Raw genomic sequence first — 72089 nt, 5'->3', positions numbered from 1 at the left:
CTTAAAGCTGTTTTACTGCATAATGGCAATGTTTTGCCATCAATTCCATGCAGTCCATATGAAGGAAACCTATGACAACATGAAACAACTTTTGAGGTGCATAAACTATGACCAACATCAGTGGCAGCTTTGTGGCGATTTGAAGGTTGTTGCTCTCTTGCTTGGTCTGCAGACTGGATACACAAAGTACTGCTGTTTTCTCTGCGAATGGGATAGTCGTGCAAGAGATTCCCACTACATCAAGAAAGATTGGCCACTCCGACAGTCATTGTAGCCTGGGAGGAAAAGTGTTCAGCATCCACCACTTGTTGAATCAAGGAAGATTTTGTTACCACCCTTACACATCAAGCTGGGTCTGATGAAGAACTTTGTCAAGGCCATTGACAAAACACAAGCAGCTTTCAAGTACCTCCGTGGAAAATTTCCAAGGTTAAGTGAAGCTAAGATAAAGGAAGGTGTCTTTGTTGGTCCTCAGATTTGTGAACTTCTTCGAGATGATGCATTTGACCATGCACTGCGTGGCAAGGAAAAGACGGCATGGAAAGACTTCCAGTTAGTGGCAATAAATTTTCTCGGAAACAACAAGGCAGACAACTACAGGTTGTTGGTGGAAAACCTCCTCAAGGCATACAAAAGCCTTGGTTGCAACATGTCACTAAAGATACATTTTTTGCACTCTCATCTAGATTTTTTTCCACCGAACTGCGGAGCAGTGAGTGACGAGCACAGCGAGCGATTTCACCAGGACATTGCAACAATGGAGAAATGCTATCAGGGCAAATGGAGCCCATCAATGCTTGCAGACTATTGCTGGACAGTGACAAGAGATGCTCCATTTAATGAATACAAGAGACAAGCCAAGAAGCGCCGAGTAGACACTGAATAGGACTAAACTATGTACATAAGAGTTTTTTGCCTTTTGTTTCATAATAAATTTTAGTTAGATAACCCTTTTGCTGATTTTTAAAGTGTTACATAAACAGGACAGGTGAAATATTATCATGTAAAGCAACCATAAACACATGAAAAGACCTAGGTTTACAATTTATGATTAAAACTCTACTATCTACACAATATACATAGACATAAAATGTAAAAACTTAAATAACTTAGAAACAGTAGACAATCAGTTGTTTTAATTGTCATATTTTAATTCAGCACATCAAAATACATAATAAATAGCACATTTTATCTCTGAAGCAGACGACTTCTCAAAAATTGTAGACCAATGTAATATGAGTGGACATTACTGTGTAGTAACCAATTACAAGTGAGATCTCCATATGTAAATTTCTTGTAATGTCACTACTCCAATTTTCTGTTTTCCTCCTGATGTATGGTAGCACGGTGGGATACACTATAATTAATGCCTACCCCAGTTTTTCTACATGAATCTATTATCCAAAGGGAGTCCCAATGTCAGGGTGAAGTTGAAGCTTACTTACCAGGTTTTAATGTACGTATTAATCCACTTACTTTAAATTTAACAACATTACTGGATTGGAAAGACACACGTTAGTCAAATTAGCAATGACTCGCAGAAGGCAAAACTAGCCTTAAATGCCACGATGGCAAATTAAAATACAGATTTCCCACACTTGGATAGAAGTTGCATTTGAAGCTTTGCTTGTGTTACAAGGTGCATTAATTTTAGCTATGTTAATTATGTAGTGCTGCTCATGCAGTTTGGTAAAACACTTTAAATTACATATAAAGGTCCTGTCACCGGGGCCACCGCTGCTCCCCAGCTCCAAGCATTTGCTGCCACGCCCAGTCTCAGTCAAGGAGATTTATTCTTTTATAACAAATGTTAAAGAAACAGAATGCAGTCTTTAGTCAATACCTGGCCCCCAGACTTCAGGGCCACTCTTCCCAGGAGTCTCTGGCACACCAGGTCCTGGCAGCTTCCTTGCCTCTGCCAGCTCTGCTCCGCTCTTGGAGCTGTAGTCATAGGGTTGTTTCTTTGAGCCCCTGGCCCCCGTGCTCCTGGGACCCACCACATGAATTAGCTCCACTCCAGTGTGGCCTTTGCTGCCCAGGGTTCAGCCTATCTCAGTTCTTCCTCTTCAGCTGCCTACTAGCTGTACTTTATAGGCCCAAGTGTAACCCAGCCACCTTTAACTGGCTGGATTAGGTTCATCTCACCTGCTTCAGTCCAGGGGAGCTGGGCTCAGTCTATCCACAAAGGCCAGCTACCCTGTGACAGGCCCTCACCACTGCTCCATATATTAGTCTGGCAAAGGTGTCTCTTTAGCTATAATAATGATCAAGGTGACAAGGTGGGAGCCTGTTGACTAATATATGTTGGTTATCATATATACATATTATATTAATATGTATTATCCACATCATATGTATATTAGCATGCATTAAGCACAAATATTATAGCACAACATATAGCCTACATTGGCCTATGACTTCTATATAACCCAGCTCAGGTATGCTAAGTAGCCAATAATCCCTTGCATTCACTGAAAGAAGCTTTGGCCTGAGCACAAAGGGAAGCTGTAAAGGTCAGGACAGATGTATGCTTTACCATAGAAACAGAAAGGGAGTTACTCTCATAGGCCTGTATAAGAATGTCCCAAAGGAAAAGAACAAGATATATAATTGTTCTACCCTAGTACAAACCTAGGAGGTGCCTTCATGCTCTTTGGCACCTAAAATGCATATGTTCAGATCAAGGAGATAACATGTACCCCGAGGTACCAGAAAAACAAGGTAGAAAGCTAGTTGGTTAAATCTAGTTTCAGATGACACACTCGGTACCTTTTACTGTAAACAGGTAGGGTATAAAATGATAGCTTTAGGCGTACACCTTCTGTGGAAGGTGAAGGTAACAATGCTGCATAATATGGCTTCCCAGAGATTGGTATCATATATAACCTTTTTTTCTGTATGATATTATTATTATTGCATTATAATAAGAAACTGCATGGATGATGGTTTGTTTTGAAATATACTCAAGAGGCCAAATAACCGAAGTGTAACCAAGTAATTGACTACACATTGCCTATAAATTGACAATTTATCAACAACCTGCATATTAGAAACCTGGCTTCTGTTTCTCAGCTCTGCAAGACTGATATTATGTAATACTTCAGATATTCTTCTATAAAATTTAAGCTTACAACTTGGCTAAATCTGACTCGGTCATCTTGGAGACAGCATAAGATACCTGTCTGACCCCAGGACTCTGCCTCTACCACATTTCAAGTTACTGCTCCAACCTACTGAGCTTGTCTAAAATCTGCCAGAAAAAAATTAATAGAAAAACTACCTATTTTCCCCCCAATCTTATTCTCAAAAATGGTTGTTCTGTTTTTGCTGAATCTTTAAAAAATGAAATGAACCTGAGGCAGTGACTGAGCAAGAAAAATTTCATCCCAGATGGTTAAAGTTTGGCAAAATTATAAGCAATTGAAAACAAGGCCTCTGTAATGGGAAATGCTAGGTAGCTTTATCAGTGCCTCCTATATCATAGGGTTACATTCCTCTTTGGTGTAACTTCACTGAAATTGAGGTTGAATTGGGTTCATAAGATCTAGAGACTATAGTGTTGGGCTCATAATGTCTACAGCTGTAACCATAACATTTCCTTAGCGAGCTAGTGAAAATTCAGGTTGTAATGTGGGTACTATTCTAAGAGAAGTTTCTTTTTTCCAAAGCCTCCTGGGGCTGCTGTTTTCTTTTGACTCTATTGCTTCAGTTGTCACAAGGTTCGAAAACTGGCCTGGTAATTCATTCTGAACAGTAACATGATTTGCTTAATGACAGCTGTGGGGGACATTGATCCAGCCTGTTCTACTGGAATTCTGCATACCACAGGGTGACATTCAGCCTATCCCATACCAAGATTCTCAGGAACCCGACTGGTGCTCCAGTAACAACTCAGATAAATCAAAAAAAAAATTCAGTCCCACTGACCATGCCCCCATTCCACCTTGATTATATGTCTCCCTGTTGTATGCATAATTCCAGTAGAATAGCTAGTTCAGTGTCACCTGCAGGTGCCATTATGCAAAACATATTACTAGTCAGAATGGATCATCATGCTCATTATTTGACTGGAAGCACGTATATTCCATGGTCTACAGGTAAACCAAAATCCTGCACAAACAACAATAATGTACTTTGTAGCTGAATACATATATTAAAAGGGTGGGGGATTTCTTCATTTAGCTTAAACAGTGTGTGTGTGGGGGGAGGGTGGGGGGGCGGGGAGTGGTGGTGGTGGTGGAGGAAAGGGGGCAGGGAGCTTTCTTTTCATCAATCTCTATGACCTCTTCAGCAATGACTGAAACTGAGGATGAAGTCAGTGAGACTACTCATGTGAGTAGCTGTTCACTTATTCTAGTCTATTCTGGTTCTTAGCCCTCCTCACTGTAGTATCAGAATGCTTTCTGGCAGTGCATTTAGTGATGTGATTAATGTCTGTCACATGTGGTTCATTCTTTTTCCCTCCACTTTCCAGAGGGAAATTGTGGGGAGGGGTTTAAAATGTCATCCTTTAACTAAATGATTTAGTACGTTATATGTACACTGTACTATATGTTTATACTGGAAAGGCTGAAGGAATGCACTCTGCATTTGGAGTAAAAGGTAGAAGGATGGTTCCTGTGAGAGTTTGTTTTACATTCTCCGACTGCCTCTAAGAACGCTCTGTTTCTTGCACAGATGAGTTTTAACCTTGCTGTAGAAAAATGGGAGAAAGGGATTCACAATCTGATCCTTTCATCTTTGTGGCATGTAGGGATGTTGTGAAATATCCTGTTTGGTATATTCATTTCTGAAGTATAGAGTAGTGGGTTTAGTTCTATGCATGTCACATCCCTTGCCCAGCTTAGCTGTTTCACTTTCCTCTTTCTTGTGGTAGCTTGTTGAAGACGATCTGTAAGATGACCTATTTCCCTTCATGCTAACTTCAAGAAGAGGGAATGCATAGCTTGGGAAGAGAATACCACTGGCAAGAGGTCACTAATGCTTCTTATGCCAATGAACTCATTGTACTTTAGCTTGCCTACCCAATGCATGCTGGAGAATAGCCCTTTTCTAGTCAGAAGGTCAGAACTTACGCTGCTGCTGCTACAACTGCTTCTCTGGATTCTGCTTCTGGATCATCAAGATAGCCTTGCGGATGGTTCTCAAAACAAGTGGAAATACTGAGAACCATGGAACTGAGGTTGTATGGCACCATTAGGGTGAAACTCATACCACTCCACAAGGGACAGTAAGATGATAAAGGCAGCAGTTTTCCTGGAGTATATGAAATGATATAAGCAGCCTGGAGCCTTCAGTGTGATAAAGGTGGGTATTTATATTCACAAGCCATAGGCACACCTGTAGGGGTGACAGGTCTTTCTCAGGCATCATCATTATCATCACCACCATTATTATTATCTTACACTTTAAATTGTTTGTATTGCAACTCCCTGGTGAGATAAGTCATGTCCCCATTTTACAAATGTGGAAAAGGAGGCAGAGAGAGGCTAACCATGTTATCCAAAGCCACATAGTGAGTCAGTGAAAGGGACAGAAAATGAAACTAGGAATCCTGACAGCCTGAACTCACCACTATTCCACACTGCTAAACAAACTATGGCTAATATATGTAGATGATGGCTATTAGCTTATGCTTATGCTATTAGCTTATGCTCACTGTTTCCTAATTGTTCCCTGACTATTATCCTTGTGAGTAGACTTATCTCTATAATGCAGTACCTCTAATGCTTTGTTAACTCCATCCTGGTTCCTTTCCCAAGATGGTTTGCACACCATATCCATTATGTACCTTACTATGTACCTTAGTATGCCATCTGCCTTTGCTATGTCCCAAGTTATTGATGAGCAGTTTATTCTTCCTTCTTTAAAGGCATTTTCATTTTTGTTTCTCACCTCCTTATCCACTTGCCTAGTCGCACATGTAGCATATTCCTATTACACATTTATCTGTTTTCTAGCAATGGAGAGTCCTTTTTATTCTCATGTTCAGATTTGTCTTCTGCCTTTCGTTGTCATGCTGTACAAAGGTATTTCGCTCCCTGCTTTCACTCCTGCTTCTTTTAACTAGCTAGTTATTTCTTTTTCTTAAGTGTCCTCTCAGTTGGAATTAATTTGCACACTCCTAGCATGTTTCATTATAGCCTGTGACAATATTGTCATTGTTCCATGCATGCACTTACAGTTCCTCTATTAATGCTCTTCATGCATTTTAATGCCTCCTAACAAAGTGTACCAGTTATCTTCCATGCTGTCTTTCCTGATCTTCATATAGCCCTCCTGCCTACTGTCTTCATCTCTCTGTGGGTTATCTGTTTTCTTTTGGCTTTGGCACGGTTAACAGACCAAGGCTGATTCCAATGGATGGATCAAGTGCTCTCCAGTTTGCTTAATTTTAACAGATAGCGTTATTTTCCTAGCTGCTTGAATCACTTGTCTTTGCTCTGCCTGATGCATGTGTATCAACCCCTCTCTTTCCTCTTATATTTTCTATGCATCCATCTTTTACAGCTGCTTCTTTCCCGATAATTAGAGCCCTACCAATTCAGAGCCATGAAGAATGCATCACGGACCATGAAATCAGGTCTCCCCCACGAAATCTGGTCTTTTTCTACCTTTACCCTATGCTACACAGATTTCACAAGGGAAACCAGTGTTTCTCAAACTGGGGGTCCCAACCCCAAAAGGGGTCTCAAGGTTATTGTGGGGAGGGGTTTCACAGTATTGCCACTCTTACTTCTGTGCAGCCTTCAGAGATGGGTCTCCAGAAAGTGGTAGCTGCTGGCTGGGCATCCAGCTCTAAAGGCAGCACCCCACCAGCAGCAGCATAGAAGTAATGGTGGCAATACAATACCATGCTACCCTTACTTCCAGCCTTCAGAGCTGGGGGGCCAGAGAGTGGTGGCTACTGGCCAATGACCCAGCTCTGAAGGCAACAGCTCAGAAGTAAGGATGGTAATACCATACTGTGACAGGTTGGATCACAGAACCTTCCCTGGGAACTGTCAACTGATGTGCCAAGGTTACTTCTGCCCCTGCTTTCCCTGTCAGCTTGGGACTCCAGCACCCTGTCTTGCTGAGCCAGACATGCCTGTCTGCTCCAACACAGACCCAGGGTCTGAATCACGTGCCCCAAAGCTGCAGACTTAACTGAAAGCAACTTAAGAAGTGTTCCTGTCTTTAAACACTCAGATGCCCAACTCCCAGTGGGGTCCAAACCCCAAATAAACGTATTTTATCCTGGATAAAACTTATGCAGGGTAGACTCATAAATTGTTCACCCTCTATAAAACTGATAGAGAGATATGCACAGCTGTTTGCCCCTCCCCAGGTATTAATACATACTCTGGGTTAATTAACAAGCAAAAAGTGATTTTATTAACTAGAGAAAATAGGATTTAAGTGGTTCCAAGTAGTAACAGACAGAACAAACTGAATTACCAAATAAATTAAAATAAAACATGCAAATCTAAGCCTAATACAGTAATAAAACTGAATACAGAAACTCACCCTCAGAGATGTTTCAATACGTTTCTTTCACAGACTGGACACCTTCCTAGTCTGGGCACAATCCTTTTCCCTGGTACAGCCCTTGTTCCAGCTCAGGTGGTAGCCAGGGGATTTCTCATGATAGCTGCTTCTTTTGTTCTGTTCCACCCACTTATATATATTTTGCATAAGGTGGGAATCCTTTGTCCCTCTCTGGGATCCCACCCCTCCTTCTCAATGGAAAAGCACCAGGTTAAAGACGGATTCCAATTCAGGTGACATGATCACATGTCACTGTAAGACTTCATTACCCACTTGCCAGCACACATGTATACAGGAAGACTTACAAGTAAACAGAGCCATCTACAGACAATTGTCCTGGTTAATGGGAGCCATCAAGATTCCAAACCACCATTAATGGCCCCCACTTTTCATAACTACAATAGGACCTCAGAGTTATATTTCATATTTCTAGTTTCAGATACAAGAGTGATACATTTATACAAATAGGATGACCACACTCAATAGATTATGAGCTTTTGTGACAAAGTTCCTCCTCTACCTTGGTGGGTCCTGCGCTTATTGGCAGATTTGCACACCTTAGTGATCTTCCTCTCTGGTGGAACTCGTAGTCTGGATCAACTCCTCCTGTGTCTGATCGGGAGTTGGGAGGTTTGGGGTGAACCCGGGCCCACCCTCTACTCCGGGTTCCAGCCCAGGGCCCTGTGGATTGCAGCTGTCTGTAGTGCCTCCTGTAACAGCTGCATGACAGCTACAACTCCCTGGGCTACTTCCCCATGGCCTCCTTCAAATACCTTCTTTATCCTCACCACAGGACCGTCCTCCTGGTGTCTGATAACGCTTGTACTCCTTAGTCCTCCAGCAGCACACCCACTCCCACTCCCACTCAGCTCCTTGTGCCTCTTGCTCCCAGCTCCTCACACACACACCACAAACTGAAGTGAGCTCCTTTTTAAACCCAGGTGCCCTGATTAGCCTGCCTTGATTGGCTGCATGTGTTCTAATCAGCCTGTCTGCCTTAATTGGTTCTAGCAGGTTCCTGATTACTCTAGTGCAGCCCCTGCTCTGGTCACTCAGGGAACAGAAAACGACTCATCCAGTGACCAGTATATTTGCCCTTGACCAGACTCCTATACCCCACTGGCCTGGGTCTGTCACACTTTGTAATGATACCTTACAAGAGACCTTTGGCATGAAGCATATTTTAGTTACATTATGTTCACACTCATCAGCATACTTTCATAAAATGATACAGAGTGCAACGTCACACATACCAAACCATCTTTACTTCTGCGCTGCTACTGGCGGTGGCGCTGCCTTCAGACCTGGGCTGTGGCCCGCATCCATTGCTCTCCAGCTGCCCAGCTCTGAAGGCAGTGCCACCACCAGCAGCAGTATAGAAGTAGGGGTGGAAATACCATGACCCTCCTACAATAACCTTGCAACCTCCGCCCCCGCCACAACCCTCATTTGGATCAGGACTCCTGCAATTACAACATCCTGCCCCATGGCAGTCCCCACTCTCTGGGTCTCCCCCCCCCCAGGGGAACCCCCAACCCTCTATGCCTGCCTTGCCTCAGTGGCTACTGCCAGTCATCATCTAGCCCCCTTTCTCTGGGGCAGACTGCAGTCTGTAATCCACTCATCACTGGCAAAGGGATTGGACCAGCTGCCTCTGCCTATCCCCAGGCTACACCTCTTCTGCCCCAGTACCTCCTTAGGCCTTATACAAGGCCTCAGCCTGGGGAGTCGCCAGGCTGGAGCTCCCCAGCTCCTCTTGGCCTTCCCCAGCACTGCTCCACCCAAGGTCCCCTGTGCTCCCAGGCAGCCAGGTCCTTCCCACTCCAAAGCTGGAGTGAGACTGACCCAGCTCCTCTCTTAGCCCTTATATCAGGGCCAGCTGTGTCCTGACTGAGTGTGGCCACAACTGTGGTTGCCTCCCCAAGCAGCCCACCCCAGCTGCCTTTAACTTTTCCCCCTAGGAGTGGGGTAACTGCCCCTCTACAGCCATTAACATTTCTGCTTTCTCTCATCCTGGGCCTGGCAACGTTATGGCGACAAAGGGACTGAGCGAAAGCATTTGCTTAACTTTATTTTTCCTCTGAATTTTTCTTTTTCAAAAGACTGGCTTCATGGTAATTGACACTGCAGTGTATTTCACAAGCATTTAAATCACTTGGTGGGGGGAAAAAGAAGTAACTAAGTCGAGACAAGGTGGGTGGGGTAATATGTTTTATTGGACCAACTTCTCTTGGTGAAAGAGATAACCTTTGAGCTTACACAAAGGAAAAGGTATTTGGCGTCAGTTGGCGTGTATGTGTGTGTGTTTTCTTTCCGTCCCGGCTCTGAGCACAAAGCTGGTTCAGCAGACCTCGAGTACTACCCAGAAAGACCACAGACTCAGTGGCGAAGGCACTTGTCTAGGTTTATTGCTGACGAAGCATTCTCTGGCTCTGTGGTTACAGGTACACTTATATGCATGCCTGTGACAATGGACTCAGCTCAGTCAGCAGAGGGACTTTCTGCTGTCCCCTAAGCTGGATGAAGGTGACCCTCCTATGATTTCTCTTTTATCCATTGATACAAACAAGTTACGTATAACACTCCTGACATGTTTAGTTACTATCCCTACACCTTCTACCTGATGGTTTGAACAAATATCTCCATCCATCATCCTGACCTCCTATCCTTGTCTTACTTGGGGTCGGTGTGTTACTGTACCATCTCCCAGGACTGTGTTTATGCCAGAACTCTATGTTGGGGTGTAACTGTACTGGTCTTCTGGCCATAGGTGCAATTCTGTGGATGCTCGGGGGCTGGAGTACCCACTGGGAAAAAATGGTGGGTGCTGCACACCCACCGGCAGCCCCCTATCAGCTCTTCCCCTCCCGCCAGCATCTCCCACCCACCGGTGGGCCCCACCGATCAGCACCTCCCCCTCCCTCCCCACCCCTCCTGCCTGCCATGATCAGCTGTTTCACGGTCTGCAGGAGGCTCTGGGGGAGGAGCAAGGATGTAGTACACTTGGGGGAGGGGTCGGAAAGGGGCGGGGTATGTGTGGCCTTGGGGGAAGGGGTGGAGTGGGGGTGGGGCCTGAGGTAGAGCTGGGAGTCGAGTACTCCCAGCACACTGGCAAGTTGGCACCTGTGCTTCTGGCATTTGTTTACATCAGTGGTTGGCAACCTCTGGCACATGGCTCTCCAGGGTAAGCAACCCAGAGGGCCGAGCCAGTTTGTTTACCTGCTGCATTGGCAGGTGCAGCCGATCGCGGCTCCTACTGGCCATGGTTCACCATCCCAGGCCTATGGGGGTAGCGGGAAGCTGCAACCAGCACATCCCTCACCCGTACCGCTTCCCGCAGCCCCCATTGGCCTGGGACGGCGAACCGCAGCCAGTGGGAGCCGCGATCGGCCGAACCTGCTGACACGGAAGGTAAACAAACTGGCCCGGCCCGCGTGGGTGCTTACCCTGGCAAGCTGTGTGCCAGAGGTTGCCGACCCCTGGTTTATATGAATACCTAGTAGCTAGTACTTCTCAGAAGTGCTGTGTTTTAGCGATTCCAGCCATGCCTTTGCTAAGTTCATGTACCAGACAGTTAACTTGTAAGCAAGCTTTTGCTTTATGACAGGGCCTGACTTTTGCTCATAGCATGGCTTTTGCTGACTTTGGTTCAGGCCTCAGGCCTTGCACCAGGCCCAGCCCTCTAGGCTCTCTCTCTGTGGACTAGAGTACTCAGAGAGTAAATAAATAACTAAGTAAGCAGATAACCTAGCAGAACAATGTGCCTTCTGTAATACATGTTATGAAATAGTGTAGTAACTCTGGTGTGAATTCTTGACTAATGTCTTACTGAGGATATCCTGCCTCCTGGAAATTTCTTATTTTGCAATACATGGATCCTTGTTATACGCAGATTCTGTAATAAAAGAAGCTGACCTGATTAGCTTCTAAAGAAACCATTTTACAATCATATTGGATAGGGAAATGTCTTTGCCAAAACCCTTATATGGTTTTTAGTCAATATGACTTAGGAATAATGTTTTCTCGCTGTTTTTCTGGCTTTGGGTCAAAAATACATATTTTTGGGGGACGTATTTCACAAGCTTTAGACAAGCGTTGTTAAATCCACAATATACAGTGTACTGGACAAAACACATTGGATGGTTGAATTTATGTTTCTGGGGCTTATCTCTTCTGCAGGCAAAACAGCAGAGCCTCTTTTACATTAGGCTTGCAAAATGTTAAGTACAATGCAATGTACTCTCACACTGAACTATTCTGTCAGGTTAGCACAATTAAATATTACATCCTGGTTTGGGGTATTTATTTTAAAAAAAGTCAAGTCATAAACCTGAGCTGCAGCTGGACTGTGAACACTTCACAAACAATTTGGAAATCTCAGATCAAATAGATTACATACGTCATTTGACATTGTCTAGCAGGTAGAGCTGAGGCTTAGAAATTATGGGACCTACATTCTCAGGGCTTAAATTCTCACACACTATTTCTTGGAGCCTCAGGGGTTGGGACTTCTGCCTTGCAGGGTGCACCAAGGTTCAGGGGCTTCTGCCTCGTGGGACTTGCTGGGGTTCAGGGCTTCTGCCCCGGGGGTTTGAAAATATTTACAGGAGCTTTTCTCTGGAGGGCTCTAGCTGAATTTAAGATCTGTCTGCTCTTCATTCTGCCATTAGCCTGCTATATATCCTTGGGCTAGAGCTTGGGAAGTTTTCTGACTAAACTTGGACCCCATGTTCCAGGGTGGGCAACCCAACAGCAGCCAGTCCGGCAGCCAGTGGAGCCTTGGCTGGAGCCCAGTCTCTAGGAGCTCTTAGGATTGCCACTCCTGGCTGGAGCTGGGACTCTCAAGGCTGGCTAGGGTCCTTGCCCTGCTGCAGCAGGGACCAAGTCAGCACTGGAGCTGGGGCCCTGAGGCTTCTAGGCTCCCAGCCCTATCAGGCTCCCTGCTGCAGAGTAGGAAGTCTAGAAACCATGAGAATCCTGGTTACATCAACCATTACAGGGCTTCCTGAAAGCCCTGGGAGCCCCAGATCTAGCTGGGGCTAGGTTCTCAGCTCTGCTGCAGGAAGCCTGGAAGACATGAAAACCCTGAAAGCCATGAGAACCCCAGGCATGTGGGAAAAGCCCGCATAGCGAATTGGAGACCCCACGAGGAGTTTCCCAGGGCAACCGACAGACAGAATCTTTGCAATATCCATGGATGTCATAGGATCATAGGACTGGAAGGGAACTTGAGAGGTCATCTAGTCCAGTCCCCTGCACTCAAGGCAGGACTAAGTATTATCTCGACCATTCCTGACAGGTGTTTGTCCAACATGCTCTTAAAAAGCCCCATGATGGAGATTCCACAACCTCCTCATCTCAAAAAAGATATATTGGAATTGGAAAAGGTTCAGAAAAGGGCAACAAAAATGATTAGAGGTATGGAATGGCTTCTGTATGAGGAGAGATTAATAAGACTGGGACTTTTCAGCTTGGAAAAGAGATGGCTAAGGAGAGATATGATTGAAGTCTATAAAATCATGACTAGTGTAGAGAAAGTAGATAAGGAAGTATTGTTTACTACTTCTCATAACACAAGAACTAGGGGTCACCAAATGAAATTAATAGGCAGCAAGTTTAAAACAAATAAAAGGAAGTATTTCTTCACACAACTCACTGTCAACCTGTAGAACTCCATGCCAGAGGATGTTGGGAAGGCCAAGACCATAACAGGGTTAAAAAAAAGAACTAGATAAATTCCTGGAGGATAGGTCCATCAATGGCTATTAGGCAGGATGGGCAGGAATGGTGTCCCTAGCCTCTGTTTGCCAGAAGCTGGGAATGAGGGACAGGGGATGAATAACTTGATGATTACCTGTTCTGTTCATTCCTTCTGGGGCACCTGGCATTGGTCACTGTTGGACCCATTGGTCACTATATTTGCCCCTTTCCAGTCTTCTGGAATGTCTCCCGTCTTCCATGATTTTTCAAAGATAATTGCTAATTGCTCAGATATCTCCTCAGTCACCTTCTTGAGTATTCTAGGATGCATTTAATCAGGCTCTGGTAATTTGAAGACTTGTTTTTTCTCTATTTTAGACTCTGAACCTACCTCATTTTCACTGGCATTCACTATGTTAGAAGTCCAATCGTCATCAACCTTCTTGGTGAAAACCGAAACAAAGAAGTCTTTAAGCACCTCTGGCATTTCCACATTTTCTGTTATTGTCTTTCCCCCCTATTCTGTCCTTGGTCTTCCTCTTGCTTCTAATGTATTTTTAAAATGTTTTCTTGTTACCTTTTATGTCCCTAGCTAGTTTGATCTCATTTTGTGCCTTGGATTTTCTAATTTTGTCCCTACATACTTGTGTTATTTGTTTATATTCATCCTTTGTAATTTGACCAAGTTTCCACTTTTTGCAGGACTCTTTTTTGAGTTTTAGATCATTGAAGATGATATGCAAAATATGGCAGGAGACCAGCTTGGTTTAACAGAAAAATCTTCGGTGAGCTTAAACACAAAAAAGGAGCTTACAAGAAGTGGAAGATTGGTGCTAAAGCAGGGTTAAAGAAGTATGGGCTGGATGAATGTACTATAAGGTGGATAGAAAGCTGGCTAGATCATCGGACTCAACGGATAGTGATCAATGGCTCCATGTCTAGTTGGCAGCCGATATCAAGCGGAGTGTCCCAAGGGTCGGTCCTGGGGCCGGTTTTGTTCAATATCTTTATTAATGATCTGGAGGATGGCGTAGACTGCATCTTCATCAAGTTTGCAGATGACACTAAACTGGGAGGAGTGGTAGATATGCTGGAGGGTAGGGATAGGATACAGAGGGACTTAGATAAATTGGAGGATTGGGCCAAAAGAAATCTGATGAAGTTCAACAAGGACAAGTGCAGAGTCCTGCACTTAGGATGGAAGAATCCCATGCACTGCTACAGACTAGAGACCGAGTGGCTAGGCAGCAGGTCTGCAGAAAAGGACCTAGGGGATACAGTGGACGAGAAGCTGGATATGAGTCCACAGTGTGCCCTTGTTGCCAAGAAGGCTAACAGCATTTTGGGCTATATAAGTAGGAGCATTGCCAGCAGATCAAGGGACATGATCATTCCCTTCTATTTGGCATTGGTGAGGCCTCATCTGCAGTACTGTGTCCGGTTTTGGGCCCCTCACTACAAGAAGGATATGGAAAAATTGGAAAGAGTCCAGCAGAGGGCAACAAAAATGATTAGGAGGCTGGGACACATGACTTATGAGGAGAGGGTGAGGGAACTGGGATTATTTAGTCAGTGGAAGAGAAGAATGAGGGGGGATTTGATAGCTTCTTTCAACTACCTGAAAGGGGGTTACAAAGAAGATAGATCTAGACTGTTCTCAGTGGTAGCAGATGACAGAACAAGGAGTAATGGGTCTCAAGTTGCAGTGGGGGAGGTTTAGGTTGGATATTAGGAAAACCTTTTTCACTAGGAGGGTGGTGAAGCACTGGAATGGGTTACGTAGGGAGGTGGTGGAATCTCCTTCCTTAGAGTTTTTTAAGGTCAGGCTTGACAAAACCCTGGCTGGGATGATTTAGTTGGGGATTGGTCCTGTTTTGAGCAGGGGGTTGTACTAGATGACCTCCTGAGGTCCCTTCCAACCCTGATATTCTATGATTCTAAGTGCCATGCAAATACCTGTTCTCACTTTCAGGTGACATTGTAAATAAGAAGTAGGTAGCATTATGTCCCGTAAATGTAAACGAACTTGTTTGTCTTGATTAGCTGAACAAGAAGTAGGACTGTGTGGACTTGTAGGTTCTAAAGTTTTACATTGTTTTGTTTTTTGAGTGCAGTTATGTAACAAAAAAAATCTACATTTGTAAATTGCACTTGCAAGATAAAGAGGTTGTAGTACAGTACTTGTATGAGGTGATTTGAAAAATACTATTTCTTTATCATTTTTACAGTGCAAATATTTGTAATAAAAATAATAATATAAAGTGAGCACTGTACACTTTGTATTCTATGGCACCTTATAGACTAACAGACGTATCAGAGTATGAGCTTTCGTGAGTGAATACCCACTTCGTCGGATGCAGTGGGTATTCACCCATGAAAGCTCATACTCTGATACGTCTGTTAGTCTATAAGGTGCCACAGGACTCTTTGCTGCTTTTACAGATCCAGACTAACATGGCTACCCCTCTGATATTTGTATTCTATGTTATAATTGAAATTAATATATTTGAAAATGTAGAAAAACATCCAAAAATATTTAATACATTTCAATTGGTATTCTATTGTTTAACAGCAAAGAGTCCTGTTGCTTGCCAACTACAAAACCAGTTTCTCCTCCCTTGGTTTTCACACCTCAGCTGCTAGAAGAGGGCCTCATCCTCCCTGACTGAACTAACCTCGTTATCTCTAGCCTGCTTCTTGCTTGCATATATATACCTGCCCCTGGAAATTTCCACTACATGCATCCGACGAAGTGGGTATTCACCCACGAAAGCTCATGCTCCAAAATGTCTGTTAGTCTATAAGGTGCCACAGGACTCTTTACTGCTTTTACAGATCCAGACTAACACAGCTACCCCTCTGATACTATTGTTTAACAGTGCAATTAAAAATGATTAATTTTTTTGAGTTAATCGTGTGAGTTAACTGCGATTAATCAACAGCCCTAGTTTAAAGCAAACAGCCTAAGAATGACATATTTTGTGGTCACAAAAAAGTGGCAGCATTCATCTTAGAGACGGTGGAGCTTGAACTGATCTTTAAGCTAGACACTTTGGTTGGATTTTCAAAAGTACCTAAGTCACTGGGAGTTTGGCATCTAACTCTCGTCAGTATTTTCAAAAATTCCACCTCTTACCATTGTTTAAATCATTGCTTGTATACTATATTTGGGGGTTTAATGCACAGTAATATTGTGCGTGAGAGAGTGAAGGTCTTAGCTATGAGTATTACCTTTGGAAGGATGATTTTTGAACAGAATTGACATTTTTAGTAATTAAGTAACTGATTAAATTCCTAAGCTTTAACTTTAGCATTACACTGGTTGAACTGTTATGGATGTTCCCATAATATAATTGGCATATAAACTTAATTGGTAAATCAATAAGGGCTGGGAATCTAAGGGAATCCCTAATTCTTGGGTTGGGACAAAAATTGCCACCCCAGATTTATATAGGATAGGATAGTTTCTTTATGTAACAAGACTGTCAGACTTGGAGTAATTGATTTGGTCTATTGCCTATTGGACAAATTTTAACTTTTCTTGTCAAATTCATTCTTTTTAATTTTGTAAAAGGACCCTACCAAATAACCTTCTTTATTTTGTTTTCTGTAATTCTCTCCAATTATTTTTGCTAATGAAACTTATACATTTACAATCCTCCTCCAGTCTGTACTTTAGCTAAGGAACAGAGGCACAAGAACCGTGAGAAAGGTGGCATAGGTAACTGCTTAATTAAAACTACTTAACTAATGTGTGTTTTATAACTTTATTGTCCTCTCTGATTTGGCACCTGAAAGATCTTCTAAAGACAGATTTTAGAGGTAGAGCCACAATACTGGTAAGGTACAGAAAGGTCTCTGGTTTTGCCAGAAAAAACTGAGAAAGAAATTAGCTCTGAGAAAATAGTTAGCATGGCCATTGACTTATTCACAGACCATAAATTATAATGAAAAATCTGGGAAATGCTACCGAGAATCTAGAATCCGAAAACCAAGTCCTATGAAATTAATTGAAATGTCAGAATCTCCAGAGGCTGAGTAATATATAAACTCAAAAGAAGTCCAGGAGGTGGATTATAAGGTGGATAGAAAGCTGGCTAGATTGTTGGGCTCAACAGGTAATAATCAATGGCTCAATGTCTAATTGGCAGCTGGTATCAAGCAGAATGCCTCAGGGTCAGTCTTGGGGCTGGTTTTGTTCAACATCTTTATTAATGATCGGGATGATGGAATGAATTGCACCCTCAACAAGTTCGCAGATGACACTAAGCTGGGGGGAGAGTTAGATATACTGGAGGGTAGAGATAAGGTCCAGAGTGACCTAGACAAATTGGAGGATTGGGCCAAAAGAAATCTGATGAGGTTCAACAAGGACAAGTGCAGAGTCCTGCACTTAGGAAGGAAGAATCCCATGCACTGCTATAGGCTGAGGACTGACTGGCTAAACAGCAGTTCTGCAGAAAAGGACCTGGGGCTTACAGTGGACGAGAAGCTGGATATGAGTTAGCAGTGTGCCCTCATTGCCAAAAAGGCCAACGGCATATTTCTGGATTTTAGCAAAGCTTTTGATACAGTCTCCCACAGTATTCTTGCCAGCAAGTTAAAGAAGTCTGGGCTGGATGAATGGACGGTAAGGTGGATAGAAAACTGGCTAGATGGTCGGGCTCAACGGGTAGTGATCAATGGTTCCATGTCTAGATGGCAGCCGGTATCAAGTGGAGTGCCCCAAGGGTCGGTGCTGGGGCCGGTTTTGTTCAATATCTTCATTAACGATCTGGAGGATGGTGTGGACTGCACCCTTAGCAAGTTTGCAGATGACACTAAACTGGGAGGAGTGGTTGATACGCTGGAGGGTAGGGATAGGATACAGAGGGACCTAGACAAATTAGAGGATTGGGCCAAAAGAAATATGATGAGGTTCAACAAGGACAAGTGCAGAGTCCTGCACTTAGGACGGAAGAATCCCATGCACTGCTACAGACTAGGGACCGAATGGCTGGGTAGCAGTTCTGCAGAAAAGGACCTAGGGGTTACGGTGGACGAAAAGCTGAATATGAGTCAACAGTGTGCCCTTGTTGCCAAGAAGATAATGGCATTTTGGGTTGTATAAGTAGGGGCATTTCCAGCAGATCAAGGGATGTGATCACCCCCCTCTACTCAGCACTGGTGAGGCCTCATTTGGAGTACTGTGTCCAGTTTTGGGCCCCACACTACAAGAAGGATGTGGATAAATTGGAGAGAGTCCAGCGGAGGGCAACAAAAATGATTAGGGGGCTGGAGCACATGACTTATGAGGAGAGGCTGAGGGAACTGGGATTGTTTAGTCTGCAGAAGAGAAGAATGAGGGGGGATTTGATAGCTGCTTTCAACTACCTGAAAGGGGGTTCCAAAGAGGATGGATCTAGACTGTTCTCAGTGGTAGAAGATGACAGAACAAGGAGTAATGGTCTCAAGTTGCAGAGGGGGAGGTTTAGGTTGGACATTAGGAAAAACTTTTTCACTAGTAGGGTGGTGAAGAACTGGAATGGGTTACCTAGGGAGGTAGTGGAATCTCCTTCCTTAGAGGTTTTTAAGGTCAGGCTTGACAAAGCCCTGGCTGGGATGATTTAGTTGGGTTTGGTCCTGCTTTGAGCAGGGGGTTGGACTAGATGACCTCCTGAGGTCCCTTCCAACCCTGAGATTCTATGATTCTATGATTCTATGATATTGGGCTGTATTAGTAGGAGCATTGCCAGCAGATCGAGGGAATTGATTATTCTTCTGTATTCGACACTGGTGAGGCCACACCTGGAGTATTGTGTCCAATTTTGGTCCCCCCACTACAGAAGGGATGTGAAAAAATTGGAGAGAGTTCAGCGGAGAGCAATGAAAATGATTAGGGGGCTGGGGCACATGACATATGAGGAGAGGCTGAAGGAACTGGGGTTATTTAGTCTGCAGAAGAGAAGAGTGAAGGGGGATTTGAGAGCAGCCTTCAACTACCTGAAGGGGGGTTCCAAAGAGGATGGAGGTAGGCTGTTTTCAGTGGTGGTAGATGACAGAACAAGAAGCAATGGTCTCAAGTTGCAGTGTGGGAGGTCTAGGTTGGATATTAGCAAACACTGTTTCACTAGTAGGGTGGTGAAGCACTGAAATGGGTTACCTAGGCAGGTGGTGGAATCTCTATCCTTAGAGGTTTTTAAGGCCCGCTTAACAAAGCCCTGGCTGGGATGATTTAGTTAGTGTTGTTCCTGCTTTGAGCAGGGGATTGGACTAGATGACTGTGACGTTATTGATATAAATGGGGACCATATAGGACATGGGTTGCAACCAAGGTCCTGTAGTGGCACCAAATCTTAGATAAAGGGGGTCATCTAAGGTGTCTAAGACCAGATTATGGGTTGCTGGTTATAATTATGCTGTCTGTATGTCTGTATCATTTTAGTTGAAGTTATGAATGTTGGCTCTATGCTGTCTGTATTTCAAGTTGGTGCTGTGCTTCTGGGGGAAGCATCCCAGACAAGCTGGTGTTAGCTCTGCTTAGCCTGCTTGATGGCCCATTAAGGACCATCAGCTACACAATTGACCCATGGAGAGAAGGCAGACACCCCTTGTTACTCAGCAAGGTATGCAGAGACTTGTCCATGTGACTGCAGACTCCATTTTGCTGTGATTTTCCACAGTAAGAACAAAGAGGTTCTTACACCTGGAAAAGCCTATATAAGGCTGATGCATCATCTCCATCTTGTCTTCAACCCTGCTTCTTACCTCTGGAGGGACTTTGCTACAAGCTGAAGCTCTGCACAAAGGACTGAGGACCCATCCCAGCGGGGGATGTACTCCAGAGACTTGATTTGAACCTGCAGTTTACTCCATCACCGCTGCAAGCCTGAACTAAGAACTTTGCCATTACTGTATGTAATTGATTCCATTTAACCAATTCTACCTCTCATCTCTACCTTTTTCCCTTTGTAAATAAACCTTTAGATTTTAGATTTTAAAGGATTGGCAACAGCGTGATTTGTGGGTAAGATCTGATGTGTATATTGACCTGGGTGTGGGGCTTGGTCCTTTGGGATCGAGAGAACCTTTTTCTTTTATTGGGGTGTTGGTTTTCATAACCATTCATCCCCAGGACGAGTGCACTGGTGGTGATACTGGAAGACTGGAGTGTCTAAGGAAATTGCTTGTGTGACTTGTGGTTAGCCAGTGGGGTGAGACCGAAGTCCCTTTTGTCTGGCTGGTTTGGTTTGCCTTAGAGGTGGAAAAACCCCAGCCTAGGGCTGTGACTGCCCTGTTTAAGCAATTGGTCCTGATTTGGCACTCTCAGTTGGGTCCCGCCAGAACCGTATCGTCACAATGACCTCCTGAGGTCTCTTCCAACCCTGATAGTCTATGATTCTATGACTCTATGGTCTCTAGTTGAAGGGAATTGTCTCTTGATGCCAACAAATTGAAGCAGTATGAATACTCTGAAAAGAGGGCACTGGTCCAGGAACTTATAACACTGACCCTGGGTAAAAATGTCACTCTCAAACAGAGCTGAAGAGATTAATAAACATAACAGGAATTAATCATACACAACATGGATATAAATGATCTTATAGGCCTTAATTTTTAGGTAGACTTTGAGTGGAGTAAGAATACTGAACTATAGAACATGTCTTACCACCGTAGAAAGCAGTGGTAATGATGACCATACTAGACCTTGAGGAACTGTCTCTTTAATGGTTAAAACAGAGCATGATAACTCTGAGAGAATTCCCCTGGATAAAATCATTACCCTCATGCAGAATGCAAGCCACATCCTGCAAAGGGGGTAGAAAGGTCCAAGAGACCTGCTAAATAAAATGAGACTCTGAATCCTGAGACTGACAAAATCTGTTTCAACGACTTTTACCTTAAGCCGGGAAATTCTAGGGATCCGCCATTAACACTCCATTTGCAGAAGTGGCTAGATAGGGAATGGGTCTGGAACTGCGACTTTAATGAATGCCTTCCCACGGCTCTTAAGAGGTTCTGGCAGAAGGATGTTACATGCAGTGGATGGGTTGGATCTGTCACTGCCTTTGTGACTCATCAGTGGAACTGGTCAAAACATTTCAAAATACATATTTTTTTGATGAAAAAAGGGACACCTTTTCATGATTTTTTCCCTCCAATTTTCAGCTAGCTCTACTCATCAGGCACATAACAAGACCAATAGGGTGGCCAGAACATTGGACTAGGACATCCACAGAAGGCTTATCTGCCCAGAAACCTAGATGCCAACACAGCTGGTTACAGCCAGTGTTAGATCAAATTATAGATGCCAGGTGACGCTTCGGGGACATTACTTATCCTTACACAGAAAGTTTAAGATCTTTACGTATTCATAATAATGAAGTATAATGAATCAAAACTGGCACAGGTCACCTTTCCTTCAGTTGAGCCTTCTCAATGTGTTTTCCACCCCCTTCCTGCTCCTTTCTCATCTTCACTTTGTCAGATCTCTCCAGGCCAGCTACAGGAAAGCACTTAAGCTTGTACTAATTTTAAGCATGTGCTTCAGTCCCATTTAAGTCACTCTGCTGTTAATTATTTTGTTTCCTGGAGCTCATACTTTGAGACTTCTTCTGCTGGGCTGTCACTTTTACACTTGAGGCTGCTTGGTAGTTTGTGTACTTGTATTTGTGGCTGTCTGATAGGGGCCTTGGTCTTCTTTTCGGTAACTATAGTGTGTATTACAGCCTTCTAGTCCAAGGAAAGCTGGCAACAAAGCTGCTTATTGTAATTTATTTCATTTAAGTAGGGTTATATATATGAGCTGCTGTGTAAATATTAAACAATTAACCTTAGTGTCAGGCTAACCTGCACGCTGGCTTGTGACTAGATTAAAAATGCTTTTGCACCTGTGCTTAGGAGTCATTTTAAAACATCTTGCACCTTCAAATAAATATATGCTTTCCTCCACCTGCTGGTTTTCCTCCACCTGCTGGTGGCAGCAGGAGTGGCGGAACCGGTGGTGGGGGTGGAAGAGGGCGGGCTGGCATCCCTGCAATGGAAATATTGTGGGGGGCTCTGTCCCCAGGTAAACTTACATGTCTGTGGGGGAAGAAAGAGACAGAGGGAGGGAGGTGAGAGCAGGATGTAGAGTGGCTGGAGTGGCCGCCATGGGGCCAGGGAGCAGGGACCCAGAGGAGCTGGAATGAGCCCAGGTGCAGGTGGGAACCCCTTCCCAGCCTGGAGCTGCCTGCCTCTCCCTTCCCCCGATGAGTCTCAGCACCGCTCCTCACTCCCTCTCCTATCCCTTTGTCCCCTCCCATTCGCAGGGAACTTCTGCCTCCCCTAGATGTCAGATTCCCTTGGGGCCATTCCACAGACTAAAGAGGGTGCACGCAAAAGTTCATACTCACTAGGAGCCTGATTCAAGTCCTGCTGAAGTCGATGAGAGTGTTTGGATGAGGGTTTGGATCAGGCCATAGGTCAATATTCACTTTGGTGAGGATTTTCCTTAGTGCTGGTGTGGGGGATGGTGCATAGACACTATGATTTTCCCACCCTCCCCCAAGCCCTGCTCCCTTATGCCTACCTCTGACAACAGCATGGATCCATGTACCTGTGGAGGGACTACCACGGAGGCTGGGAGAAGAGAAGCTACAAGGCCACAGAGGAAACACTACACTGTTCTGCTCTTCTCAGCAAAAGATCCACCAAGTTTTCATTCCTTCCACCCACAAAGACAGATGGGACAATAGGGCTCATGATTTTCTCAATTAAAACAGAATCCCGCATATTAAGCAGAACATTTGAAACACTTTGGGTGGCCTGTTTGTGATTAGAAATGAACCAGCCAAGCAAATATTTCAGTTACCTTGTCCTCCCAGTTCCCATGCTGCCAGTTTCATAGAATCATAGAATCTCAGGGTTGGAAGGGACCTCAGGAGGTCATCTAGTCCAACCCCCTGCTCAAAGCAGGACCAAATCTAACTAAATCATCCCAGCCAGGGCTTTGTCAAGCCTGACCTTAAAAACCTCTAAGGAAGGAGATTCCACTACCTCCCTAGGTAACCCATTCCAGTTCTTCACCACCCTACTAGTGAAAAAGTTTTTCCTAATGTCCAACCTAAACCTCCCCCTCTGCAACTTGAGACCATTACTCCTTGTTCTGTCATCTTCTACCACTGAGAACAGTCTAGATCCATCCTCTTTGGAACCCCCTTTCAGGTAGTTGAAAGCAGCTATCAAATCCCCCCTCATTCTTCTCTTCTGCAGACTAAACAATCCCAGTTCCCTCAGCCTCTCCTCATAAGTCATGTGCTCCAGCCCCCTAATCATTTTTGTTGCCCTCCGCTGGACTCTCTCCAATTTATCCACATCCTTCTTGTAGTGTGGGGCCCAAAACTGGACACAGTACTCCAAATGAGGCCTCACCAGTGCTGAGTAAAGGGGAATGATCACATCCCTGGATCTGCTGGAAATGCCCCTACTTATACAACCCAAAATGCCATTATCTTCTTGGCAACAAGGGCACACTGTTGACTCATATTCAGCTTTTCGTCCACTGTAACCCCTAGGTCCTTTTCTGCAGAACTGCTGCCCAGCCATTCGGTCCCTAGTCTGTAACAGTGCATGGGATTCTTCCGTCCTAAGTGCAGGACTCTGCACTTGTCCTTGTTGAACCTCATCATATTTCTTTTGGCCCAATCCTCTAATTTGTCTAGGTCCCTCTGTATCCTATCCCTACCCTCCAGCGTATCAACCACTCCTCCCAGTTTAGTGTCATCTGCAAACTTGCTAAGGGTGCAGTCCACACCATCCTCCAGATCGTTAATGAAGATATTGAATAAAACCGGCCCCAGCACTGACCCTGGGGGCACTCCACTTGATACCGGCTGCCAACTAGACATGGAACCCTCCAACTGCTGTCACTCGTCAGATGTTTAGACTGCATAATGTTTTGCGCACTAAGTTAAACCAACAGTGTAGCTCTAAATTTGCAATAGAGTGAATTGATACAAAATAAATCTGTGCTTATTCAAAGTCAACAATAGAAGGTAAATATAGAAATCTGACAGATTTTGAGAACTGTATGTCTCAAGAATTGATGAGAAACAATTTGTTCCATCCACAGAATATAGCATGTCTTGTGGCTAGCTACACAACACCTCTGCCCTAGTGAAAAGTGCAGTCAAGGGGTAATATGGCCAGATCCAAAGCTCATTTATATCAGTGGGAGTCTTTCCATTAACTTTAGTGGGCCTAGGATCATACCTATAAAGCAGAGGGGCTGGAACTTTGGAGACTTGGATTCTATTCTTGACTTTATCACACTGGCTTCCTCTCCGAGGGACTATCCTACAGCAGAAAAAGGTTTGTTGATATAGCTATACAGGTCTAGTTATACTAAACCCTTCTAGTGTACATTCAGCATCTACCAGCAAAAATGTGCTTTTGCTGGTATAGCTTATACCAGTTCCCCAAACAAAATAAGGACTTTTATGCTGGTATAACTGCACCTACACTAGGACTTTTACTATTATAGAAATGCTGTAAAAAATCACACCCTTAATCAACATTATTATACCTGCAAAAGGTTCTAGTGTAGACCTGGTCTAAGAGTTAGTTGTCCCCTCTGTAAAATGGAGATGATAATAATATTAATCCACTGCTGAAAAGCTCTTTACATTTTTCAGAAGGAAGATGTGGTACATGTGAAGTGCTGTTATTACTTAGAGGAATTGGAATAACCTCATATCTGGAAGGACAAAGTTTCTAACTTGTTTTGTAAGTCAGGAAATAGGTGGGGTAGAATATTATGTTCCGATATGGGGCCCCTTTGCACTGTTACACTAGCACAAACAGGTGAGAAACTTGACAGAACTGGCCAGATGGGATTTATCCTGTGTAAGGGAAATCCCCAAAGAGCCTACAGCTGTCATGGTGCTTCCTTCAGCCTGTGAACACAGCTCTGCGGCACTCAGGTGTTGCGTACCCTCTGCGTAAAGTCTCAGAATCCTCCCCCTCCCTCATTTTCTTACACTTAAAGGAGCAGTACTCAGAAAACAGAACCCAAGCTGCATTTTCCACAATAAGTATGTATTATTTAAAAATACAACTGCAGACACTAATTAAAGGTAGGGGAACTGACCTGAACTTCCACCCAAACTCACACCTTCCCTTCATGCCAGTTTAGAAATATCTGGATAGCCATTTTCATTCTTGCTTGCCTCTATACTTGGCTCCAGTGAGCCTTGGAAGTGGAAGTGCCTAAATGCTAGGAGACCAGCTCATCAATTGCCTGAATGTCTTTAAATCTGCTGGCAAACCATGCAGATCTTCGTGCTCCCATGCAAAGGGCTGTTCCACAGTGTGCTGTTCCCTGATCCCCCCTGCATCAGGAGCCATGGTACCAAAGCTGTAGGATGGGCGTTAACGCTGACTGTCTTAGCATTATCTTGCAGGTCTGTTGTGGCTGTTCTTCAGCTCGGCCCCCTCTCCCATGCAATGGTTGGTCTTTAGCCCAAATTTGTGGAGCCCCATGTGCATTATGCTCATGTTAAAAGGCATCCAGAGGCTTAGAGGGAAGGGAGTGATGCTCCTTTGACATTGTATGTGAAATGACCTATCTTGAGCTGCTTTCACCCCATCTGAGTTTAGAAGCAGGGTTAGGAAGATGATGTGGCCCAGGTTGTCTACGTGCTCCTGAAAGGATTTACAATAAAAATATGGATAAAAGTCCAGTAAAAGGAAGCAGCTATTCTCCCCCCCCACCACCAAAAAAAAACCCCCAACCAAGAATGCATTTTAATTATTGCAGTCCTATCAAATTAATTGATCTGTCCATTATGTACTTATTTCTTTGTGGCTCTCATAGAACAAGATTAGATATTGGGAATGAGGAAGGGCTTTGTGTAACAAAAGGGCACGGTAGTTAATCTTTGACAGCAGGCAATAAAAAAGTTATTATGTTTGTATAATAGCTGTTCAGTCACTTTCTGTGCTGTGATTCACTCACCTTTATGAGACGTGTCAATAAATATTACACATGTTCCTCTTTCAAAGCACCAAACTCCTACTGGGGGAATTCCCAGAACACACTATAAAAGGGCTCCCGTTGTCCTTTCTCCATCATACCTGTTTGCTGAGAAGATGAAGTATGCAAACTTGGCTGTGCTGCTGGCCTTTCTACAAAATGCCATTACACTGAATGCAGCCACTACCACGCTCCAGGATGTGGTAAGATGTGTATTATGATTTTCACAGGCTCTAATGTATTCTTTTTTCCTCTCACTATTCATGTTGCTAGGAAAATCTTTTAAAATTATTTGAGGCAAGTTTTCAGATCTCCACTCGTTCTGTGGGCTCTCTGCAGGTAGCAAGTGTAAAATATCACCTTTAACGAATGTGCTGGGATTTAATTATAAATCTGAAAACAAATTACACTATTTTAAAAAGCTAAAATTCTGCCTTCAGTTAGGTGAATGCAACTCCCATTGAGAATTGGAATAGAGTTTAAATGCAAAATGCAGGTTGTAATTAAGTAACTATGGTTTGTACCTGAGACGAGCTCAATCCACAGATGCAAACACCCCACAGCCTTTTGGAGTATTGAAGATCTGGATCTAGATCTCAGTGTCTCAGGTTCATTTACCCAGCACTTTGAAAATATAATGCACTATATGAGTTCTAGGTGATACTATTAATGAAGTCTCTTGGTCTAGTAGGCCTTGAAAGTGCTGTGGATTCAGGTAGTGAACTCAGCATCTAAGGGGAGGGAATGTTTTTCACTGCAGCATGATTAAACAGTGGCAATTCCTGGCAGTAAGAATCAAGGCTGAAGTGTAAATATATAATGATAAGCTGAGGACGGGGGAATTTAGTATGTCGGAAATTTCTCCTCGTTATGCTCACTCTTGGGTAAACCATAATTTGTGCAGACATTTGTAAAATTTATGATGCTCCTTGTAACTCTGCTGTTAATCACTATCAGCCCCCCCTGTACAACACTATCAGGGGGCCAGACAAATGGCTGCGTACGTTATCTTTTTGACAAGCTGGCACAAAAAACCCCTGTTTTCTCTGAATCAATTTAAACAAGTGGCCCTTTTCCTGCCATCTTCCAGTTCCTCAGCTGTCCAGATGGCTGTTTTAGGGGCTCCTTAGGAGTGGGACTGTCTGACTGGCTGAGGGAGTGAGGGAGCAGGTGACGGGAATGCAGCAGCATGAGGAGCTGAACAGGTTCGAGGATGAAGTAATGGGAGGCCTTCAGGGGAAGCTGGCTAAAACTGGGGCTCCAGAGCTCTGTCAGAATGGAGTTTTGCTTCAGCGTGGCTTTGAAGTTGTGCAGCCGGGGATGACACCTGCCACGCAGAGCTCCTGCATGAATGGCACATTGCTCTTGTATGGCTGCCTAGCAGCTGCCTCCTTGTGCCTCCTTCCTGCCCCACACTCCCCTAGTTTAAACACATCATTTGATGCACAGTTTATCAAATGGTTTTGCAAGCATTGGAGACTGCCACGGTTCCCATTCGGTGGAGCTCAGCTGCGTACATTGGTGGGCTGCATCCCTGCGGTATAGTGTTTTGTGCAGTACACAGGGCCTTGATTCCTGTAGACTCCCAGGGATGCATGTTAAGATTGAAGAGTGACATCTAATCTTGCCAGTGTTATGGAGGGGTAGGACCTGAAACCTTATTCCATAAGATGGCAGTGAGAGGGTATATATTACTTTAGCATAAATAATGCACATTGTTTTGGACAGAGCATTTGAGCACTTGTGGCCTTTCATTGATCACAGGAAGCTTTTTTCAAAGGAAGGACTCCATGAAACAGAGTTGTACCAGAAGAAACATTAACTGTCCCAGCAGTCAGTCAGAAATCCCAATCAACGTTAGAGCTGCTGGAGGCGGCTCCCTTAACAAAATCAAACTGTTTCAGAATAGTGAGGAATCTGGAATGCTGATTGTCTGTCGGGAGAGGGGGTCATGATTTAAATAGGGATGGGACACGTAGCGTATTGCATTGTAACAGACGTTTCTGTTTCCTTTCCAGCCTACGCCTCTTCCTACCCTGGTGGAATATCTGACAGAACCTCATTCCACACGCAGCAAACCTCAGTTCATGCCAGAGGTATACCATTGTTCACTGTTCTTGGAAAGTTATAGTAAACATCATCATTAAGATGAGAGAGATGCGTGGTCTAGTATATTAAGTGCAGGACTGGCAATGAGGTGGTTTAGAGGTCTAATCCTGGTTGTCACAGGTCTCTGTGTTCTATGCCAAATTGCTGAGTCCAGGATTTTCAAAATTAATTTCATAAATTTAGGCTCCTAAATCCATATAAAGTTGCCCAAAAAAATGGCCTGGTTTTCAGAAATGCTCAGCACCCAGCAGCTCTCATTTACTTTATTAAGCTACAAATATTTGGATCAGGCTGAATAATATTTCTTTTAGACTCAGATACCTTTATGTAATACATGATTTAATTTTACAAACAGAACTTTTGCAGTCAAGTCCTGGCTGCAGGCTAGGACAGTTTGCTCTCTGTTAAATACTAAATGAAACCTATTTAGCTTTTAAAAATAGACAGACCAACCAACCAAAAAGAGCTGAGCTTCAGCATATTTTTATATAGGACTTGGAAAGATGTTATGACCAAAGTTAATAATTCTATTGACATTGCACTGTGATCAAAGGGGTCAGGGATCCAGGAAGATCATTATTAATTGTTATCATTAACAATAATTAATAAACAATTAATACTGCTTATGGTTTCATCAATATCATGAACCCAGCATACAATAATGCCAATGGAAGAAATGAAACAATTCTGTCAACATTATATTAAGTTTGAGGAAGCTATGAACTTGATGTGACGTTAATGTGAAAAGGTCTTAATCTGCAACCATTGTTCATGCTGAATAGTTCTACTGAAACCTGCCCCTCTAAATTCCTGCTAAACATCATCAGCCTTTAATTCTTAGTTCTTACAGGAGTTGAATGACTCAACCTATTGATACCATTTATTTTTTTGGAGGAAGGATAGTCTTATGGTTAAGGCACTAGTCCAGGACTTAGGGAATTTGGGATGGTCCAGTGGTTGGGGCATTGGCCTGGGGCTTTGGATAGCTGGATTCAGATTGCTGCTCTGCCACAGACTTCTTCTGTGATCTTGGGCAAGTCATTAACTTCTCTGTGCCTCAGTTCCCAATCTATACAATGGGGATAATAGCACTTCCCTATTAACAGAGGTGTTGTAAGACAAAATACATTAAAGATTCTGAGGTGCTCAGATAGTAGGGCAATGGGTGCCATAAAAGATAGAATTCTTGCCCCTGCCACAAATTTCATGTGTGATCTTGGCCAAGTTACTTAAACTTTCTGGGTCAAATGCTGACTCCGGTTGAAGTCAATGGCAAAATTCCCATTGCCTTCAATGGAGCTCCTCATTGGTATTTCTTCCTCCCACCCTTTATCTATCTTGTATATTTAGACTTTAACTTCTTTAAGGCAGGGGCTGTCTCTTACTATGTATATGTACATCTTGTAGCATAATGAGGCCGAATCTCAGAGGGGGTAACTAGACATTCCTATAATATAAATAATATTTTTTTAATAAGTAGATGAATCCATCCATTGAAGTTTGGTGGGTTTTTGATAGTTTAAATCCACATTTAAAAGAGTTATTGAATTTATTAAATAAACATAGATAAAGGACAGTTTGCAATCTGTATCAGGGATAAAATAATGCCCCCTCCCCACAGGCTAGCACAGATGGGGACCTTATGAAAGGTAAGTACAATAACCATATTTATCTGTTCATTGGATGTTTTCTCTCTGCTCCTTTTTTCACCATTCCTGCTAAGCAGAATGCAAATCCAGTAATGTGAGGAGTCTGAGGGTGGCAATTCCAAAAGCACCTAAGGGACTTAGGAGCCCAAGGCCCATTTTTAATAGTGACCTAGGCCCAGATTTTTAAAAAGTATTTAAGCATTGCTGCACTCAGTGTTGCAATGCCTAACCAATTTAGGTGTCTCAATTTCATTTTCAAAAGGGATTTAGGAGACCAAATTTAGGGATTGCGTTAATCAATAAAGGAAACACTGAATGTGGAACATAAGCCTGTTTATCTCACTTTATTGGAAGTGGACATATTTAGTCATCATACAAAACTACTCATAAAAGTGATATTCAACAGCCAATATTTTATTATTTTTTAACTCTAACTACTGCAATTAAAAAACTTGTTTATGCCTCTGTGCACTGATGGAGCAGTGATAAGTGTCCATTACTCCACTCAATACCCTGCAGTAGCAGGCATACCAGCTCTCATGTGCATGTGGTTGAGTATGCAACCTGTTTACCTGGGCTAGCTGAAAAATATCAAATGAAACATATTCCCAGTGGGGAAAATAGAGTTTAGTCAAAATCAAAATTTTCCATGAAAATAGATCAATTTCTGTGGATTCTTCCATCAATAAAATCCAAACAAAACTTTGTAAAGTGCTCTGAAATTAATGGACTAAAAGCACTAACTGGACCTGATGCAAAGACCATTAAAAGCAATGGAAAGACTCCCTATAAGATTACTATGATTATTTCCTGCTCTGCCATTGACTCACTGTCTTATCTTAGAAAAATCACATAACTTTCCTGTACCTCAGTTTTGCCAGTGTTAAAATGGTTATAATAGAATTTAACTACCTCTATAGAGGTGTGGTGAAGCTTAATGAATCAATATAGGAAAATACTTTGAGTTTATTGGAAGAAAGTTGTAATAATAATAATACTTAATAAATGCTTTCAGGGTCAGTATTAGTATTAATTATTACGCTCAACTTTTTCCTGCTTGGGGACTGTTGTCAGTCCTTTGCTGTTGTTTCCTAGTAGCATATTGACAATTTTTTATTTGCTTTCTGAAACAAACTTGTTCTTACAGCCATTTGCCAATGTAACCGGCTCTTTGAATGAAAATGGAGTATGCCAATGCTCAGTGTACCTGCCAGACACCGCGTTTCCTGTGCAGAAGGTCGAGATGCTGGAAATCACAGCCCGAGTGCTTTCTGAGAAATTTGAAATAGAACTTACTAAAGTAAGGATTTTTGGTTTTTCTTTTAAAAAAATCTACCAGTCCTATTTTTAGTGAATGTGAAACAGTCCAGCAGTCAGAACTTTGCAGGGCCTGCCTTCCAAGCAACTGCAGTGAGGGGCATGTAAAAACTGCAAGGAAAAGGGTGATTAAACATAAAATGTTCAATATTGTAGCATGCACGCAGGGCCTTATAACAACATGAGTTTCAAGTATCCTCAGGCCTCATTCCTGGGCCTATAGGCAGTCCCTAGGGAGGTTCGGGGCTTGGGGTGGAAGTGATGGATCCGTCTCTTCTGGGACCAACTGTGCCGGCCAATTGCACGAGCCCGCAAGGCTTCCCAAAGCATGGGGCCTGGAGCGGTCGCCCCAATTCACCCTACCCAAGGGATGGCTCTGCCTATAGGCACATGGTGTACTTGGAGGGATGGATAGAGAGCTATGCTACTCTTTATGAACCATGGAACAGTCTTGTTGGCTTCTAATTGCTATATACAGTCACAGAGGAAGCCATGATTCCTGCTCCCTCCTGTGTTATTACTTGTATGTAACCAGCTTATGGGAGGGAATGAGGGAAAAGAGAGCAAATGTCAGTTCAGCCCAGGATGAAGCATGGGCAAAAATCCACCCCCTGACCTCCTTCATTCCCATAACAGTTGAAAAAAAAATCAGTTATTTTCTCTGTCAACATCTGATGCTCTAGCAATGACTGCTGAATTATGCATTCTAGTTAAAGACAAACTCCTTACACATACACTACTTTGCTTGTTTGTTACAAGGATTCAGAGATCATTTTTCTTGCAAAAAGCAGACAAAACTAGGGGACTACCATGGTTTCTTGAGAGAAGGAGAATCTACATTTGATTTTTGCTGGTAGATGAATATTCAGGGTTTAAATTAGGTGTCCGTGAGAAAGCGTTTGACTTCTCCAGGAGCCAGACATCTTAAGAAATGAAGTGTCCTTGAATTAATCAGTAGAAAAGGCACAGCAGTGAATTATAAATTCTAACCATAAATATTCATAACTCTCTTCTAGTATAATCAAGAATAGATAAGAAGTTATGCATAAAAACACAACAATGGGGGGGCATAATCCTATAGAAGGTCTTCTCAGTTAAAATAATTTGCTTTGAAATAACTAGCGCTAACGATGACATACATTCAGTTGTCAGTGAAGGTATGAAGGGCAATTTGACAAATCTCAGTGCCTCTCGGCACAAGAGCTACCTGATCACTTTAGGAGGAATATGGAACTTGACATTAATGATCCATGAAAACACTAGGTATTTAAGGGCTCCAAAGTGCTCCGAAGTGTGGTCAGTGGCAAAATTTCAATTGCTTGCAATAGGACAGGATCAGGTCTATAATTCCCATCCTGAAACTTGGACTAATTCTGCAAGACCCTCCCAAATCAGAGAGGACTGAAATAAGACCCACCTGAAGCCAATCTCCTATTGAAGTGAAACTCTGCATTGGGAGTTTTGCCTGAGTAAGGACCAAGTACGGATGGCAAGAATTGACTGATTTTTTTGAAACCCTGTAGCCATTCTCTATTACTGGGGTCGGCAACTTCTGGCACGTGGCTCGCCAGGGTAAGCACCCTGGTGGGCCGGGACAGTTTGTTTACCTGCCGCGTCGGCAGGTTTGGCCGATCACGGCTCTCACTGGCCGCGGTTCGCCATCCCAGGCCAATGGGGGTGGCGGGAAGCTGCAGCCAGCACATCCCTTGCCCGTGCTGCTTCCTGCCACCCCCATTGGCCTGGGACAGCGAACCGTGGCTAGTGGGAGCCGCAGTCGGTCAAACCTGCCGATGCGGCAGGTAAACAAATTGGCCCTGGCGAGCCGCATGCCAGAGGTTGCCGATCCCCTGCTCTATGAAAAAAATGGCTGGACTCTAGTGACCAGATCCTCAGCTGATGTCATTTTCTTGAAGTCAATGGAGCTCTAGCAGTGTATACCCATTCAGGAGTTGGCCCTCACTTTTCAACCCCAGTGGTAGATACCAAAAAAAATCTTGACCTAATCCAAGTTTCACTGCACTTTATCATGTTGCGTCTGACCAGCCAAAAAGTGTTACAATGCATCCACTTAGATATGGTGTGACAAATCCTACAATGTGATCCCAGGCAAAGAGACATCAGGTCAGAAATGAAAACAAACAAACTGTATTTTTGTTTAACTACGGGGGTGTTACAATTTCATAGTTAGTTATTATGTTGCTTGACTATAGAACGAAAAAGATACCAGGCATTGACTTGTTCCTCTCTGAGTTCAAGTAAAATTGAAATGTCTGGAGAGGGGCAGAAGATGCTTGAATCTATGTGCATATCTGTACTTGCCTCATGTAAACATATTTCTCAGGCTCTCTTTGAAATGAGTTTCTTACCTTTCTAGTTGTAAAGATACCCCTCAGTGTGGAACCCAATGTACTGCTTGTTTCCTGAAAATACCTATGGACAAAATGAAACAATAAAACCAAAAGATCATCCTAGCGATAGAGGGGTCTGAACCAAAATTCTGGGTTCCAAGCACCCCCAAATTGTGGGGATGTTCAGATCCACATCCATTTTTGCAGCCCAGACTCGTCTTTACACATTATGGAGTGGGAGCATCTATTGAATTACTGTGAAATTTGAAACAACTAGGCAAATCATAAACACTTCGATTTTAGTTTTGAATCCGAGAACCACTTTACAAAGAATAACAAACAGATCCTCAACTAATTTAAATAGATGTAGCACCATGGAAGTTAGTTTACAACTTGCTAATTTACACCAGCTGAGGATGTGACCCAAATGCCATAACTACATTTCACCATCCCATTGTGGTTGGGTTCAATCTTTCCTTACTTGCTTAGTCAAAACTCCATTTGAAGCTAATGGGAGATTTTCCTGAGTAAGACTTGCAGGATCCAGCCCCTTAAGAGGTGCTATACATGTATTAGAAGTCCTAGATATACAACTTGATTGAATCTCTAAGCTTTCGTCTGATTGTAGGCTGCTAATTCAACAACCAAGAGAGGCCCTTTTATAAAATCAGCAGGCAGTGAATTTCACAAAGAGATACTGATATCCCAAATCAGTAAAAAACTGTAGCCTGAAAATGTTGGACTAATTTTTTCATCTGTAATAATTATCATGATGAAAAAATTAACCTGTTAGACTAATGCAGGAATCAGCTTTGTTTGCAACAGTGAAGAGGGGTATGGCTCTCTTTGTGCACCTCATTAAAAGGGAAGAATAGCAACTTTAACCCCCTGGGAGAATGTACCTTTCAGTGCTTTGACCACAATGCCCAGAACATGCTTGGGCAATAAAAATAGAAAGTGCAAACACACCTGCCTAACAGAGACGAAAACTATATTCAAGACAGATTATTCTGTTGGAAATATTCCTCTTGATCTCAGGCTGGGTTATATGCCATGCGGGTGGCATGCTCACCGTGTGATCATGGAGGTCAGACTTGCCTGTGGCCAATGCACTTGCACGTGAATTGCTTGCTTATGTCATTTCTATGCCCCTTTCCCTCCCTCTCCATCCTTTTTAATTTTATGCCTTCCTTCTGCTTCCTCATTCCTCCACCTGTGTGCTGGAGGAGTGTCTGCTTGCATGCTGAGAAACCTGTGTTGATAAATACCAGTTTCGGGTAACTGACACAATAAATGAACATTACAGATTTTCTCCCTGCCCTTTTCAGGCCCTTAGTGTGACAATGCTTGCAAAGCAGGAAAAACTAGATAGGAATTATTCTTATGCACGCCTAAAATAGATGAATTTTATATTTCTTTAAGGGTGAAATTCACCTCCTGCAGAGGTCCACCACAAGGCATATGCACTGCTCAAACCCCACTGCAAAATTCTGTGATGAATGTGAGATGCATGGTGAATACTGATCTGTACCCAAAAATGTGGTTTATGTACTAGATTTCTGAGATGGTGTGTTGGCCTATTAGAGGGAAGCAGATGGTTTCAACACAATCCTCCACAGGTAGATACAGTCACAAGCTATTAAGGCAAAATGGGTCTAACTGCCAAGCATTAGAGCAGCCATCATAGGAGGCATTCTCTGAGATGGCCTGGCTGGCCAACTGGGAAAAAACAGTCTGAGGTAGAAGGAAGACTGAGCTGTGTAACACACTCCAAATAGGGCTTATGTAGTGCTCTGCCTTGTGCTGGCCCTCTGCATTTTGGCCAAATTGAAGAAAACAGATCAATACATCTGAGAAAACCAAAACTCCTGGGCTCAGGCCTGAAGCTCTTACTTATGAGAGTAGCCCTTACTTATGCAGGTAGTCCACTGACTTCAACAGATTGGAGATTTGACATATTTTTGGCAACTAGCTTTTCTTTTAAAGCATTTGTTTTCTTAAAGTATTTTAATATTATGAGCATCGGGATAGATACTCACATTTCTGAACGTTTGTGCCTGTGGTATAGGTAATTGTACATATCAGTACGCGTTTTCTCCACATGGTTGCCTATTTTGTGCTCACCAGTTTGCCAATGCAAATTTATTTTTGTGCATGCGGCGGGTTCATGTGCAAATTTTATAGGCACAGTTTAGACACCAACTTTTAAACATCTTCCCCACAGAGGTTACTGGTGAACTCTCCCAGCTCTCATTGGATTTTTGTGAGTAGCAAGGTAGTCAGAATCCATCTAAATCCTCTCTTCAAACAACATGGATCTTCCTCTATGGACTGGTCCATGTTAGGGTGGAGGTAGGGAAATTTAAACATACCTATGGTGAATGTCCAGTCAGTTAGCTTCATATATGGAGATAAATTTAAACAGACACTATTTGTTTTGATTGCCAAGTACAATACATTTTATTATTCCTTAGCTTGAATTTATACAGGACTAAAACTATGAGAGCCAGATCCTCAGTTGGTGTAAATCAGTGACTCAGTTGGTGTAACCAGGAGATATTCTAAGACCTGAAACTCAAAAAAGAGTCATAGGGAAGTGGAAACTTGGTGAAATTACAGAGGATGAATATTAAAAAAACCCAACAGAAGCATGAAGGGACAAAATTAGAAAGGCCAATGCCCGCCCTCCCCCCACCAAGATTAATCTAGCTAGAGACATAAAGAGTAACAAGAAAATATTTTACAAATGTATGAGAAGCAAGAAGATGACCAAGGACAGGCGAGGCCCATTACTCAATGACGAGGGAAAGACAATAACAGAAAACACAGTAATGTCTGAAGTGTTAACTGCCTTTTTTTTGTTTATATTTTCACCAAAAAAATTAGCAGTGATTGGATAACATAGTGAACATCTGCGTAAATGGGGTAGGATCTGAGGCTAAAATAAGGAAAGAACAAGTTAAATGTCTTCAAGATGGCAGGGCCTGATGAAATACATCATAGAATACTTAAGGAATTGGCTGAAGATATTGCTGAGCCATTAGCAATTATCTCTGAGAACTCAGGGAAGATGGGAGAGATCCCAGTGGCCTGGAAAAGGGCAAATATAGTACCTATCTATAAAAAGGGGAATAAGGACAACCCAGGGAATTGTAGACCAGTCAGCTTAACTTTGGTACCTGGAAAGATAAAGGAGCAAATAATTAAACAATTTGCAAGCACCTAGGAAAAATAAGGTGATAAGTAGCAGTCAATCTGAATTTGTGAAGAAAAAATTACATCAACCTAATATCCTTCTTTGACAAGGTAACAACCCTTGTGGATAGTGTGGACACAGCAGATGTGATATATCTTGATTTTAGTAAGGCTTTTGATACTGTCTCACATGACCTTCTCAGAAGAAAACTAGAGATATATAGCCTAGATGAACCTACTATAAGGCAAGGCTGTCCAGAGGATTCAGGGGGCCTGGAGCAGAGCAATTTCGGGGGCCCCTTCCATAAAAAAAAGTTGCATTACTATAGAATACTATATTCTCGTGGGGGCCCCTGCAGGGCCTGGGGCAAATTGCCCCACTTGCTCCCCCCTCTGGGTGGTCCTGCTATAAGGTGGGTGCCCAACTGGTTGGAAAAGCGTATACAGAGAGTATTTTTCAATAGTTCACATTTGAGCTGGAAGGGCATATTGAATGGGGTCCTGCAGGAATCTGTCCTGGGTCTGGTTTTATTCAATATCTTCATAAATGGTTTGGATAATGGCATAGAGAGTACACTTATAAAATTTGTTGACAATACCAAGCTGGAAGGGATTGCAAGTGCTTTGGAGGACAGGATTAGAATTCAAAATGATCTTGACAAACTGGAGAAATGGTCTGTAATAAACAGGATGAAATTCAGTAAAGACATATGCAAAGTACTACCTTTAGGAAGGAATAATCAATTGCACAAATACAAAACAGACATGACTGTGTAGGAACATACTGCAGAAAAGGATCTAGGGGTTATGTGGCATCACAAATGAAATATGAGTGAACCATGTAATATTGTTGCAAAAAACCTGAACATCATGCTGGGATGTATTAGCAGGAGTGTTGTAAGCAAGACATGAGAAGTAATTCTTCCATTCCACTCAGCACTGATAAAGCCTCAGCTGAAGTATGGTGTCCAGTTCTGGGCACCACACTCTGAAAAGATGTGGACAAATTGGAGGAAGTCCAGAGGAGAGTAACAAAAATGATTAAAGGTCTAGAAAACATGACCTACGAGGAAAGATTGAAAAGATTGGGTTTGTTTAGTCAGGAGAGGAGTAGCCTGAGGGGAGGTGAAAACAGTTTTCAGGAACCTAAAAGGTTGTTATAAAGAAGAGGGTGAAAAATTGTTCTCCTTAACCACTGAGGACAGGGCAAGAAGTATTGGGATTAAGTCACAGCAAAGGAGATTTAGGTTACACTTTAGGAAAAACTTCCTAACTATAAAGGTAGTTAAGCACTGGAATAAATTGCCTAGGGAGGTTGTGGAATCTCCGTCACTGTAGGTTTTTAAGAACAGATTAGACAAACACCTTCCAGGGATGGTCTAGATCAGGGGTCGGCAACCTCTGGCATGCGGCTCGCCAGGGTAAGCACCCTGGCGGGCTGGGCCAGTTTGTTTATCTGCTGCGTCAGCAGGTTCAGCCGACTGGGGCTCCCACTTGCCGCGGTTCACCATCCCAGGCCAATGAGGGTGGCGGGAAGCGCCACGGGCTGATGGACGTACTGGCCGTGGCTTCCCGCCGCCCCCATTGGCCTGGGACGGCAAACCGCGGCCAGTGGGAGCTGCGGTCGGCCGAACCTGCCGATGCAGCGGATAAACAAACTGGCCCGGTCCGCCAGGGTGCTTACCCTGGAGAGCTGCGTACCAGAGGTTGCCGACCCCTGGTTTAGATAATACTTAGTCCCGCCTCAGTGCAGGGTTCTGAGGTCCCTTCCAATCCTACATTTCTATGAGTTTATGTTAAATGGCTTCCCTCAGACTCAAAAAGTAGTTTAGTCACAGTTGCATGAAAAATTGTAACTCTGAAAAGAGGGTCCTCTTATCTTTGGTTTGCCTCCTTAAGCTAAATCACTGAGATTCAGTAGTCAGACACATTATTATTTGTTTAATTGATCGTATTTGCCCTGCATGAGTATTGATGTACCATTTACTAAACTCCCAAAGACCTGCCCCAGCATGTACTGAGGTTCAGTGTATATCTTGGAAAGAATTATTATGGGGAAGTCTCTTTTCTGGTTGTTACAAATCCCTGGTCAGGAATCTGTAGGCAATATCACCAGGACAGTAGAACAGCAAAGCTCTAGTTTTAATGAAAAACTGTACCCATATCAAATTTTTAAAAGTCAATTTCAGAGCTGTCCTCTTGATTAAAATAGATCTGAAAAAAATTGTGACTGGTGCAAAACACTCTTAATTCATGTTAAGATAATGCAAAAGTTGCCAAATTGATTTTTAATCCAACAAATTCATTTTAAGTCTGAGAATATGCATGAGCAATTTCAGTCCAGAAGGTAATATTTAGGGAAGTGATAAGCACCTGAAAATTGGGACTTATAATGGAAATGCCTTCTAGTCCATAACTTCAGAGTTGCTAATTTGACACAATAATATAATTCTATTTATTCCTGCTGAGAGATACTTCTTACCTTTTGGAATGCCATTAAGGAAAAATGGGTACAGTTTTAAGTCATGTGGGAAGAAGATTATATCTTTCCCAAGATGTTCCATTTGTATGGAACTTAAATTTTTCAGAGAATGCTCCAAATTCATATAATGTTCTTGACATTCTTCTTCACAGTGTTTGCACCATGACCTTTACATTAGTAGATACATGTGCAAAAGTATATTTATCCAGCCATCTGTTTAGTGGTTCCACATCTGAAGAGGCTGCTGCGCAACACTTATTCTACCTAAAGGCTCAAATAACTATTTCACCTCAACTGGCCTTCATTTAAATCAGTTTCAGGATGGATGGATCGGATTTGTAATAGTGCACTGTGCTAAAATATCCCCTTCTTCAGGGGACTCAATTAGTTCTAATGCAGAAAAGATTAGATAGTATTTGCAGAGTGGTGGCCTGACCAGTGCCCACTGAAGTCAACAGAAAGTCATCTTGGAGAAATTGGTGGCTCTTTCGTTATCTTTTTCAGCCCCAGAGAGTAACTCTATACAGCAAGTGACAGGCCGCAGCAGTGAGTCTCTGAGCCCAGGTCAACAGACTCGGGCTTGCACTCCGTGCTAAAAATAGCTGTGTAGGTATTGCAGCTCAGGCTGGAGTATAGGCTCTGAAGTCTAGGGAGGGGGCTATTTTTAGCACTGCTATTTTTAGCACGATAGTGAAAGCCCACATTTGTCAACGGGCTCAGAGATTCGCAGCCGTGGGCTGTGTAGACATACCCCCAAGTTCTTCATGTACATCGCTTATCTGAAATAATCACTGCAGATTCCCTGGTAGAATCTGGCCCCAGAAATTCTATATAATCCTGGATAAAGTTAACTCCTAGAGGGAACATTAGTGCGTGTAAGCGGGTGGCTTGCCCTGTGCAGGCTGGAGGGCCTGGGGCTCAGGGCCGGATTAACCTTGTGTGGGCCTGGTGCCAAACATATTTGTGGGACCCCCTGGGGATAGTGGAGCATGGCGTGGGGAAGTCAGTCCCCACAGCGAGGGGCTGGCTAGGGGCAATGGGGCATGGCATGGTGGGGTGGCCCCACTCCGCCCAGCCCAGTGTGACGGCACTGTTTACAAACTGGCAGTTGCCAGATATACCATGGCCCACCCGGCCCTGTGCTGCCGGCATGCCTCTTCCTCTCAGGGCCGCCCAGAGGATTCAGGGGGCCTGGGGCAAAGCGGGGGAGCGGCGGCGCTTGTACTCACCCAGCGGTGGTCCAGGTCTTCAGCAGCATTTTGGCGGCGGGGGGCCCTTCAGTCACTCCGCGTCTTTGGCAGCACTGAAGGCCCCCCCCCGCCGCTGAAATGCTGGCTGAAGACCCAGACCACCGCCAGGCCAGGGCTCGCCGGGCCCCTGTGGGGCCCGGAGAAAATTTCCCCACTTGCCCCCCCCAGGTGGCCCTGCTTCCTCTTGGGGGCGGGCCTGGGCCAGGCCCCACGGTTCCCTGCCCAAACACCCCCCTGCTCCCTATGCCCAGCATCCCCTGGACCTGCTATGCCCATTTGTGGTGCCCCTCCATGTATCCCCCACCACAAATGCACAGTGCCCTGCGCATCATCACTCTGCCCAGTGCACCCGCACCCACAGCCCCACCTAGGGTTACCAGATAGCAACTATGAAAAAACGGGATAGGGGGGTGGGGGATAATAGGCGGCTAGATAAGAAAAAGTCCCAAACCACGTGACTGTCCCTTTAAAAATGGGACATCTGGTCACCCTAGCCCCATCATAACTGCCGAGCACCGCCCTACAGCCCGACCACAACTGTCCAGCACCCACACAGAACCCCCACTCCCTAGCACCCCAAAACACATAAACCTCCCCCACTGCCCAGCACCCCCGCCCCTCACAGCCCAGCACCCCCCACTGGCCCCCCAGATACACACTCCCCTCACACCCCACCCCCTGGCTGAACTCACTGCTGCTGGGAGGTGACTGTGTCGGCTGGGCTGAGCCGGCAGCGTGGCCGGGGCTGGTCCAGTTCCCGGGACGGGAAATTGCTCTGGCTCCTTGGGACCAGTGTGATCACCCCGGCGAGGGCCTGCCCCTGTCCTGGGCAGCCTTTCAGGACCCTTTTGCCAGGAGGGGCCCAGCCAAGCCCCCCACATTGCCCCTTCCCCCCTACACTGGCCGAGAGTGGCCAAAGCCAGAGCTGCACAGGGGTCTGGCCAGGGGGTGGAGAGAAGGTGGGGGCGGGGGGCAGGCGGCAGAGAGGAGCCAGCGGGCTGGAGGGGCCTCAGGGCTCAGTGCAAATGGAGCAGGCCAGGCCAGGGCCCCTTCTGAGTGTGGGCCCAGCACCTTGGCACCATTGTAAACCTGGTATTGCTGGGGCAGCCAACCCTGATTACTGAAAGAGGCACACCTAACAGGGATCAGGTGATTCCCCTATAAAAAGTAGCTGGAAGCTGAACTCAGGGAGAGCAAAGACTGCTGAGAGTGAGGAGGCTCCAGCAGAGTCCTGGGATTTGTGACTATGGTTTATCTACACCAGTGGTGCCCAACCTTATTACACAGGAGTGCCACATAAACCTTATGTGGGCCAAACAGATTCTACATATTTTATTCTATGTATATTTATATAGGTAAAAAGTTTGTTTACCTGCCGCATCCGCAGGTTTGGCTGATTGTAGCTACCACTGGCCGCGGTTCGTCGCTCCAGGCCAATGGGGCCTGCGGGAAGCGACGCAGGCTGAGGGATGTACTGGCTGCCGCTTCCCACCACCCCCATTGGCCTGGAGCAGCGAACCATGGCCACTGGGAGCCTCAATCGTCCGAATCTGAGGACGCGGCAGGTAAACAAACCAGCCAAATGTTGCTGATCCCTGGTATATTGTGTTGAAGCTGGCCGCAGGCCTTATGAAATACTCTGGTGGGCTGTGTACAGCCCACAGGTTGGGCACCCCAATCTACACTGTCCAGCAGTTTGGACAACAGGGGTATGAATAGGAATGTGCACCAATGCTGCACTGTAAGTCACTCATGTAGATGCTGCGGGTGCAACCCACAAGGTACCTAGTTTGCCTTCACGTAATCCTCTTCAAACAGGACTACATTAATGGGAAGAAGGAACCTTTTTGTTCACACTCCTGGCATCCACCCAGGGGAGTTACAGAGCAGCACTATACTGCAGGGCAGTATAGATGTAGCCCAAGATTGCAGCTAGGAAGTGCTGGCAGTAGCCTGCTAAGGCAGGGGAGAACATAAGAACATAAGAAAGGCCATACCGGTCAGACCAAAGGTCCATCTAGCCCAGTATCTGTCTACCGACAGTGGCCAATGCCAGGTGCCCCAAAGGGAGTGAACCTAACAGGCAATGATCAAGTGATCTCTCTCCTGCCATCCATCTCCATCCTCTGACGAACAGAGGCTAGGGACACCATTCTTACCCATTCTGGCTAATAGCCATTTATGGACTTAGCCACCATGAATTTATCCAGTCCCCTTTTAAACATTGTTATAGTCCTAGCCTTCACAACCTCCTCAGGTAAGGAGTTCCACAAGTTGACTGTGCGCTGCGTGAAGAAGAACTTCCTTTTATTTGTTTTAAACCTGCTGCCTATTAATTTCATTTGGTGACCCCTAGTTCTTGTATTATAGGAATAAGTAAATAACTTTTCCTTATCCACTTTCTCAACATACAAAAGCCAGCTCAGGTTTGGGAATCTCCCTAACATCCTCAGCCGTGAAGACTGAAGCAAAGAATCCATTTAGTTTCTCCGCAATGACTTTATCATCTTTAAGCGCTCCTTTTGTATTTTCATTGTCAAGGGGCCCCACTGGTTGTTTAGCAGGCTTCCTGCTTCTGATGTACTTAAAAAACATTTTGTTATTACCTTTGGAGTTTTTGGCTAGCCATTCTTCAAACTCCTCTTTAGCTTTTCTCATTACACTCTTGCACTTAAGTTGGCAGTGTTTGTGCTCCTTTCTATTTGCCTCATTAGGATTTGACTTCCACTTTTTAAAGGAAGTCTTTTTATCTCTCACTGCTTCTTTTACATGGTTGTTAAGCCACGGTGGCTCTTTTTTAGTTCTTTTACTGTTTTTCTTAATTTGGGGTATACATTGAAGTTGGGCCTCTATTATGGTGTCTTTAAAAAGGGCCCACGCAACTTGCAGGGATTTCACTTTAGTCACTGTACCTTTAAACTTTTGTCTAACTAACCCCCTCATTTTTGTATAGTTCCCCCTTTTGAAATTAAATGCCACAGTGTTGGGCAGTTGTGTTCTTCCCACCACAGGGATGTTGAATGCTATTGTATTATGGTCACTATTTCCAAGCGGTCCTGCTATAGTTACCTCTTGGACCAGCTCCTGCGCTCCACTCAGGATTAAATCTAGAGTTGCCTCTCCCCTTGTGGGTTCCCGTACCAGCTGCTCCATGAAGCAGTCATTTAAAGTATCGAGAAATTTTGTCTCTGCATTTCGTCCTGAAGTGAAATGTTCCCAGTCAATATGGGGATAATTGAAATCCCCCACTATTATTGTGTTCTTAATTTTGATAGCCTCTCTAATTTCCCTTAGCATTTCATTACTGTCCTGGTCAGGTGGTCGATAATAGATCCCTAATGTTATATTTTTACTAGAGCATGAAATTTCTATCCATAGAAACTCTATGGAACATGTGGATTCGCTTAAGATTTTTACTTCATTTGAATCTACACTTTCTTTCACATATAGTGCCACTCCTCCCCCTGCACGACCTGTTCTGTCCTTCCAATATATTTTGTACCCTGGAATGATTGCGTCCCATTGATTGCTCTCAGTCCACCAGGTTTCTGTGATGCCTATTATATCTATATCCTCCTTTATCACAAGGCACTCTAGTTCACCCATCTTATTATTTAGACTTCTGGCATTTGTGTACAAGCACTTTAAAAACTTGTCCCTGTTTATTAGCCTGTCTTTTTCTGATGTGCCAGATTCTTTTTTATGTGACTGTTTATCATCTGATCCAGCCCTTACATTATACTTTTCAGTCCTCTGCTCCTGACTATAACCTGGAGATTCTCTATCATCAGACTCTCCCCTAAGAGAAGTCTGCGTCCGATCCACACGCTCCTCTGCAGCAGTCGGCTTTCCCCCATCTCCTAGTTTAAAAACTGCTCTACAACCTTTTTAATGTTTAGTGCCAGCAGTCTGGTTCCACTTTGGTTTAGGTGGAGCCCATCTCTCCTGTATAGGCTCCTCCCATCCCAGAAGTTTCCCCAGTTCCTAATGAACGTGAACCCCTCCTCTCTACACCATCGTCTCATCCACGCATTGAGACTCTGAAGCTCTGCCTGCCTACCTGGCCCTGCGCGTGGAACTGGGAGCATTTCTGAAAGATCCTGAGAGAGCAGGAGAAAGACAGCCAAAGTTCTCCAAGCAGGGTAGCTTGGGAGCAGGAAGAGAAATGGTTGCTTGTTGGACTTTAATTTGGGACTCTGAGTTTTATTTTGAGTTTCTTTTGTGAATAAACCTAGGTCCCAACGAGGGGTATTTTGACCCCAGAAAAAGAGTGTGGAGTCTGCATAAGGGGCCGTTGAGGGGGAAACAGGCAGATGCTGCAGGGTGACCTCTGGCCATAAGGGGTTGCTCACAATGTGGTTGCCCTTGTTATAGTGAGGAATAAAAAAATGAAGATTATGAATGAAATTCTGCCCTTAGTAATGCATAGGTGTAAATGAAGGCAGAATTTGTCAAATTTATATATAAATGCATGTAATAAAGATGTCAAACATGCCTGTGATATATGCTAAACTGAACTTGAAAATGTGCTTGTTTTTTTTTTTAGGTTAGCCAATATACCAAAGCAATTGAAATGTATGAACAGAAAATCCAAAACCTAACCATCAAGGTGCAACATATGGAGTCGACCAGTGTTTCTTACACTGAGTTGGACTTTCAGTTACTGAAACTGGAAATCAATGAAATGGAGAGACTGGTCACTCAGCTGAAATCCACACTTGTTGGCAGCAATGTGATTGTTGAACAACTATACGTGGAGGTAGAGTATGAGGGTTATTCTGCCATTCAGAAACATTCAGTTCTCTATTACACCAGTGAAATTTGGAATGTCCCTACTATTGTCAGTGGAGTTACTCTGGATTTAAATCAGTGTAAATTAAAACAAATCTTGGCCTTAACACGTTTCTTCATATCTGGCAAAAAATGGCAATTTTTATCATTTGTGTGACTGAAAGCTAAAGTTCTTGGATGTTGCTATATGAAATAAATATGCTGTCTAAATTATTATAATAAATATTAATTTATGGGCACCTATGCTTGAAAGCTTCTGTGTTCTAACAAATATAATTAAAACCTTAACTTATTAGGGCAGTGACCCGATTAATATAAAATCAAGAACTGGAAAAGACTCAGACCTTCCCAATATTCAATAAATCAAATTTTCAAAATGATCATTCATTCACCTGGAGTGAATAATTGCTTTTGATGGGAAATAAAATATCATTAGTTTCTTCACTGTGTTCTTCAACATTAAATGAGTGTGTGCGTAGATTATTTATCTGGGCAGGTAAAATTTCAAGACATGTCTGCAAGGCTGAAATCATTTATAGGTAACAGTTAATAACCGAGTAAGCCTTATTGGACATTTTGGGGTGATCTTTAGCATTACGGTATATGAGTGAGTGCTAAAATCACAAACATTTTCTTGTAGTTACACACATCCGCATGAGACCTGATGTTTATGCTAAAATATATTCTTGGGAACATTTCCTAAAACTTGTTCTGCAGCACCTTTTGTGAAATGATAAATCCAGCCTAAAATGTTTGTGAAATAAAGTTGACTGTAATTTAAAGTCATGCTGAATTTTTATTTCTCCAGATTAGGAATCTGACTCTCATGGTAAATAATCTGGAATCATTGGACAAAAACAATATCCTTGCAATCCGTCGAGAAATTGTGACACTGCAGAATCGATTGAAGGAATGTGAAAAGGATAGAAATCAAACCACTCCACCCTTGTATTTCCCACCAGGTAAGCATTCCGTGTATAAATCACATGAGAAGGGATGGTAGAAGTAGGAAGATGACTGAGTTAAATGAAATGACAATAAAGCACAGGTCCTGGAAAATTTGCCAGGCATGTATTAACCTTTCAGCAACAGGCTGGTATGAAAGATGAGAGCAGGAAACAAACACTTTCACGTACTCTTATATTGTTTTTCAAGTGGAAAAAGTTGGAAAACAATACAAAAGTATGAAAAGTAATGTTTTGTGCTTCTTCCAAACTCTCTTTTTGTGGTATAATATAAGAACGGCCATATTGGGTCAGACCAAAGGTCCATCTAGCTCAGTATCATGTCTTCCAACAGTGGCCAATGCCAGGTGGCCCAGAGGGAATGAACAGAACAGGTAATCATCAAGTGATCTCTCCATCCCTGCCCATCTTGGCTAATAGCCATTGATGGACTTATCCTTCATGAATTTATCTAGTTCTTTTTTGAACCCTGTTATAATCTTGGCCTTTACAACATCCTCTGGCAAAGAGTTCCACAGGTTGACTGTGCATTTTGTGAAAAAAATACTTCCTTTTGTTTGTTTTTAACCTGCTGCCTATTAATTCCATTTGGTGACCCCTAGTTCTTGTGTTATGAGGAGTCAAAAACACTTCCTTTTTTACTTTTTCCACACCAGTCATGCTTTTATAGACCTCTATCATATCCCCATTTAGTCGTCTTTTTTCAAAGCTGAAAAGTCGCAGTCTCTTATTAATCTCTCCTCATATGGCAGATGCTCCACACCCTTTAATAATTTTTATTGCCCTTTACTGAACCTTTTCCAATTCCAATCTATCTCCTTTGAGATGGGGCGATCACATCTGTATGCAGTATTCAAGATGTGGACGTACCATGGATTTATATAGAGGCAATATGATATTTTCTGTCTTATTATCTATCCCTTTCTTAATGATTCCCAGCATTCTGTTTGCTTTTTTGACTGCCACTGCACATTGAGGGGATATTTTCAGAGAACTATCCACAATGACTCTAAGATCTCTTTCTTGCTTGGTAACGGCTAATTTAGACCCCATCATTTTATACATATAGTTGGATTTATGTTTTCCAATGTGCATTACTTTGTATTTATCAACATTGAATTTCATCTGCCATTTTGTTGCTCAGTCACCCAGTTTTGAGAGAGATGTTTTTTCTGACTAACTCTGATCATGATTAACTTCTGTTAAAGTGATTTGTGTCTTGTCAATGTCACTCTACTGCTGCTTGGGAAATTTGAGAAGCAGTTGATGCACTGGAGCTGTTTGAATGCAGACTCAAGATGACAAAATTGCATAGTTTATATTTTTCATTAATATGCAGAAATTTATTCTGAGCCATAAAGGCTAGAATCTTAGGGTGAAATCCTAGTCCCATTGAACTCAGTGGGAATTTTGCCATTGTCTTCAATGGAGCCAGGATTTCACTCTTTTATTTATTTATTTTTTTAAAGAAAGTTTAAATTCTGTAGCAATTGATAGCTTTCCTTAAGGGAATGCTTCCCAGTCACTAATGAGTAGGCAAGAGGATTTTTCAAGCAGTGTTGCTCCCTTGTATGCATTTTTATGGCTTCTTTTTGCTAAATTATTCTAAAGCAGAAGGTATTTAAAATGTTCATAATACAATTGGGGAAGAAGACGGCTTTTTCACCTATACCTAACAATTTGGCTAGCAAATCAGAGGTGAACCAGCCTAACAACAAAGAGTTTGGAGAAACCTTTGAACAAAGCAGAGCACTTTCCACTGTACAGATAGTGCACGTATGTTACCTACCGGCACTCGCCTCCTACCACCTTCAGGTCAGTTATTTCAAGCTTCCCATTAGCAGGAGAGAGGAACTGGTAGAAGTAAAAGTTTTCCCTCTGTGGCCTCTTCTGCAGGCAGCCAGCGCAGTTTGTCTCTGATAGGAAAAATGAACAGCACTTTCTCTGTTGGGTCAGATGATGCGGGGGTGGGGGAGGGAAATACACTCTAAAGTCCTTTGCTAATCCTTAGGAAAGGCTTACCAATTGTTCAGTGGAAAGTGTAGGGTTTAAAAAAGCATTTGAAGGGCATTTCATTGATTGATTGAGAGTGATGGTGTGTAGAGAGAGGCTGCCTCTTTCTTCTCAAGCCTGAGAACAAGTCTTTCTTACAGTTAAAAAGTGCTAAAACCTTTAACCATAGTGCTGTGTTCAGCAGGTGTATGTAAGAGGAGGAGGGGCTCATTTCAGGGTTAGTGGACCTCTTTCTGGTTGACTTGAATGTGGCATGCCTGCAGGGCACAGCATCTTTCTCAGCACCAGGAATGACATGGAAGGCCAGATCCTCACTGGCATAAGTTGCCATAGCTCCATTGACTTTGGTTGGGCTATGACAGTTTATACCAGTTGAGGACCTAGGCCGATTACTTTTTGGAGGGTTTCTGGGTGCAATTCCCCCATTGGCACAGAGGCTTCAGAAGGCCCCTACTGCAATGAAACCTCAGTGGTTCTTTTGTCTGAGGGGTGTGTGAAGCTGTGGAGAGGCCATAGAGAGGGACTCTGTATGTCTTGTGCATGGTAGAGGTAAGTTGCCACCATTTTCAAATAGGTTTGGTGGGAGTTTGGGAGCAGGGTGGTATTGTGATTTCTTGGTGTGCCATTAGGGGGAGATCCAATGACAAACCATGCTGACAGGGAGTATATCAGTGCCATGGTTCCTACTCCAGCCCAAGACTGGAATAGCAACTGTGGAGAGCCTGGGGATTTTCCTGTCTGTTAGGAAGTGGAGCTGCTTAGCTACTACTGTGTAAATACCTATATAGAGACAAAGATTCAGATCCCTAACCTGTTGTATAATTGACCACACAAAGCCTCCTTAGCCTGGCTTTGTGTGCATGGGGTGGAGGGAAGGAAGGAAGGGGAACAGATGGATTGCACTCTCTTTGCAGTGGGGGCAATCTTTCATTTCATGTCATATTGTTCAAAACTTTCTACACTGATTGCACACAGTATAGTCCATTTCCTTAACAGAGAGAAAGTGGGAGGGAGAAGTTGCTGTTTGGGAACAGGGGGAGAATAAGTGAGCTTGTTGGATTTCCTGGATGGGTCCCTTTGGAGGATGTGAATAGTTGCACACACTAGACTGTCAAAACTCCCTAGCACGCCTTTAAGCAGTTACACAGATTTCCATACTTTTCCTCCACAACCTTGATTCCTGTCAAACCACTTCCTCTGCTTTTGGCTCATACTATATTTATAATATTTATATTACACTGACCCTTTGTCCTGTTTTCAGATCTGTTCCCCCCCTCCCCTACTTCGTATTTTGGTTGGGTAAAGTGGACTTGGGAGAGCCTGAAAAATCCCTAACTTGTCTAAGGAGGGTTTAATTAAAGTTACTTGCTCTTGTAGTACTTTGGAATACAGCCTCTCATAAGCTGCATCCCAAGGTGCTGCTCACTGACACGCTGTGTAGCGAGAGCAGGCCTATTCTCAAGCAACCTATCAGAAAGAAAGTACTGTTCTCCATCTGGCCTGCTCCCTGCCTGCAGTTTTCTAGTGCATGGCCCAGTCCGAGATGAGATTCAGTAAATGTGTTGATAATAAAAACTCATTACTTTTCCCATGCCTGCAGCAGTTTCCAGCACCTCTGTTACTATTTACTGCCTCAAATCAGCAGAAACTTATCCAACCTCTTCCCATCCCTTTGACAAACTGAATGACTGTCTCTTTTTTGTGTTGATTTCAACTGATTGCATCAGGGCAGGAGTAAAGAGACGAGTTCAGCGAGGGCTCAGCAGCAGGCTCTTTGTTACACTGGACTAAAATTATCTGGTAGTCAGCAGAGAGTCATGAGCCAAATGAGACACTAACAGGCAAATGGAAATGCAAAGCTGGTTTTTTCCCCATTGTGTGTTCATGGACTAATAGATCAGACTTCAAGTTATTGGCAAACAGCTCTTACCGGGGTGGGAACATGGAATTAGCCTCCATGGAAGCTCAGGCATCTTGGTATGAGGGTCACACTGATTTCATGCAACCCCCCGCCATCTAAGTAAAGCTGAGATGTAGGAAAATAAATGCCTATAGTCTGGTTGTCTTTTGGGGTAATGTAGTGGTACCAGTTATCACTTGAAATGTTAATGCCTTAGTTACGGATATGTTAATTTAGAGCTGGACATTTCCTTGGTGTTTGTACAAACACAGGCCCACTCCAGCAATCTGATCTGGGTGGGTGGATCCCTGTGCCCCTGAAATCAATGGCAATCAATGTCAGTGTAAGGATCTGCCTGCATGGGCCAGATCACAGGAGTAGGACCAAAATGTAATATGCTCCTTTCCCCAGGGAGCTTACTATTTCTGGGTTGGATGGTGTTCCACCTTTGAAAGAGGTGGCGCATTGCCGGGCTGCCCCAGGAGCAACACAGGAAAAATTGTGGTTCAAGGAGCCACATTTTCCCTTTCTGTCTTGTTCTTCAGGGCACAGGCAATGTTTCCTCTAATTTTTTCCATCCATGTGTGGAATGAATTTTGTTATGTGCACCAAATTATCGAGGTAATGTGTGGATGTGTGCTACTAGTAGAAACAAAATACTTAGATATAATATATATTTTTAAAAAGTTACCATAAGGATAATTACTCCAGCCAGGACAGGTTAGGCATTTCAGAACTCACTACTCAAAGAATTAAATTTAAGTATAAGAGAAATAAAAATTATGAAATGCACAGACGAGTCAAAAAACTCAAACAACAGCATGTTGAAAGAATAAAATTATAGAGACTATATGTGCATTGCAGGAAGTATTAAGAAGTAACAACAACAACAACACCACCACAAGTATGTGTTGGGAGGTGAGTGTGAAAGACAGAGTGTGTGTGTGTGTGACCGTGCATGTGACACACACACACACACCCTTTAAGTAGATTGGCACTCACCAGTCTGAACCCTGCTTGTTCAGACACAGCAAGAGACGCCAGCAAGCTCCATCCCAGTTCTGAGCTCTGTTGTGTCCCTCCCCTGCTCTGCAGAGATGGGATACAGGGGTGGTGGGACAGGGGAGGGGGGGCACGCTGACATCACTCACCCTCCTCTTCTCCCGATCTGCACAGCAATCAGGAGGCTCCCGGGAGCAGCTGGCCAGGGGCTCCCAGGCAGAGGGCAGGAGCAGCATGGCAGTGGCGGGAGGGGGCACCTGAAATGCACAACACTTGATAGATTGCTGGGCAGCCGCCTGGCCGTGCAGCTTAGAGGGAACTATGGGCACAAGGATATCAATTCACTGCTGTCACAACCCCCAGCCTGCCAGCTTAGCTGTGGTGACTGGCACACTGGGGCTACGGAGCCATGGCTTCCTGCCTCTCCATGCTCACTCATCTGCCCCTCAGAAGTGAGTTAGCAAGCAGACGTGCAGCGCCACTTCCCCCTGCGCATCCTGACCCAAAGTCTGGGTAGCCTGTGTGAGGGAATAAAGCGTATGTGTTTTCTTAGCTCCCTTGACCTTATTCTCCCACTTGAACATGCAGCCCACCTCTGAGAGACAAGACATGGCTTTAGCCCTGGGACTTCAATGATCAGAGGTCTAACACAGTAAAAAAGGAGTTAAAAATGCTAAAGTCTGAATAATTCATATGGATTTATTTCAAGTGCCACCCAATATTTACAAAATGACATGACACTTTGTTTCTTTTGTGTATCTTTTTCTTCAAGATCCAGACAGGAAGGCAAGTTAGGATTAAATAAACAACGAGTTCCTCTGAACCTGTGCAGAAGACAGATAACCCACCCTGACTACCACAGAGGTTTTTTTTTTTAAACTCGTTCTGGGAAAGTTTTCAAAAATCAAAATCAAACATCCACTGTATGGAACTTCACACAATTTCTCATGTCATTAAACTAAACATGCTCCTAACTTTATTTTAATAATTCATGCACGGTTTCATAAATAAGAAACAAACGTGTGTTCAGCAGAGAGATCTCTTTAAGGGAAGCAATAATAATTTATTATTTCTTTTGTAAGAAAAGGTCTCTCTGCTGAACACACGTTTGTTTTTTATTTATGAAACAGTGCATGAATTATTAAAATAAAGCTGGATTGGGTTCAGTTTAATGGCATGAAAAATTATTTGAGGTTGCATATATATGAGTTTAGTTGTACCTCAGTACCAGCAATATTATTTGGAACAAATCACAGATTTATAGAAGCACTTAATAACCATTTAATTTTGAAATAAGATTGCTGTGAGTTAAGTTCAGTAATAGATTCAATATGTCAACTGTTAAGAACAAACCATAATGCCGGAGGTAGCGATACACAATAGAGATATAAGGCAAATGGCTCAAATTGATTTATGCAGTTGGCAGGCTGCAAGCCACTGTGCATCGTCATCTGCATTATCTTTCTTGCACTGCATTAGCTGAGGTATGAGCACCTCCAAACATCAGTATGTGTGCCAAGTACTGAGGCAATGTTATTAGCCATGCTAATTGCCATTTGCAGAGCTACAGCCTGCCTGGCCATACAGTGCTTGCATTGTGTGCTATATCTGGAAATAAGGTCTCAGGTCTCAGCGGTCCATTCCCAGTCAGTAAAGCACTTAAGCACATGTTTAAATGCTTTGCTGAATCTGAGCCTAGAATGCTGATTTGCTGTAATTGGAGCATTATTTGGTAGTTTTTTCAACAAGGGAGCAAAACCCAGGGCTAAACCATCTTCTAGCACTGTGTCCTCAGAGCAGAAAATTGATCAGGGGGAAGTTACAGTGGCACAGAATGGCTGTAACCTCTGCTCTGGCCAACCAAGCCTCACAGATGGCTGGTGCTGACCAAGAAGGGGCATGACCCAGGTGGCCAGGGGAGGCAGCAATTCAGCACAGCTGCTCTGCAGCTTCCATCAGCAGGGCTCCACAGAAGCCCCAGGAAGAAATGAAATCACCCCCTACAGTGAGGGCAGTGAGTGAATTCCTGATCCCCACCTGCTTTGGCACCAGGGGTCAGGCTGGGAAAAGCTATACAACAGAAGAAAGGAGACAGTGGCGCTTAGGAAAGGTGGAAAGACAAAAGCAAGAGAGACATGGTGAGTTTCACTGCAAAACCGTATTTCATAGACTGCCACAAATGTTACAATTACAGTTAAATGCACAGTAATATTGGATTCTGCAGACGTTACCAATAGTTAGACTGAAAGGCCAGAAAGACACTGTCCTGCCTCTAGGGCAGTGCATCCCTCTCTCTAGATGCCGATAAATCATACCTGCCAGGGAGGACTTTGATCCCTCTATTTCTGAAGAAGAAATGTTTTGCATTTGCAAGCACCAGTTTTCTTCAAGTGGCAGGTGTGTTCCAATCATTTCCCAGAGAGAGCATCTTCAGACCGGCTGTAAGGGGTTTCCCCCTCTCTGCATATTGCTTTGTATTTTGTGGGCTGTTCAGAAGATGTTTCTGGCCAAAGGAACCTGCTCGTCTAGGCCTGTCAGTGGCAGTATGCGTTTCCCTATTCTGCTCCATGGGTGCTCTTCAACCCTCCTTAAGGGGGACCAGCTTTAGGTATGCGAGCATAGTTCTGTCTTTGTGTTATCTCTGTTCTCGGTGCTAATAAGGGGGTGATGGTGTTATTTGTGCTGTGGCTACTTCTCTATTAGGAATAGATTAAGGCCAGCAACTCTTTTCATATAGGCTTGCAAACAGCCATCAAATGATATTCACTGAAAAGATAAAATGTAAGTGACTTGTGTCAAAGACACACCCCTCCCTCACTAGAGCATGTGCAACCTCTGCACTGATCTAGGTGTTTATTATGTCACCAGCTGTTGCCATGAATTGATCAATTAATAGAAACATGAAATTCAGGTCTTGGCAGGTAAAATTTCCTTCACCTCTAAGAGGGAGGGAACATTGTCTAGTGGTGAATGCACCCGACATTTAGGAAATGTTTGTTCTAGTCTTGGCACTGCCACTCACTTGCTGTGTGACCTTGTGCAGGTCACTTAACATCTGTGTCTCAGATGACCATATTTTTAGAGGAAAAAGAAACCTGGCACATGTACATGGTGACATCTTTTAGGGCTTGAAAAAGTCAGACAAAAGGACACTTTTATTTTAAAGTGTGCTGGTGTCACCATGGCCAGCTTCTGACTCAGAGAGGGACATGTGTATTTTGGAGTGGAGGAATTTTTCAATTTTTAAATCAGCTTCTGTACCAAATGACTGGAGGATAGCTAATGTGATGCCAATTTTTAAAAAGGGCTCCAGAGGTGACCCCGGCAATTACAGGCTGGTAAACCTGACTTCGGTAACCGGGCAAACTGGTTGAAAATATAGTAAAGACCAAAATTATCAGACACATAGATTAACATAATTTGTAGGGGAAAAGTCAACATGTTTTTTGTAAAGGGAAATCATGCCTCACCAATCTACTAGAATTCTTTGAGGGGGTCAATAAGCATGTGGACAAGGGGGATCCAGTGGATATAGTATATTTAGATTTTCAGAAAGCCTTCAACAAGGTCCCTCATCGAAGCCTCTGAAGCAAAGTAAGCTGTCATGAGATAGGAGGGAAGGTCCTCTCATGGATTGGTAACTGATTAAAAGATAGCAAACAAAGGGTAGGAATAAATAGATAGTTTTCAGAATGGAGAGGGTTAAATAGTGGTGTCCCCCAGTGGTTTGTACTGGAACCAGACCTATTCAACATATTCATAAATGATCTGGAAAAAGGGGTAAACAGTGAGATGGCAAAATTTGCAGATGATACAAAACTAGTCATGATAGTTAAGTCCCAGGCAGACTGCAAAGAGCTACAGAAGGTCTCTCAAAACTGGGTGACTGGGCAACAAAATGGCAGATGAAATTCAATGTTGATAAATGCAAAGTAAGAAGACATTAAAAAACATAATTCCAACTACACATATAAAATGATGGGGTCTAAATTAGCTGTTACCACTCAAGAAAGAGATCTTGGAGTCATTGTGGATAGTTCTCTGAAAACATCTACTCAATGTATAGCGGCAGTCAAAAAGGCAAACAGAATGCTGGGAAACATTAAGAAAGGGATAGATAATAAGACAGAAAATATCATATTACCGCTATATAAATCCATGATATGTCCACATCTTGAATACTGCGTGCAGATGTGATCGCCCCATCTCAAAAAAGATATATTGGAATTGGAAACGATTCAGAAAAAGGCAACAACAATTATTAGGGATGTGGAGCGTCTGCCATCTGAGGAGAGATTAATAAGAGACTGGGACTTTTCAGCTTGAAAAAAAGAGGACTAAGGGAGGATATGATAAGATGTCTATAAAAGCATGACTGGTGTGGAGAAAGTAAATATGGAAGTGTTATTTACTCCTCATAACACAAGAACTAGGGGTCACCAAATGACATTAATAGGCAGCAGGTTTAAAACAAACAAAAGGCAGTATTTTTTCACACAATGCACAGTCAATCTGTGGAACTCTTTGCCAGAGGATGTTGTGAAGGCCAGGACTATAAAAGACTTCAAAAAAGAACGAGATAAATTTATGAAGGATAGGTTCATCAATGGCTATTAGTAGGGCAGGGATGGTGTCCTTAGCCTCTGTTTGCCAGAAACTGGGACTGGGCGATAGGGAATGGATCACCTGATGATTACCTATTCTGTTCATTCCTTTTGGGGCACCTGGCATTGGCCACTGTCAGAGGACAGTATACTGGGCTAGATGGACCTTTGGTCTGACCCAGTATGGCCATTCTTATGTTCCAGTGATGTGGTGTTCTGCGTTCATTGTGATGTTACCAGCAGTCGCTTTGAGCAAAGGAATAGCTTTGATAGTGTTCATTCACTTTCTCTTCATTCCAAACATTGTTCATTCCACTGAATGCTCATTCCACTGTGCTGTTTGTTCTCGGTAAACAGTGTAAATTCTACTCAGCATGGCAATACATCTTGAACAAGCACTGTGTAGCCATAAAAAACCCAATCATTTTGGCTGATGAAATGAAAAAAACCAAAACAGAATATTTCAGTTATCCTGAAGCTCCTGGGACATCATAATCATAGAATCATAGAATTCAAGATCAGAAGGGACCACTATGATCATCTAGTCTGACCTCCTGCAAGATGCAGGCCACATAAGCCGATCTACCCACTCCTTTAGCAAGCGACCCCTGCCCCATGCTTCGGAGGAAGGCGAAAAACCTCCAGGGCCACTGCCAATCTGCCCTGGAGGAAAATTCCTTCCCGACCCCAAATATGGCGGTCAGCTGAACCCCGAGCATGCGGGCAAGACTCTCCAGCCATACCCTCTGGAAAAAGGTTAAGAATATCCTATCATTGACCCATTGTACTATTTACCAGTGTGGCACTTAATTGACCTATTGACTAAGCCCGTTATCCTATTATACCATCTCCTCCATAAACTTATCTAGCTTAATCTTAAAGTCATGGAGGTCCTTCGCCCCTACTGTTTCCCTCGGTAGGCTGTTCCAGTATTGCACTCCCCTGATGGTTAGAAACCTTCGTCTAATTTCAAGCCTAAATTTCCTGACTGACAATTGATATCCGTTTGTCCTCGTGTCTACATTAGCACTGAGCTGAAATAATTCCTCTCCTTCCCTGGTATTTATCCCTCTGATATATTTAAAGAGTGCAATCATATCTCCCCTTATCCTTCTTTTGGTTAAGGAAAACAAACCGAGCTCCTCAAGTCTCCTTTAATACGACAGGCCTTCCATTCCTCGGATCATTCTAGTGGCCCTTCTTTGTACCCGTTCCAGTTTTAATTCATCCTTCTTAAACATGGGAGACCAAAACTGCACACAAGTGTTAAGAAACACTTGGTCCTGCTAGTGAAGGCAGGGGGCAGGACTCGATGACCCTTTGGGGTCCCTTTCAGTTTTATGAGATAGGTATATCTCCATATATTCAGGACTGTCCTGTTTAAACTAGGACAGGGGTCAGCAACCTCTGGCACGCAGCTCGCCAGGGTAAGCACCCTGGTGGGCTGGGCCAGTTTGTTTACCTGCCGTGTTGGCAGGTTCGGCCCATCGCAGCTCCCACTGGCCGCGGTGTGCTGCTCCAGGCCAATGGGGGTGGCGGGAAGCTGCGGCCAGCACATCTCTCGGCAAACCACAGCCAGTGGGAGCTGCGATCGGCCTAACCTGTAAACTGGGGATATTTAACTTCAGCTCACAGAGCTGTTGTAAGGCTATGCTCATTAATGTCTGAATTGCTTTGGGAGCTTCAGAAGCTTCAGATGGAAGGCACTGTGAAGTATTGTTTTAAAGTGGTGATTTTAACAGCAGCATGCTAATCTGAAATGAGCCTCTAGAACTACTGCCGCTAATTCTCCCTCCAACTTCTAAAACTCACTGTTGTACAATGAGACAAGATGTTCCTTTTTCTTGTTTCCTATATTCTCAGAACTATGCTCCACTGCAGGAGCAAATGACCTAAAATGCTTCTGAAATTGTATTTTCTATGTGATTTCCCAACCCATTTGATCATCAACTGATCATTTATCTGAAACAGAAGCTGATCACTTGTTTACTGCAAGTGAGTACTGACTGAAAACAGAGGTCCCTATATTTTGTGGTTGGATTGTTGGCTGTTTTTTTCAGTATGACCCCCGTTCTAGTGGTGTGGGCCTTTGACCGCTGTATCTCAGTCAGACTGGACCAGCTATAGTAATGAAATCCATGTGCTGTTTACATGGAGCAAAGCAAATCATTGACAAAGATATGTATGTATTTCTGCACTTGCAACAAAGCTGATTCTTATAAAACACACACTGTAAATCCTCTCCCCTAATCATGCCATTTGAAATGCCCACATTTTCTTTTTGCTTACAGGTAGTTGTGGTCATGGTGGAATTGTGAATATCAGCCAGCCCTATGTTGTACAGCTGAACTGGAGAGGATTTCCCTTCAAATATGGTGCCTGGGGTAGGGATTACTCTCTTCGAACGCCACAGAAGGACCTATATTGGGTTGCACCTTTGAACACAGATGGAAGAATCTTGGAATATTACAGACTTCATAATTCCTATGATGATTTGCTGCTATTCAAAAATGCTAGAGATAATAGAATTGTATATGGGGAAGGCAGTGGCACTGCAGTTTACAATAATTTTATGTATTATAATATATATAATACAAGAGATATGGGCAAGCTTGATTTAAACACAAACACATTAGCTTTGAGGAAAACTCTGCCCAATGCTGCTTATGGTAACCGTTTCTCTTATGCTGGTGTTGGGTGGCAAGATATGGACTTTGCTGTGGATGAAAGTGGATTATGGGTAATTTATTCAACTGAGGAAAGCACGGGTAACATTGTGATTAGCAAACTCAATGAGACCACACTTGATGTGCTCCATACTTGGAAAACAAGGCAGTACAAGCCATCTGTTTCCAATGCTTTCATCATATGTGGTGTTCTATATGCCACAAGACCTGTCAGCACTAGAAAAGAGGAAATATTTTACACATATGACACCAACACTGAACAGGAAGGTAGAATTAGCATAATTATGGACAAAATGTTAGAAACAGTTCAGAGTATCAGCTATAACCCCTCAGACCAAATCCTGTATGTTTACAATGATGGCTACCTTGTTAGATACAATCCAGTTTTTCAACCTGTGTTACACTGATATGAATATACATAACAGATCATAGAAAGTCCAATTTTATATCCCTGTGGACAATGTTAATGTCATAATCCTACCAAGAGTAGCTACTGGGCATAGGGTTTATTACCATGAGCTGTCCCATTGAAGGGATTACTTACATTAATAACCTCTATGCCTGGTAATAACTAGTTGCAAGATTGGGTTCTTAGCTTTTTAACTGGTGTTTAGATACAATGGTGACAGGTGTACTAGAAATGCCTCTGCTGTAAAGATAAATAGCTTACTTATTGATGGACAGAACATGCATAGCAATAGGCTCACACACTGATGTGCATTTGGAGTAATGTATGTATTTGGATAAAATACGGAAACTGAACTGCTGTTTTGTCATCATTGCTCAAAGTATGGAAGGCTATAAATATATTAAACACTGGCCTCAAATAATTACTAAAAGATTAAAATTAGAGGAGAATTAAGACTTGATCTTTAAAGAGCAGACCATCGGTTAAGATGAAGCTATGGAAATAGTTGCCATGGTGCCTTCCTTGCAACCCATCAATGTATTTTAGATGGCCGGGCTCCATTGCACTACTTTCCTAAAGTTGCACTCCAGGGGGAAAAACCCTACCCATTTTTGGATGGTTGCATTTTCTTAGCACTGTGTCCTGGGAGCTTGAGCTATAGCCCAGTGAAAGCATTGGAAAGAGTTCCATTGACTTTAATAGTCTCTGGCAGTCCCTTGGTGTATGCCATATGCTGCGGTAGAGCAGAAGCTATGCCACCCTACATGCTTCCATTTAGCCATTTGGCATTCTGCAATTTACTGTGACCTCCATTAGCATCTTTCAAAAACACTCCAAAAACAAGGAGCCAAAATTCATTTCCAGTATAACTCCATTGGCTTCAATTATTTTACATTGGAGGGTGAATCTGGCACATGCTCTGTCATTTACAGAATGCTGAAGTTGGGACAAAATCAGTTATATGCTCTTTATTTTTAAAATGCCACATCAATATCTGTACTGTAATCATGTCAGAAATACTGACGTGTACAATTATGAAAATGCAGTGAATGTTTGCTGGTTTTATTTTATTACTCCTATCTTTGTTTTCTTATAATCAGTAGATGTGAATGATTAATTTTTGTTTAATAAAGTGTTCTAAAAAATCCAAACCCTACAGTTATTTGTCATTATGTGACAGCTGGGAAACTTTTGGGATGCAGCAAAAAGTCAGCTTGACCAAACAATATTGGAAACAGAGATCATCATACTCCTTTGGGTTTAGAGTGTTTAAATAGCTCCTGGGACAACACAAAGATGTGAATCAATGTCAGTATAGGGGTCGGCAATCTCTGGCATGCAGCTTGCCAGGGTAACCACCCTGGTGGGCCGGGCCAGTTTGTTTGCCTGCCACATCGGCCAGGGGCAGCACTGGGTATTTTGCCGCCCCAAGCATGGCAGGCAGGCTGCCTTCGGTGGCTTGCCTGTGGGAGGTCCCTGGTTCCGCGGATTTGGCGGCATGCCTGCGGGAGGTCCGCTGAAGCTGCAGGACCAGCGGACCTTCTGCAGGCATGCCGCCTAAGGCAACGTGCCTGCCGCCCTCACGGCGACTGGCAGAGCGCCCCCTGTGGCTTGCCGCCCCAGGCATGCGCTTGGCGTGCTGGTGCCTGGAGCCACCCCTGGCGTCGGCAGGTTTGGCCAATTGCGGCTCCCACTGGTTGCGGTTCGCTGTCCCAGGCAAATGGGGGTGGTGGGAAGCCACGGCCAGCACATCCCTCGCCTGCGCTGCTTCCCGCTGCCCCCATTGGCCTGGGATGGTGAACCGCGGCCAGTGAGAACCGCGATCGGTTGAACCTGCCAATGGGGCAGGTAAACAAACTGGCCTGGCCCGCCAGGGTGCTTACCCTGGCGAGCAGCGTGCCAGAGGTTGCCAACCCCTGTGTTAGTAACTAGTAACTGTGTTAACCTCCATTCAATGGTTATTTCCAACCATTGAAATATGTTCATCAGTTAGATTAACATTCTCCACCAAGTTGAGATGTTACTTGAGAGGTCTGAGGCTGATGACCCATCTTTAAGTCAGGTGCTGCTGTTTATCAGGTATCTGCATCTGTTTCCTGAAAATGTGTGAAATAAATTTTAAAGCCAGCCATCACTGGCTCAGTAATCTGATCCATGAGCATGGGCCTATAAGGAATTCACAATAGCCCTACCAAAGGATGTTTAAAAATAAAAAAGCTAATAGACAGCACAATATTTCTTGCTTTACATTTTTTGGTGAACCAATAATTCTCAAGGATTGCCCTAATCACAGGCATAACAGGTAGCTCTATATGGCATCACATTTTAAGGAAAAATCTGGGGCTAGATCCACAAAAAGGACTTAGGTTCAGTGTTGCAACACCTAACTGGTCCCCTGCCACTTACTGGAATCTTCTGCTCTGACTCAGGTACACAGGCTCCCCATAAATCAGTGGTTCCCAAACTTTAACAATCTGCGAATCCCTTTCACTAGAATGTCAAGTCTCATAGACTCAGACTTTAAGGTCAGAAGGGACCATTATGATCATCTAGTCTGACCTCCTGCACAAAGCAGGCCACAGAATCACATCCATCCACTTCTATAACAAACTCCTAACCTATGTCTGAGTTATTGAAGTCCTCAAATTGTGGTTTGAAGACCTAAAGCTGCAGAGAATCCTCCAGCAAGTGACCCGTGCCCCATGCTGCAGAGGAAGGTGAAAAACCTCCAGGGCCTCTGCCAATCTGCCCTGGAGGAAAATTCCTTCCCGACCCCAAATATGGCGATCAGCTAAACCCTGAGCATGTGGGCAAGACTCACCAGCCAGCACCCAGGAAAGAATTCTCTGTAGTAACTCAGATCCCAACCCATCTAACATCCCATCACAGACCACTGGGCATACTTACCTGCTGATAATCAAAGATCAATTGCCAAATTAATTGCCAAAATTAGGCTATCCCATCATACCATCCCCCCATAAACTTATCAAGCTTAGTCTTAAAGCCTGATATGTCTTTTCCCCCCACTACTCCCCTTGGAAGGCTGTTCCAGAACTTCACTCCTCTAATGGTTAGAAACCTTCGTCTAATTTCAAGTCTAAACTTCCTAGTGTCCAGTTTATATCCATTTGTTCTTGTGTCCACATTAGTACTAAGCTTAAATAATTCCTCTCCCTCCCTAATATTAATCCCTCTGGTATATTTATAAAGATCAATCATATTCCCCCCTGAACCTTCTTTTGGTTAGGCTAAACAAGCCACGCTCTTTGAGTCTCCTTTCATAAGACAGGTTTTCCATTCCTTGGATCATCCTAGTAGCCCGTCTCTGAACCTGTTCCAGTTTGAATTCATCCTTCTTAAACATGGGAGACCAGAACTGTACACAGTATTCCAGATGAGGTCTCACCAGTGCCTTATATAACGGTACTAACACCACCTTATCTTTGCTGGAAATACCTCGCCTGATGCATCCTATAACTGCATTAGCTTTTTTTAATGGCCATATCACATTGGCGGCTTATAGTCATCCTGTGATCAACCAATACTCCGAGGTCCTTCTCCTCCTCTGTTACTTCCAACTGATGCGTCCCCAATTTATAACTAAAATTCTTGTTATTAATCCCTAAATGCATAACCTTGCACTTTTCACTATTAAATTTCATCCTATTACTATTACTCCAGTTTACAAGGTCATCCAGATCTTCCTGTATGATATCCCGGTCCTTCTCTGTGTTAGCAATACCTCCCAGCTTTGTGTGATCCACAAACTTTATTAGGACATTCCCACTTTTTGTGCCAAGGTCAGTAATAAAAAGGTTAAATAAGATTTGTCCCAAAACTGATCCCTGAGGAACTCCACTAGTAACCTCCTTCCAGCCTGACAGTTCACCTTTCAGTACGACCTGTTGTAGTCTCCCCTTTAACAAGTTCCTTATCCACCTTTCAATTTTCATATCGATCCCCATCTTTTCCAATTTAACTAATAATTCCCCATCTGGAACCGTGTCAAATGCCTTACTGAAATCGAGGTAAATTAGATCCATTGCAATTCTTTTGTCTAAAAAATCTGTTACTTTCTCAAAGAAGGAGATCAGGTTGGTTTGGCACGATCTACCTTTTGTAAAACCATGTTGTATTTTGTCCCAATTACCATTGACCTCAATGTCCTTAACTACTTTCTCCTTCAAATTTTTTTCCAAGACCTGACATACTACAGATGTCAAACTAACAGGCCTATAGTTACTTGGATCACATTTTTTCCCTTTCTTAAAAATAGGAACTATGTTAGCAATTCTCCAGTTGTACGGTACAACCCCTGAGTTTACTGATTCATTAAAAATTCTTGCTAATGGTCTTGCAATTTCATGTGCCAGTTCCTTTAATTATCTTGGATGAAGATTATCTGGGCCCTCTGATTTTGTCCCATGAAGCTGTTCGAGTTTGGCTTCTACCTCGGATGTGGTAATATCTACCTTCATATCCTCATTCCCATTTGTCATCCTTCCATTATCCCTAAGTTCCTCATTAGCCTTATTAAAGATTGAGGCAAAGTATTGATTTAGATATTGGGCTATGCTAGATTATCTTTAACCTCCATTCCATTCTCAGTGTTTCTTTCTTTGTTTTCTTCTTATTTATGTGGCTATAGAACCTTTTACTATTGGTTTTAATTCCCTTTGCAAGGTCCAACTCTACATGCCTTTTAGCCTTTCTCACTTCATCCCTACATGTTCTGACCTCAATAAGGTAGCTTTCCTTGCTAATCCCGCCCATCTTCCACTCCTTGTAGGCTTTCTGCTTTTTCTTAATCACCTCTCTGAGATGCTTGCTCATCCAGCTTGGTCTACAACTCCTGCCTATGATTTTTCCCCCCTTTCTTGGGATGCAGGCTTCTGATAGCTTCTGCAACTTTGACTTGAAGTAATTCCAGGCCTCCTCTGCCTTTAGATCCACAAGTTTTCAGTCCAATCCACTTCCCTAACTAATTTCCTTAATTCTTTAAAGTTAGCCCTTTTGAAATCAAAAACCCTAGTCCCAGATCTATTTTTGTTTATCCTTCCATCTAGTTTGAACTGAATTAGCTCATGATCACTCGAACCAAGGTTGTCCCCTACAACCATTTCTTCTGTGAGGTCCTCACTACTCACCAAAAACCAAATCTAAAATGGCATCCCCTCTTGTTGGTTCTTCAACTACTTGGTGAAGAAATCCATCCGCTATCACATCCAGAAAAATCTGAGCCCTATTGTTACTAGCACTTGTCCTCCAGTCTATATCTGGGAAGTTAAAGTCTCCCATGATCAGACAATTCCCATTAGTGTTTACTTCATTAAAAACTTTAAAGAGGTCTCTATCTATATCCAAATCAGATCCCGGCGGTCTGTAGCACAGCCCAAGCACTATCTCAGGGGAGGCTCTAGTAGCTTTCTTTCCCAATGTGATTTTTGCCCAGACAGACTCCGTCTTATCCATTCCATCACTTCTTATTTCTTTACAGTTAACCTCATCATTGATATACAATGCCACTCCACCACCTTTGCCTTTATTTCTGTCTTTCCTAAACAGCACATAGCCTTCAATACCTGTACTCCAGTCATGACTACTATTCCACCATGTTTCTGTTATCCTTATAATATCCGGTTTCACTTCCTGCACCAGTAGCTCTAGTTCCTCCATTTTGTTACCTAGGCTCCTCGCATTAGTGTACAGACATCTTAATTTTTGCCGTTTGGCTTCACTGACATTCTTTACTTGGTTAGGCACAGACATTCTACCACCAGTATCACCTATTAGATTGGTATCTACACTACCCTTCCTCCTTATGTCCATTCTGCTACCCATGGCTGTATCCTCTCTTACTTTGTTTTCTTCCCTCTCAATGTTAAATTCCGGCATGGAGCAGCAAAGAATCCTGTGGCACCTTATAGACTAACAGACTTTTGCAGCATGAGCTTTCGTGGGTGAATACCCACTTCTTTGGATGCAAGCAGTGGAAATTTCCAGGGGCAGGTGTATATATAAGCTATATCTGCTATTGTGTGGCCAGGGAGGTTGAAGTGTTCTCCTACAGGTTTTTGTATATTGCCATTCCTAATGTCTGATTTGTGTCCATTTATCCTTTTCCTTAGAGACTGTCCAGTTTGGCTGATGTACATAGCAGAGGGGCATTGCTGGCATATGATGGCATATATTACATTGGTGGACGTGCAGGTGAATGAACCGGTGATGGTGTGGCTGATCTGGTTAGGTCCTGTGATGGTGTTGCTGGTGTAGATATGTGGGCAGAGTTGGCATCGAGGTTTGTTGCATGGGTTGGTTCCTGAGCTAGAGTTACTATGGTGCGGTGTGCAGCAATGCCCCTCTGCTATGTACATCGGCCAAACTGGACAGTCTCTAAGGAAAAGGATAAATGGACAGAAATCAGATATTAGGAATGGCAATAAACAAAAACCTGTAGGAGAACACTTCAACCTCCCTGGCCACACAATAGCAGATTTTAAGGTGGCCATCCTACAGCAAAAAAACGTTAGGACCAGACTTCAAAGAGAAACTGCTGAGCTCCAGTTCATCTGTAAATTTAACACCATCAGCTCAGGACTAAACAAAGACTGTGAATGGCTTGCCAATTACAGAACCAGTTTCTCCTCCCTTGGTTTTCACACCTCAGCTGCTGGAACAGGGCCTCATCCTCCCTGATTGATCTAACCTCGTTATCTCTAGCTTGCTTCTTGCTTGCTTATATATACACCTGCCCCTGGAAATTTCCACTGCTTGCATCCGAAGAAGTGGGTATTCACCCACGAAAGCTCATGCTGCAAAACGTCTGTTAGTCTATAAGGTGCCACAGGATTCTTTGCTGCTTCTACAGAACCAGACTAACACGGCTACCCCTCTGATACTTTCCGGCATGGAGATTACCTGGACATCTCCCAACCATCACCCCCAAATTCCTAGTTTAAAGCCCTCTTAATCAGTTGGGCGAGCCTCCATCCTAGAAGTCTATTTCCCTCCTTACTCAGGTGAAATCCATCCCGAGAGAACAGTCCTCTGTCCATGAATGCTTCCCAGTGGCCGTACATCCCAAAGCCCTCCTTATAGCACCACTGCCTGAGCCATCTGTTGATCGCCATAATCTTGTCACACCTTTGTTGCCCTTCTCTAGGAACAGGCAGAATCCCACTGAAGATCACCTGAGCCTCAATTTCCTTAAGCGTCTTCCCCAATCTGGCATAGTCTCCCTTGATACGTTCCAGCGAGAATCTAGCCGTATCATTCGTTCCCACATGAAGGACAATCAATGGATTCTTTCCCACTCCTGTTAGGATCCTTTTCAGCCTCAGGTCCAGATTTCATATCTTAGCACCCAGCAGACAGCACACCCTTCTGTTCTCCGGATCAGATCTAGTTACAGGACTGTCTATTCTTCTCAGTAAGGAGTCCCCAATCACGTAGGCCTGCCTTTTCCTAGTGACAGTGTGATTCTCCGGTCTATCCCCTGCTCCCACTGGCTGCAAGTCCTCTCGATTCCTATTCACCCTTGCAATCCTCCGCAACCCATCCTGTATCCTCCTGGGGCTCATATTTGGTGTTGTCTCCATTGACTCCTCCCCTCTTCCTGTAGGACTAGCAGCTCTTCTCTTTCTCCTTGCCCTCTCACCTTCAGCGACCACCTGCTGTGCCCCTTCTTCATTTTCCAACTCCGCAAACCTGTTCCTGAGCTCTATTTCTCCTTCACTGGCCCGTCTTTTCCTCTGCCTGGTTCGCTTAGTCACATGCTTCCACCGTCCACTTTCCTCACCCAGCAGTCTCCCCTCAGAATTCTTTGGTCCTGCTTCCATCTGCAAGTCTGAGCTTATCCCTTCAGCCTCCTCCTGTCTTTGCTCCATCATCCGCTCGAACTCCCTTCTAAACTCAACCAGAGTTTCCACCTGCATCTCTAGTCCTTGGATCTTTTCTTCCATCAGTTCTATCAGGCAGCACTTCATGCAGATGAAACTCTTTTCAGATACCCCCTCCAGGATCATTACATGCCGCAGCTTCCACATCCAGTCATTCTCATTGTGTCTTTCACTGCTGCCTCTGTATCGGTCATAGCCTTCCCACCTAAAACCTGTTAGTCCAAGAAACACAAACCAAAACAAACCCCCAACAGGCACCAGAACACTGGCAGACCACCACCCACTCCCTTCACTAGCCTGTCAGTTCCTCTGCCTAGGTCTCTAAATCTCCCCCGCAACCTGCCCCTTGTAAACTCCCACTGAAACTCCCCTGTTTACAGCTGTTTGCTGGCTGCTGTGCCGCTGCAGCTGTCTATGCCACTGCCTGACCGGCTGGCTACCTTTATAGGACCCCTAAGCAGAGAACCCCCCTCCTAAAAATGAATATTGCCAGGGATTTTCTGCCTTACCTCAGCATAAATTATAAAAGCAGTGATCTTGGACATTTAAAATTTGTTTTTATGACATGCTTATTACACCCTATTAATTATTATTTATCATTACAGTATTTTTATTACATTATGAAAATGGGAACACCCTTCCGAGATCTCACTTTTATAGCTTGTATCACTTTTGATTAAGCCTGTTATAAGACAAGGATCCTATCAGAGGTGCCAGTAGAAAAAATGGGTGCAGGAGCAAAGCCCCCCACACATCCCAGGGTCTGGGGGGGGGGCTCTGCCAGAAAAGTATGTGGGGGGGCACAGGGTCTGCTGGAAAAAAAGGAGGGGCACGACACGAGGGCGGCCCGTACTGGCGCCTCTGGCTCCTATGTTTCAGCAAGGAGTATCAGATGTGAAACAGCATGAAAATATTTAAGAAGCCAACTCAAAGAGTTCCTCCTACACAAGCATTCAGGTCTTGAGCAGTCCAGGCAAACAAACAAAGCTTAAACTTGTTCTTCACAAAAGCTTGTTCTTCAGCTCTGTCTGCCATTAGGGAATTTTTTTCTCCTGAGAACCCCCTGTAACATTTTGTGAACTCCAAGGGGTTCACGAACCCCAGTTTGGGAACCACTGCCATAAATGTATGCAGAGTTTTAGGCACCTAAGAATGGGATTCCCAGAAGCTGAGTGGGATGCTGCTTAAGCTAGCAAGTAGCAAATGCTGAGTAGAGGGTTGGGCTCGAGTCCATTTAATGCCACTTGGGATTCACAGCTGTGAACCCTCTCCTGGAATTAAGTGTTTAATGCAGGTCAGCCCTGTCCGAATGGGGAAAAGAAAGACAACTTGGAGGTTGTGATGCCCTTTTATACATAGTATTTAGAACATTCAGCTTGGATGTGGGAGATGAGGGTTCAAATCCCCACTCTTCTTGTGTCAGAGCAAGCACTTGAACCAAGGTCTTTCACAGCCCAAGTGAGTATGCTAAGCACTGGACTACAGGAAGGGTGGGAGGAAGGGCTTTCTCAATCTCACCTGTTGAAGCTGCTTCACTTTATATGAATTACTTAAATAGTCAGTGAGCCAAAGAGTAGTCAGAATGACTTTATAGTAGAGGGATTACAGCAGGGGTCGGCAACTTCTCGCACGCGGCTTGCCAGGGTAAGCACCTGGCGGGCTGGCCAGTTTGTTTACCTGCCGCATTGGCAGGTTTGGCCGATCGCGGCTCTCACTGGCTGCGGTTCGCTGTCCCAGGCCAATGGGGGTGGCGGGAAGCAGTGCGGGTGAGGGATGTGCTGGCCGCGGCTTCCCGCCGCCCTGATTGGCCTGGGACGGCGAATCACGGCCAATGGGAGCCGCAATTGGCCGAACCTGCCGATGCGGCAGCTAAACAAACTGTCCCGGCCCGCCAGGGTGCTTACCCTGGTGAGCTGCATGCCAGAGGTTGCTGACCTCTGGATTACAGATCCAAGTTCTAGCCCTGCACCAATGACTGTTTAAACTTGGACCATTACTTAGTTCTAAGCTGTTACAGCATCTTATTATTGTCACTGTGAGAAATCTTGTGATTAGCAACAAACTTGCTAGTAGTAGGCACGGCCAAACTAGGAGACTTTCTTTTGTAGGAGGTTCCTATTTACCAAATAGGCTGTGCTGATTTTGTGCATTTCTCACTTGCAATTTTCGAGTGTCACATCAGCTGGACAGTTCCATACCTTTCTGTACTGTCCAAAGAGAGAGTGCCTCTTCACAGTCATGGAAGTGCCTAGTTTGGAGTAGGGCCCAAATGGCCTCATACTGTAAATGAGTTTCTGATATGGTCCTCTCCAATTTACAAAGAGGAGCCCAGTGTCCCCAGTCCCAGCACAGGCATGCCAGATTAAATGGCAATGCAACGGGAAAGCAAGCGCCTTCCATTGAAGCAAATGACACAACTTCCTTTTTCTTCAGTGGGAGCGAGACTACAATGAACCAAAACCTGGACACAAATTCACAAATTCGGTTGTTTGGAGATCCATTCCTGACCTGATTCCTCTCCACAGCCTTGCATCTTGGCCTGTCTCTTTGTCATCTCCTTGTGGATATTTTGCTATCTATTTAATTGTAACTTGGTTAAAATTGAGCTCCTTTCATTCCTCTCAAGCTCTCCATTGCATTCTCAGTCACCAGTGACAGTGCTACCATCCTTCCTGTCACTCAGACTCATCATGAGAGTCATCTCTGACTCTTCACCCTCTGTAGAGCCATACATCCAAGCTGTATCCAAGCCTTGCCACTCGCATTTCCACTATTGGAGTCCACACGGCTAAAACTCTCTCTGGTGCTTATCTGCATCCCCTCTGACCTTCCTGGCATCCACCCCACTCTTCTGTCTAGTCAAAACGATGTTGCAAAGTCACCTTTTTGACCTGTCACAGTGACAATGTCAGTCCCCTTCTCGAGTCCCATAGAACATGTCATATACAAGCTTTTTGTTCCTCCTTTGTGGCCTTTCACAACCTGACCCTTCCCCACTTGTCTACTCTTGTATCCAACCCTGCCTCTTCTGCTCTGCCAATGTTGTCAGCCCCCCATCATCCATTAGTTCACCTGTCACACATGCACTTTCCCATTTTCTTCCATTCTGACTCTTATGCATGGGCACCCCCTCTAAACTAATCCATAAATCCACTACACTGTGCTCCTCCAAAAAGCTCCTTAAGACCAACTTCTTCCAGATGCCTGTGGTAAGTTGCCAACTGATTACAGCTAAGCAGATGTCTTCAGTAGGAACTTCTGATATTTATTGTATTTAATTACCGTATATTAAAGACATGAACCAACTCAAAACCATCCATCCGTGCACATAGATGGACTCTGCAAACTCATGATTTTGTTTCTTTTACCCTCATTGTTCATCCCTCATTCTTTTCAGTTGTTACAATTACTTATTGCATCTTATCTTAAATGTTGTTGTATGTTCTTCTAGGGAGGAACTGCCTTTTTGCTTTGCATTAGAACAGCGTTGAGCGCCAATTGTGGCCTCTAGGTATTTCTGGGATACAAACAATAAATAATAGCATGCCTGGGATTTTTTGTGCATCTGTGTTTTTGTCTGAAATTTCATGCATGCGGCTATGTGGATTGAATATAAATTGGCTTTGAAAAGTAGGCAAACAATATGTTTCCAGACAACTGTGTAAACATTCTGTTGGAAACAGTGTTTCAACAGTTGTGTGCACATAATGACATTTAGATTTCATGAATTCATCCCTAAATTTATAAGGTGTAAGAGATGGGGATCTCTTTTTCCTGTAGATATTACGTTGTTTTTTTGTGATTGAATATTAGTGCTCCTGAAAGTTAGAGACTAACAACTCTAGTCAGAGGCAATCACAGAGCACAAAGCCAATGGGTAGTCTTTTGCACACTGCAGTATTGGTGGGACTCAGTAATAAAAACAACATTTAGCATGTCTCTTCAGAATAGATTGAAAAATCATGAATTGCAGTCTCTGCTGAAGATTCTTGAGGAATTCTGTTCCTATTTGTTCTTAGTCTGTTTTCAAACTCTAACAAATAGTTCTAGTGTTAATTACTTATAGTTATTTGCCAGTGTAACGCCCTTGGAGTTCAGGGAGCATGGCCCCTTTAAAACCTTGTTCTGAGGCAGAAGAAGTGCATGTTGTTTCAGGGGCCTGGGGAGCGGAAGAGTGACAGGGCAGGTATGTCTGTAGGTCCAGACAAGAGGGCTACACCGAGCAGGCCCTCATGTAATGAAGCCGCGGAGAACGAGCCCGGAGACTGGGAGGGACAAAGCGGCTGATTGGGGCCACCCCAGGACTGGAGCCAGGAGGAGCACTGTGCCAGAGAGGAATCACCCAAGAAGGACAAACCAGAGCCTGACCCAGAGCTCTATGGGGCTATGAGTACTGGGGCTTGCAACTTCACATTTGGGTATGTGAAAGGAGAGTGACATCATCTGCGAAGTCCAGGTCTTCAAGGGATGAGAAGAGTGTCCATTTAATGCCTCTTGGCATGTCTTCTGTTGTAAAACTGATCTCACTGTGATCAACACTGCATGTAAAGTTGAAACAGAAGCTTTTGATGATGTTGATTATATGGAAAGGAATTCCATATGCCGGCAGAATGTGCCATAGGCTGGTTCTGTGAATGCTATCAAAAGCCTTCTCAAAGTCTATTTATAAATTTATGTAGCGTTGCCCTTGTCATTCTAAGCACTGTTCTATTAGGTTTCGTAGAGTGAAGATCTGGTCTGTGCATCCACGCCCTTTCCAAAAAACAGCTTGCTCTTTTCTGACAACGCTATCATCTGCCTCTGATATACGCTGGACTATGATCTTACACAGTACTTTGGCACAGATAGAAGTGTGATACTATGCCAGTTATTACAATCACTGAAAGTTCCTTTCTTTGGTATCTTCACTATAACCCCATTGGTCCACTCATTTGGCACTTTTTCCCTTTCCCAGACTGATCTAAATAGCGGGGCCAGGATAGATGCTGCTAATTTTGGATTTACCTTGAACAATTCTGGATTCAAGTTATCCTTGCCAGGAGCTTTTCCATTTTTTAAGGATCTGATGGCTTGAATGATCCTCTTCCTTAGTTGTGGTGTCTGTGTTGATATCAAGATGATCTTCTGCCTCCTGGATGTTTGATTCCTCTTTAAGTAGTTCCCTGTTCAGCAATTCTTTGAAATGCTCTGTCCAGGGCATTTCTTGTTCTTTTTCGGTTGTTAGTAGGTGCCCTTGTTTGTTCCTG

At 43.7% G+C, this 72089-nt stretch overlaps 1 protein-coding gene across 1 annotated transcript; it reads left to right on the top strand.

The window, feature by feature from the left end:
* The first annotated feature begins 26338 nt into the window (after positions 1-26338).
* On the top strand, positions 26339-59927 carry OLFM4 (olfactomedin 4). Its single transcript, XM_044982826.1, has 6 exons — positions 26339-26427; positions 28243-28320; positions 31130-31282; positions 45121-45333; positions 46174-46327; positions 58141-59927. The coding sequence occupies exons 1-6, from the start codon at positions 26341-26343 to the stop codon at positions 58941-58943; spliced, it is 1488 nt and encodes a 495-aa protein (XP_044838761.1). The 5' UTR covers positions 26339-26340; the 3' UTR covers positions 58944-59927.
* Positions 59928-72089: the final 12162 nt, after the last annotated feature.

This window comes from Mauremys mutica, chromosome 1 (genome assembly GCF_020497125.1).
Source record: "Mauremys mutica isolate MM-2020 ecotype Southern chromosome 1, ASM2049712v1, whole genome shotgun sequence".
Classification (NCBI taxonomy): domain Eukaryota; kingdom Metazoa; phylum Chordata; order Testudines; family Geoemydidae; genus Mauremys; species Mauremys mutica.
This window is presented reverse-complemented; position numbering and strand designations above follow the sequence as displayed.

Bases quoted from the DNA above. Each gene is read 5' to 3' on its own strand.
- OLFM4 (XM_044982826.1), top strand. From the start codon at position 26,341: ATGAAGTATGCAAACTTGGCTGTGCTGCTGGCCTTTCTACAAAATGCC. The intron at 26,428-28,242 runs GTAAGATGTGTA...TTTCCTTTCCAG, and splicing joins CTACCACGCTCCAGGATGTG to CCTACGCCTCTTCCTACCCT. The intron at 28,321-31,129 runs GTATACCATTGT...TTGTTCTTACAG, and splicing joins AACCTCAGTTCATGCCAGAG to CCATTTGCCAATGTAACCGG.